The following is a 56389-nucleotide window of genomic DNA, read 5'->3' as shown; positions in this document are numbered from 1 at the left end:
GGCGTAAACTTTCCAAATTTGGTCGAAAAACTGCACGTTCTCATTTTTTTTATTATGATGCTGGTATCCATTGCGATTCTACTAAATCTTGGACATTGGTTGACAAATTCTTCATAATTTTGTACGAATCCATCTATACTGCTTATAATCCCAGGTTGGAGATGAATTTATTAGGTTCATCTTTTCGGTCACCCTAAATGCGTTGAATTTTAAGAACTCGCGTTAGTGCCTCCATAGTTTAATGGTGTCGCATACCACCATTTAGTGAATGATGACGAGGAACCTATCTGAGCAGCTAGCAATGTAAAGAAGTAATGAATTGATGGATAGGCCAGGGAAATTGGAAATTTTTACTTCTAACTTCGAGAATTCGTAGTGATTTTACTCTCGTGCTTTATTTGATTATGTCTCATAACTCCACTACTGCATATTTATCCATTCTCAAAAATCGGTCTCCGAAATGTGAGTGGGACTCCGTGAACTCGTGACTCCTACATGCGATCCCGGACTATTTTGGAATCTTCGGGTATAGAAGATCGAACAGTTATGCATTGGCCTACGATACTACACGTTTACGCAAAGCGACCACAGATAATTGGAATTTTCCGAGAGAATTTTGGCTCTTAATTCATTGAAAGATGCGTAGATAGTTCCATTCTATAATACAATGCTTAAAATTAAAAATTTTTAAATCTACTTGAAGGTTCTTCACAAGATTTTTTACTGCATGTTTATCAAAATCACGAGGCTGGATCATATTTTATTTGCAGCATTATCATATTTTATTTACAAACAGTTGGAGATTTATGGCGCTATATTAATGGATACATTTTAGGTGATAATAATGCGTCTGGTGTGCTGTGATATATAGCAAAGTGGTATTCTGAGAAAAAACAGTTCCATCAGCTTTCTTCAAATTTTATTGTAGTCATCGGCTTCTGTAAGATTTAAAGAAATCTGGTCATTATCATCAAGACCTAACATAACAATAATAGAACATAAAAAGAATACCTTACTACACCTAGCCTCTTTAGAACTTTTCCCATTTGGGTGGAAGTCTCCACTCGGACGTAAGTCATTTCGGTTCAGTTTCTCAACAGAGATAAGTCATGGATTATGATGAATTGTTTTTGAATTTATTCTACATTTTCTAAACTTTAATAATGCCGTCTGAATTTTAGTCTTCGTGTATTTGAACTTGGATTTCCTCTTCCTCACCTTCCTTGGCTTGGGGCTAAATGTTCGCACTATCGTTGTGACGCCTTCTAATTCTTGTCAAATAGAGTTTCGAAGTTAAACAATAAGTCCCTACCAACCATTGACATAAATTTTCATACAGTACGATGAATGTTTAACATAAAAATAAAATTCTTCATTCACGCTTATCAATTTTTAAAAAATCACACATAATTTGGATAGCCAACATTATACATATTATTAAAAAGGCTTCATAAGAGAATAAGAAATATTTTCTATTAGTAAAGAGGAAGAAACTATTTTTTATTCAACATTAACAATATTTATTATTAAAAATGTAGTGGACCTACATGTTCGGCACCTGGGCGATATTTTTGGCAAAACTAGCCTTACGTCTAGCATATTGTTATTCCAAAGACAAAACAAGGTATCTATAATACATATATCATTAATAACAACATAATCAAAATAAAGCAGCACTGAAAATTTATCAACTGCATGAAAAGTGAAATATTTTCGTTCGCCGTTCTGTCCAGAAGAAATTCTTTAGCAATACTTTTAGATGTTTTTCCTTAAATTAAATGAATGTTTATCAAGCGCTTTTAGACGATTACGTTTTATCGTAATCTAAGTAGTTTCTTGTTGAATGTTCCTTTCTATAATTAGATACATCATTGTGGTTTCAGAATCGAATTTCGAAATTAAAAAATTGTTTTCGATTTTTTGAACGAATTCACATTTTTAGCAAAAAGTGCTGTATATTCAAATAATTTTCTCAACATGTAAGTGCTTTACAAATTCTTTTTAAAAAATCTTTGTGGCCAAACATTATTTATATTTACAAGCAACAATTATTAATTTCTTCCTAAATATATGGCTAAATATACATAGGTAGGTACTTACTACTTTTACGCATTATCTTCACTCTCTTTTCCATACCTTATGCACGAATATGAATAGTGGTCACTGAAATAAATTTGGTAAGTGTGCAAATATCAGAGGTATAACTTGGATGAATTCATCTATTGTTAATATAAGATTTTGATGCTAAATAGTAAATGACTTAATCGAGTATACTGAAAGTTTTTTCGTATTGATACAGGAAACTATAAAATATTTAAACAATTAGGCTTCTATTATTAAGATTATCACAGATGTAAGTAATAAAATGCAGAAATTTTCCTTCACCATCCAGTCGAGAATGAGGGTTTCAGGTAATTTTGTTCTGATATCTATTTATGTTTTATATAAAAACTGCAAGATAGCTTGAAAGAATAAAAAATTACTAATACAAAAGTTTTAAAAAAATTTAGTTTTTGTCAAACGTTTCGGAACAGCCTCTACTTAAATATCATTAAAAGTATATTCCATACGCAATAGGCCATCCACAAGGTATATCCATTAAAGAATGTACTATGTATATTACATATAACATCGAAACTATATGCATATGCTACGCATATTCATTTGATGTTCAGAGAAGTGTATCCATTAAAGAATATAATATGTATGTCTGCAATGTGATACATAAATGTATGTACATACAGGATATACTATCGAAAACTTTTCACCCGATTTATTTTGAACTGCGATCAGAATATTAGAAATTGTCGCGACATTTGAATTTCGTTTTCGAGGAGGACATAGTTTAACGTTAAATGTAGATTCACCAAAACAACCACTTTCGCGAGGGTAAATTCAACTTTAGAATCTCAAATGGCGCTATAGATTGAGTACAACCTCCTTTGAAAGGGTTTTAAATTTTGATTGTTAACGTATAATTTTAAAAAAATTTTAGATCACCTAAATTTGAAATCTAAAAAAAAATTAAATTGAAAAAAATTACATGCTGATAATCAGAATTAAAAATCCTTTGAAATGAGGCGTCACTCGACCTAGAGTGCCATTTGAGATTCTAAGTTGAATTTACCCTCGCGAAGGGGGTTGTTTTGGTGAATCATTTGACGTTAAACTATGTCCCCTCCGAAAACGAAATTCACGTCTCACAACAATTTTTAGTATTCTGATTGTGGTTCAAAATAAACCAGATACAAAGTTTTCAATGGTGCACCCTGTATATCTATCTTCAGTTAGTAAGCGAAAAATAGGACTAGTGGCTCAACGCTATCTCCGAGAGTATAGTTACTAGTTTAAATAGAAATTATTCAAGATCGATTATATCGAATTATACCTAGCCTAAGTGTTTTCCAAACGGTCCGATCCAGTGAACCATTCGCATGTGGTCTGGATAATACATAATTTAATGTCCAATAACATTAAACCTTATTCATGTTAAAAACAAACTATTATGCTTTCTTACATCGTATAGGCGAGTTTACACGAGTTTAGCGAGTCAATGAATTTTGTTCGTTTCTCATGCCTTGCTTGAGTTTAATTTTAAAACTTCTGTGACCCAGATAATTGAGATAGAGCTCCTCTGTTTCGGTGAAGTTCGATGGAGGGCTCATATGGATGCAACGTGCAGGAGGCACTTCATCCTCGCTAATTTAATGAAAAATCTTTCGACTTTCTTTCGTAAGTCGACTCGAATTTTCAACCGTGGGATCTTGATGCCTGCTCATGGCTCCCAGAAATTTGTTACGTATATTACTTACGTAACCGAATCTGGGGCAATACATTGCTCATTAGGTTCGAGGTAATTTTGGTACATTGATTGTACTATCATTGAAAACAAAAAAATCTCATTTCTTGAAATGTGTTGGAGAAGCGATACTTACTCCTTTTTAAAACTAATTTTCCTTCATTCAAGCAGTTTTTCGAAATCAAGCTAGAAAGTATAACCAAAAATTGTTGACATGCTTCGAACATAGCTCTTTTATATTAATTGTTACAAACAAGCATTTTTACTACCAATTAAAAATAAACAGTCAGTCGATGTATTTTCTATATACAGGGTGTCCCAGATAAGGATGAACAGCATGGGGATCTCGGAAACGGTAATAGATACAAAATGGTTTAAATTGGGAAAAAGTTAGGCAATTTAAAGCAAATTAATAATCTGTTTTTATATCGACGAAATTCCGAATGGTTACGAAGATATCCGGAAAAAAACGAATTTGGCGGTTTTCGTTTTTTGCAAATAACTCTTATACGGTTATAGTTAGAGGAATAAAAGTTTTACATTATTAAAGCACTTTTTTGAGAACTGTTTAGCAGTGTTGCCAGTTTTCTTGTTACATCCTTACTTTCGGAGAAAAATGAGTAAACTTTTGATTTTCATATGGGCGTGATATCAATTATTTATATTTTCAAAATCGTCATAAAATTCCCTTTTCAGCCATGCATTACATTTAATATTTTTCTCAGAAACTCTATGAGTTATAGCCATTAAAGCATTTTTTGATAAGTAGGCCATGATTTTGACTTATAGTAATGGTGCACATTAAATAAATGAATGCTGTGGAAACGTCAACATTTGATTCGATCCAAGTTTAGCCGCATTGTTGTTATTAAATACATAATTTGAAACAATTATTTTTTTAATTTTAGGGTGATACCAGTAATATATTTATACTTTTAAATAATGTTGACGTTTCCACAGCATTCATTTATTTAATGTGCACCATTACTATAAGTCAAAATCATGGCCTACTTATCAAAAAATGCTTTAATGGCTATAACTCATAGAGTTTCTGAGAAAAATATTAAATGTAATGCATGGCTGAAAAGGGAATTTTATGACGATTTTGAAAATATAAATAATTGATATCACGCCCATATGAAAATCAAAAGTTTACTCATTTTTCTCCGAAAGTAAGGATGTAACAAGAAAACTGGCAACACTGCTAAACAGTTCTCAAAAAAGTGCTTTAATAATGTAAAACTTTTATTCCTCTAACTATAACCGTATAAGAGTTATTTGCAAAAAACGAAAACCGCCAAATTCGTTTTTTTCCGGATATCTTCGTAACCATTCGGAATTTCGTCGATATAAAAACAGATTATTAATTTGCTTTAAATTGCCCAACTTTTTCCCAATTTAAACCATTTTGTATCTATTACCGTTTCCAAGATCCCCATGCTGTTCATCCTTATCTGGGACACCCTGTATATGCGCCTAAGTATTTCAATATTGACGGATTTATTTTTAGAAGTCATTTAATGAGTTTTAATGAAACCTTGATTATCGGATACGCAGGTTTTGTGTATGTTGTAAAGTGTCGGAACGGGTGTTAGATTAGAAGGCAACTGATTTGGAAAATTCCGCAATAGAAAATGAAAGCACTTTCCCCAATTCCCGGCTTTTTCTGAGAATTATCGCGCCTTTCACTCAAATTATGTTCCGGGTTTCTTACGATCCAAGGACCCCCATCAACTTAAATTTCACGTGTAAAGCCCTAGCTATTTTCATAGTTAAATACAGATTGCCCTATCTATTTCCGAAGATGCCAGATGTTAATTAACCATTGTAAAATAGCGACTAAAATCTAATTGTTATAGCTGGTTAATGTCAATTATTCATGGTTAATCTCACACTTAAAAAATAAACCTTATAAAAGCTGAATTATTTTTATTTTGGGGCGATGAAGTAAGTTGTGCCGATTCGAACGCCGGAATCCTTTTATAATTTAAATTTCAAACATTTAATTAACATGATGGAATCTGTATCATATTTCTTAATTTTCTGAATGAAGAGGTTTTATTAGTGCGGCCAAACGATGAACTTTACGTTTAGTCGGTGGTCCAATGGAGTGGCATAACGCATCACTCAATAAGTCTTCGGTCTAAAACTAACTAACTAAAGAAACCATATGGATCTGTCAACAGCGTTGCCATAACATAAATGTGTCAAAACGGAGACTTATTGAGTGATGTGTTACACGTAATTGGATTCTTACAGTTGGTAATGTCTCAAAACAGAGTTTTAGTTGACAAATCATTGATGATTGACGTAAATGGGACTGGATTTGATGGATGAATTCATTGGAAAACTCGGTTACTTAGTCCATCATTGGGGAAAATTTGACTTGGAAACAAATTGGTTGAATTATTGGTTGAATCTTTGTTTTTTTGGTTGAACAAATTTCCTATAAGGCACCCTTTAAATGAAAGTTGTTATTAAAAAATGGACTATTTCGTCTCGAGTTTCTTGAAAAATATAAACTTCGAATTAGATTTTGAGAAAACGTAACGTTGGCGTTGCCGGTAAGGCAAATAAGAAAAGTTCAGAAACAGAACATGCGGGGAAGTTGTTTAACAAGAAAAAGAGTTTCTAAACACGATTGAACAACTTTGCGCAACCAAAGTTATGAAAATCAAAACATTGTTAGATATACACATGAACTGCAATAATAGAGACAGCATATTCACAATAAAAAAAAAAGTTGGATAGAAAATGTAACTATTTTAGGAATCCAAAGATAATTGCGACATTTCCACAATATATCAGTACAAGGAGCTTGCAAGAATATAGGAAAAAAATAGGTATTAAGTCAGCTCAATATAATTTGATGATAACTATTAAGATAATTTCGTACGAAATCTATTTTATTTTCATGTGCACAGATGCCTGTGATGCTATTTGAAAATAGATAGAGAGCAAAGATATGTAATATAATACAGGGTTCTTCAAAATTTCAGGCCAAAAATTAGGAGACTTGTACAGTTTAATGTTCTGGTTAAAAAACGTAAAATAAAATTTTTGCTGATGATCTTTTGTTGAGAGTGCGTAAGGGTTCAGAGTTTCACTTTTTGGTAGATCATTTCCAGAAAGTTGTATTATGCCCATATCTTCAGAATATTTTTTCACATATTTTTCAAATGAACATATTATTTAGGAATTTGTTAATTTTTTGAAATTATAAAATATAGAAAAATAACTAAACATTCATAATTATACGACAAATCTCAAAACGCTTGTTAAGGACACATTTTAACGAAAATCGTAAGGAGAAGGTTTCTCAAGAGTGCGAAAAAATATTTGAACTACATGAATCGTTAAAGAAGAGAAGACTATGGAGAGCAAAAAATTGACTCCTGCATGAAGGCGAGTTTCGCTCTCATGAGCCTGAAGAAATTTATTCTCACTTGAGAAACTTTCTCTCATCTTGGCTCCCCTTTCGAATTGGTAAGGAGTATTTGAATCCACTTTTCCATCCACAGGATGGACGTTGAAAGACGTATCTTTTGCTGGAAAATGGTTTGTATATGTACATTTTAGAATTACTGATATTTATTTAGAGTCTCTGAAAAACAGATGCATGCCCAACTTATGTTTTTTTTAACACCCCAAATATTATAATACATTTTTCTTCTAACATATATTGTGTTTGGTCCAAATTTGACGCGTGTACGTGGTTGGGTCGATTCACCCCTTTCGATACGATAACCGTGAACTACGTAGATCGTGGACTGGATTGATTGATTATGGACCACCCTGAGTTCGCAGTCTCAGAGACACTGTTTTCGCATATAAGAGAAACTAAACCTTCTTAACTTAACAAAGGTTTATTGGTAACATTAACAACTACACAATATCGAGAGATACGTTATTGAAAGAATGTTGACGAGAAGAATCTAGTGCGCACGAGTCCGTGATGAACTAGCGAGAAAAGAGAGCCTCTTCAGTTTCGCACCCTCCTTAAGTACTGATACGGAGGTGTAACACCCATAGACGTACTCCCGATAAGGCCCCATTAGCGGCTTCTAGGCTACCTTGTCGCGTTAAAGCGTAGCACTTAGAGGCATGGTCGCTGGGCTTTTATTGGAGCTCAGCCATTGTATTCGTTTGGCGGTACCTTTAATTTAGATTCGCAATTTTAGTCCGACAAAGAATAGTGCTGGAAATCCCAATCATAAAATAACTTCCCTCAGCCGAAGATGGGTGTTAAGCGCTGGGAATTCCAACAGTATTGCCCAATGGCTGGGGTTGTCCATGGGCGTAACATCAGTTTCGTAAACTCACTTTGAACATTTAAGCTAATAAATAACATAACTATAATCCATGATATAACAATACGTCGCAAGTCCTAACATATTGCCAGCATCGTTTATGATACACGGTTGTTTGTATCACTATAATGTTGTTACAGAATGTCAATACTTTCCGCTATTTCCTTCAAAATTTAAAGTTGCAGTAAATGAAATATTTGAGCAATCGCTAGAGTTAGATTCTGTAAGAAGAAAATAGGGTAATCAATTAAAAAAGAAAAAAAACAGAACAGTGTCATTTTGATAGATTTACGATGTTTAAATTGTTCAATTCAAATTTGTTCGGACTGTTCAATTTGAGTTGACTTTAGCAATCTAGAGAAAAATTTTGATTTTACAAATTTAAAGACCTTTTTGAAAACAATCGTAGCTCAAAGATTTTCGTTGGACCGATAAACTATTAGATCAAATTTATTTACTCCATTCATTCATTTATTTTTTATTTATCCGTACATTCATTCATTCCTTTTTTATTCGTCCGTACATTCATTCATTCCTTTTTTATTCGTCCATACATTCATTCATTCCCTTTTTTATTCGTCCGTACATTCATTCATTCCTTTTTTATTCATCCGTACATTCATTCATTTATTCATTCAAAATCGAAAGGTATACCAATCTTTTCTAGTGGGATAGCTGCGCTTGTACTAAACCCCATAAGGTTTTGCAGAAAATGTATAATATATGTATTCATGAGGAACCTGGCTGCCACCGAGTCTAACACGGATCCCTACTGCACAACACGATTCAAGATGCGGTGTCGGTGTTAGTTGGGTCGATCCGCGACGAGAAACGCGAACTCGTTCGATTTGGCGCGAGATACGAATAACGTTAAACATTTACCAAAAAGTCGGTTTTCGGAAAAACTTAAATTTTTGCAATGGCGGATGGTAGGCCACAATAAACGTCGGAAAGTCGGGACAGTTTGGGATATACCATGGCAATTTCTGTCTTCTCTAATGGTGTTGCTAATTTGATCCTATTCTTGTGTACTTTTATGCCCTTGTATGAATTCGCAAGTAAGTGATTATGTCCTGTAAAATACGATATAATCTTTGTAAAAGTAAAATGAGAGATAAAAGTTTTATAGAGTTTCACTTCTAGCTGCGATTGAAAGGTATAAATTACTCTGCTACACTTCAGTCTTTAATAGCAAAATATTTATAGATCTGCCCTCATTAAACGTTAGTTCTGCTATTGATGTATGTTTAATCGTACTTGCAAAGAAAAATCACATTTCTCAATTTTGACACTTCTTTTTATAGATAAACGGCTAAGCCATTTAAATCCATAATACTTATTATTAACACAATTCATTAAAAAATACCAATTAAATATAGCGCAATATTCAAAACATTAAATGCAATTAATGTCCTCACCACATTAATTTTATCAGAAGATAAACTCATTATTGACACTCTTCTCAGTTTACCGGACTATTCAATATATTAATATTTCCACATTTTTTTTTTGCATTCCAGAAATTAAAGGACCATTAGCTATGCAAAGAAAATAACGTAATGAAATTAAAATTCTTGAATTGAACAAATAATCTAATACTATTTTTATCAACGGAGTATCCATTCGGCATACTTAACGAATATACGGCTACCGAAATTTGATAACGTCATATAGGTGATTAAACGGTGTTGTTTTTTGATGTTACAAAATACTATACCTAGTAGAAAGGTGCTTTTATCAGCAAGGCTAAATCCTTACTTAATTAAAAATAGATATTTCGTTTAACAGCCAAAATGAGGTGAGGGCGAGTGGAATGGAGATCATTTTTCGAAATTCTACCATTACCACTTACAGTTATTTCATATACATAAATGAGGTTTTATGAAAACATAAACAACTGTAATTATGCTAATACCTCGAATTACGAATTATTTATAGAACTATTTAGCCAGGCTGAAGTACCAAGACGAGCTGATTTTTACTTTAGAAACGTGTAATGCAAAATAGTCTTTCACATAGAGAAAAGACGCTTCAATGTTCCATTCTAATCTTCCCATTGTTAACTTCGGAATCGAACCTCTCCCAGTCTAATGCAGAGGGACTTCAAAAAAATCCCAGTAAATTTCGAAATTCCTGAAGGTAAAGTACACTTCAAAAGGATACCGTCCTTTTCATGATCTTTTAGAATTGTAACAACGGTGTAAGTTTTGCTGTGGAATAGGTTTGCTGGGTCGACGTTACCCTTATCTTCCCTACTGAGAAGATATTTAGCATTCTTGAAAATTGCCCTAGAAATGTATACTTCCGAGGTAAAACTACTCAATCCGTTATGCTAACTTCAAACACTTGTGCTTTAGAAGAGTAATTAGAGATTTGCCAGGAAATTTACTTGGAAAATTTGTTTGTTACATCTTATATTACAATAAGAAAAGTGGGAAATTCTACGATTCCTCAAATATGGGGGTATATTTATTATTTGGCCAAGCAACCTCGAGTTTCCTTCTTTGGAAAGGATTTTTAGTCAAATTTGATTTAATTTGAAATAGGGCAACAAACTTTTGTAAAAATTGATATTTGCACGGAGGAACGATCCTTTGGCAGAAAATTTTTGTAAAAATCTCAACCTCGTGCTTTTTACTTAGAAAGAGGGAACAAATGAGGAAAGAAGAACTGCGAATTATGGAAAGTCCATGAAGCGTTACCAAAACAATTTTCTAAAACTCCTGAAGTTCTTCATAAAGTTTTTGTCCGCTTGTTAAATAGATTATATTTGTAACATATCTTCTCAACATCTGCAAAAGGAAGACCGTTGGAAGAAAAATGAACATTTTAAGGCTAAGTAGACAAATATGATTCGCGAACTGGAAACAATTGATATTTCCCAGGAAAAACAGCTTCTCGACCTGAAAGGGGTTTTTAGGTCAAATTTTATGACACAAGGAAAACGAGCCACTCACAATTCCCCGAGTCATTTCAATTTTCACAAAATGATAATATTAAAAAATTCCTAAACATGAATCGAAATCCATCAAAAATATATTTCCGATGTCACTAAGACAATCGAAAATAAATTATATTCTAAGTGTAATTTTTTTTGACGAATTGCGGGCTCAACATTAAATAGAAAATCTCCTAAATTTAGGGGGGTAGTATGTTATTGACCATATAGAATTTGCCGAAATTGAGGTCAGATTTTATGGTAAAAAATGTAACAAAAAGTTTATAGAAAAGTGGATGTGCAAATATTTTGTTACAAAAACAGAGTTTTAATGATAACCAGGTGACAACATTTTTTTTTCTAAATGCTTTCAAAACTGGCTGAGTATGATATCTGAATATCTTAAAACGGGAGTTTTGTCGCGAAAGTTAATTGAACAACGAAGGACTTTAAAGTGTCCCCGAAAATTCGATTCTTCTGTTTGATTCCGAAGAATAACATAAATCGGTGGTCTTTCAAACACTTCAACCCTCGTGATTCTAACTTTTTCGAAGTGAATCTAAAAGTCCCATTTCCTTCATTGAGATCTGTAGTATTTTCCACGGAGGATAGATTTCAAAGGAAGCGAATGAGATATAAACATAGGTAATGACTATAAGTAATGCAATAGTAAATAATTATATACGAAGAACACTTATTCTAAAAAGTTCGTCTCGAAAACGTAATGGTGTGTATATACGTCGCAACCACAAATCCCCAACGAATTATTTTCTGAAATAATATTTAGGATGCAAATAAAAATCCTATCTGCAGAATTTCTATGAAAAAATACTATTATGGTTCCAAGAAACCTTCAAAACTCCAAGTTTATTACTATAATACTATGTTAGTTTTGAGATTTTACTGGATACAAGTTAGATTCCCATTGTAAATCGTTGACAAGGAACAAACTTGCAGACGCGCGTTATACAGGGTGACACCTTTAAAATTTCGCACCACGGAAGTTTTTCTGTTCGTAAAATTAAAAGAGGGCATTTTGTTCTGCATATAGGACGGTAGAACCCCAATCTTAGGGGGTTCGACCCCTTTATAAGACCTATCTTATTTTAAGGGCATCTATATTTATTATACTGAAATCAGTATGTTATGCCTCAAAAGCTTCTTCCTCGAGAGTTTCTACCCTATATTTACTTATATTCGTGTAACTAAAGAGGAAGTTCTAATTGTACGGTTTATGTGGTTTCAGAGAAAAATATGTATATCATATAATACGGTAGTTATAATTAAGAAGAAGTACCACTCTTAAAAAGGATGCCATTCATCAACTAGCGTAGGTATGTTATTATTTAAATTTTCTTCGTAAATTGTAGATGACCTCTGCATTTCGGGCAGTTCACATATATGGCACAATTACAGTTAGATGCCTATCCTTACTGCTACTATAATATTAATTTAATTTAATTACCCAAATTTCTAATAAAACTGATAATTAACGACGATTTTATTGCTAATTTTCTAATCTATTCTACAATTTGATGATGGTCACAATAGACGAAGTGGAACCGTAAACCTGAAATTCGTCTCAACTGTACCTGATATCTCTCTGGTATTACCAGTGAAAACGACTATAATAAACCGAGGAAGGTTAACCAATGTAGGGACAAACATCAAAATTTCAATATTATGTGGTATTACTTCCATTAATTATCACCTACTGAATGGCCTCAAGCAAGTGTAAATACTTATCATTGCAAAGTATTATTAAGTACATAAGGCAGTAAAAGCAGGAATTTCGACTCATTGTACGACTACATGTTTATGTCGATATAATTTATAATTTTCCAGTAGTCTACATACATATGTTAGTAATACGATTTCTAACATCACAATGGGAATTTTTACAGCATTATAATAATCAAAGGCATAAATTTGTTCCAAAGGAATGTGACAGATGTGCAGGTGTGGAACAATGTGGTAGTCCGGGAAATATCTCAGTAGTTTATCATACTATTATAACGTTGGTAGGTACTCCTAATTAGGTAATAAAACTTTTAATAATATTCATGGCTTAGGCGTTTTACTGCCACTGTTAGTTGCCCGTCGAGGTATATTTACATTTGCATACCAACCGATCACTTACTTAAAATAAGTCTTCATTTATAAAAATTCCTAACTACATTTAGAAAGGGTTAGAAACAAGTTTCAGGACAATAAAATTCACAATTGAAACGACTTGGAAATGACCAATAACGCCAAGTTCGGAGAGAGATTAAGTATGCGTCCTTAAAAGGCAAAAGTGGTCAGAATTTTTCCAGGAATCCATCAATGAAAAAAAATTTTTGGTGTTCTCGTTAGTAAAAAAAAAGTTTATGAGATCCCTTGATTTTGGGGCACCCTGTATAATGGAAAAATTTTATGGTGATAGCAGCTAACACATTTCTTCTATCCTCAACCCACACAAAATTTGGCCACCCTATAGATTATGGATAATTTCCCGGCCGCAACTAAACAGAGTCGGTCAAAAATTTCGTTACGGATATTGACGAAAACATCGGCTCTTCGAGTGAGGTAAAATTTAGGATATCCGCAACGCAGATGAAGCTTGGGGCAGTAACGCAATACTTGAAAATGGATATTGGGCAAAATATGTACAGGTTGGTCCACGTAAGATGGTCCACTAACTTATCTCAAAAATCATTAGGTTTAGAAACAAAAGTTTAATGTAAAAGTTATATAGTCCTTTATGAACATTTATTTTTTAATATTTGCAAAGTTTCAGGTTGGTCCAGCAAACCGTGGCGTGACAAAGATACATTGGAATACCCTATATTTTGTTGCGGATATGAATTCTGCTTGTAATCATAAGTATTTTTTTTTATTACAAAATATGGGAAATTTTTAGCAGTTTGTGAGTTAATTTAATTTAAAGTAAAGATCGAAGGACAAATAATCTTCTGAAAATTCTCAATAAATTCACAAAGTATTAATTGAATCGTTTGACAACTTACCCAGTTAAAATCAAAGGGTTGTTCTGCTAGAGAACATTTTTTACAGTGAATTTTATACAATGTGTGAAAAAAATATATCCAACCTTGTCACATTTCAAATGCCTCAAACTCGACATTTTTTAATGGAACACTGTTTTTTTTAATGATTTTTTCTTTTAATTGGTTTTCAAATGATATGTACATATATCTGTTATATAAATTATGTAAACAAAAGAATCTTACATACTTAGCTGATTAATATTATCAATCACTATTTTTTTAATTTACATTACTTATTACGTATTTATCTGTTAACTTATTAGTAATGTATCAATCTACAATGAAATGTAGTTAAAGAATAGAATTTTATAATTGTAAGTTAATTTAATGATTTTTTGATAGCAAAATGTATAAAAATCATGTATGGTACATATACATACATATACATATGTAATTTTTAAATCAGTTTTAAAAAAATGGTGTAAAAAGAATCAAAGATTCATGGAATTCTGAAAAAAATATCCGAAAACCCTAGCGTGCGTAGATTTGATTGAATTTATAAATTAATAAATTTCTGAGGAAACTGAACAGAATTAGATAAAAAATTAAGAGAGATAAAATTTAGATTGCAGATTGAAGAACTTAAGAAAAATATTAAAATTCATTAATGGTGTACAAGCAAGTTTTTCTGAAAGATTTTATGGATCAAGATCAAAAAATGCACTTCCCTGTAGAAAAGTTGGAGACGATCTACTTTCATAACAGGCAACACCTCTTACCTAATACGCACACAAAATTTAAAAGCTTTATCTGCAGTAGATCAAGTACAACAAAATAAATATCTCATTTTTCCTTAACATGTAACATCCTGTAACTTTTTTTTACTTTGAACTAGAGAATACATACTTCAAAGTATCGTACAATTTTGAAGCATCCTGTATATAACAAAGTTATGGTGATCCTGACAAACTTATGCTGATGCAAGTGACAAAAATCTGCGTTAGTATTTCATAGGTACCCTTCCCATCGTCGTTTAACCGCCTTGCATTGTGAAAACAGAAAAGCCATTTAATTGTACCTTCAGGGCACACCTATCTTCAGTTTAATTGAAGCATATAACTGTTGTTTAGGCAATTCTTCCGTGTATTCGCATCAGATTACGATTGCGCTATCCCACTAACAGTTAATTTAAAATTCTGAACGTTTAGTCACATTCTTCTTTATATCAGGAAAAATAGACTTTTAGATAATAATCATCACTCTCATCTAGTTTTCAATTCTAAAATGCATCCAACTACATTGCAAACTCTAGTTTAAATCAATAGTAATGCTTTTGTATCATTTAGTACCAAAATTTTGATATTAGGCAGAATGATGTTATTATCGAGATTGAAGTAATATATTTGGATATTGAGAGAATTGAGTAATGACACAAAGTTTAGGTAAAATAACAGAAAGGCAAACAAAAATAATTATCATTTAAGGCCTAATTGCGCCATTACCGTTTAAGTGTAGTTCAGCTAAATCCAGCACTCTCATGAAGAATACATTCATGCCAAAATTAATTCGATATATGAAATCAAGGAATTTTTGTGAGTACCGGAAATTTTCGAGAATCGGGATTATCTAACTCGAGTTTAAAGATTACAGTGTGTCTGAGTCTTAAACTTTAAACCGTGTTTATTTATTTTTTTAGGTTCTACTACACAAAATAATGGATCTCTTCAGTATCACTACGTATGCCCCGACAAGTTCGAAAACGTAGGTCGCAAATGCTACCACTTCAGTAACACCACCGCGACATGGTTTCAAGCTTACTTTAGTTGTAAGGATTTCGCAGAAAGCAATTTGACTGTTGTCACTCAGCGTTATGACCAAAGACAACTGGAACATTATTTATTCAAAACGAGGAACCAAACTCGGGGTAAGTTATTACAACTTGATAGTTCTTGGATCGCACTTTTGTAACGTGCGCCTTAATCCACTAATACACTGTAAAGAAACAAGAGAATTTCCATAAGAACACTGAATTCAAAGTTTATGAGTCAATTTCTCCGTTTCCACGAAACTATCTTTTTCGGTGTTAAGTAAGTATGTAGACAAACTTTAAGTTGAAAGTGAATTTTGAACTTTTAAGTGATTCTTCGAAGAATTTTAAAATAAAATCTTCGTATTAACATGACCGTACAAGAAATAATCTAAAAGATTCATATCGGGTGATCGAGGAGTCCATGCATGCAGTCCCACTCTTTCCTTCGTTCAGAAATTGACGCACAATTTAACTATTATAAAATGTGATGTTGCATCATCGTACACGTAACACATCTTTTAACTAGTCCTCGACTCAACATCTTCTAAACGTTCAAGAAGATTTTACTAAAAAAATGTCCTCTTCGCCATCAAGTCTTTCTGAAAGAATGCAAGGTCCAATAAAATGGTTACCGATGATTCCAACTCAAATGTTGAGAAAAATTTGTACTTTCCGATGATTTTTTCATGAAACATCGCCGATTTTTTACAGCATAATTACGGTTATTGTAAAAATTAGTGATGATGTTATAAGAAAACAAAGCTTTATCTGCTAAAAACACATTAGTTCGGACACGCAATGTTGCTGCTATTTGAGTATTGCACACGTTGCATATAAGGAGCAAGTTGTTGAGCTTTTAAAATTTGCCACCTAGTTCTACAATTCTCTTTACAATGTGTAATATTTAGTTCACAAGCAATTTTCGAGTACTAATTTGAGGGTCTTTTTCGATGTTATTTATGACAGCTTCTCCAATATTAACTATTCGAACTGTTGCAGGCCTTCCAGGAGAATACATATGTTGTTCTTGTGAAACTGCCAGTATCACACATTTTTGCGACAATATCAATAAAAGTTTGGACCTTTGGAAACACTCAGTGGGGAAATCGCGCTTGAGACGTTCGTCTTGCAGCTTAAAATTATTCTGAACATTTTGTAGAAAATATGCATGTGTGCCAGTTCTGCATTGGTAAATTGAACCATTTCCCACAACCTACAATTTATTACTAAAAAACTTATTTAAAAAAAATTTAATACTCAAAAAATTAAAGATGAATCATTGTCAGGCCTTTAAAATGTATTATCAATAAATTTTTCGATTTTGGTGGTTTGAAAACACGTTTGTTGCTTTTCAAAGCTGTTTCACATTCATCGTATTCTTGTGCATTTGCACTTTAGGCGGGAATTATAGAGTGTATTTAGATATTTCGATACCAGAAACTCAAACTTCAAACTGGTTTTTTTCAGAATGGTAACTTTTACAGGAAATACAGAATCATTTTTTTTATTCGGAAACGGCATACACTAAAATAAATAAATTAAAATTTCAATACCCTGTATATCAAAAACTTTTCTCCCATTGCGGATTCCTATTAATATAAATTTCCTACCTTTTTATTTCATTTTCAAGATTCACTCCTCAAAGTTTGTCTACATACCTAATTAACATCCTGTATTAGCTATATAGGATGCAAATTTTGTTTTGGGATTACAATCATATATGTATTATTTCTGGTTCCACTTCCATTATTTTGAAGGTTTTAGGTTCAACTGTAACATAAATAAAATGAATATTTAATAACATAGTAAAGCTTATGGGAAAACCGTCTGGCAACCATTCAGTGTGTGTTCCGGTCACGACTCAACCATAAACCCGTCGAATAAAAAAATGTAACTCTTACGTGCTTGGCTTATGGATAAGTTAGAAGCAAAATTGGATGTATTTTCTAGAGGTTTGAAACGTTTTTCATTTTGATGATTCGGGGTAAAGATATAAGTTGTATCTGTATTCACTGTAGGTATAAAAAATATCGCAGAGTGCCAACATAAAGTCTAAAATCGGTCTAAAATACGGAGCTTACATTGGATACACTTTTTACAGTTGAAAAGAGGCTACAACCTAAAAAAAATGTGAAACGAAAGAAAACAAATTTATAATATACCATATTAATAAAAGGAAGAAATCGTTTTCGAAGGAACTGTAGAGAAAGGAGATAATTAGCTTATGAGGCAGAAACGAAATGATCGACTTCGAGGCAAATATTAATTGTATAAAAATAACAATAAAAAAGTTATGATCCACAGCCCAAGAGCTAAAGAACTTTATATCATTTCATCATCTATCTCTTTAATGAAGGGCTGTACCAGAAAGCTGCAAAAATAATAGTAGGGACTTCTATTTCACTAGGTGAAATCTTCACAATACACCTGATCTGGTATTTTGGGACAATATTGGCTAGTATAAAATTAACCACTAACCCTTAGGGTAGCCAACTGCGCTTGCAACTTACCCTACAAAAATCTTAGGTTCCCAGAACCTCTGTGAAGCATTACTTCAAGGAAAGCTGGTTCATTTCATACTTTTTATTTGTTTTTAGCTTGTGTTTGTAGCATGCGCTCTTGTTTCTTCTTCTGTTATCTTCATAATAATGTCTCTCCATATGTATGTCTACGCCTTTTGACTCGAGTTTTAAGCATGTGCAGATGGTGGGTATGGCGCTGTTATAAAGTACCATCAATTTGGGAATTCTTGCTTGTGTATTTTTTGAAGAAACCCTCCAAACATACTATGTACAGTGATTGTCTGTATCATGGAGGGTTTTGTTTCAGCATGTCCTCAGACAATATTGAAGGAAAACGTTTTGTTTTTTGGTATATTTTAACATTTTTGAAAACGAAGCATTTGCGGACATTTGTTTATTAGACATTTTCCACTTGAAATGCGTCCAGGATTACGCCTTTAAATTTTCTATTCGTAGTTAGGAATCACCCTGTGTATACTATACATAGTACAAATATACTTACGGAGTCGCTCTCGCAATGTTACGCTCCACATTTACTCCTTCAATGTTACCATCTTACTGCCAACGCCGTTAAACTTAGTCTTACAATTAGATCAGTAATTTAAATCCTCGATACTCGATACGAAATTAAGGTCAGTCTGGCCATATCGTTCTTCGCTAATGTTAACAAGAAGCGAATTCAATGAATGAGATTCCACATTCTGGAATACGCAATTAGCTCTGATAACAAACAAAGTTAGTCTGAAGGATTTTTTGATGGGATTGCGTCATGTCAACCTTGCCAAGTCTGTTGTCAGGGTAATAAAATAAGTGCAAGAAAAACTATGTATAATTTCAGAGACATTTGCACGAATGCAAATTAGGGAACATGTAGTGCACGAGAGCCCTTTGCTGCACGAGTGCAAAGTTATCAAAAATTATGGATTCATTTTCGTTGCACGAATTGAATGTAAGAAGAGAATTTCATGAATCCCATCCTCAAATAATTCTCTTGGAAGATTGAAATATTTTAGTTTCTTGCAACACTATTGGGGCATCCAAGGAAATTATGGTGATCTCTCGGGTTTAAAGAAATGCTAAATTAGAAGAAAGATTTTAGTATAACACTTTTGCAGTTGGAATCCACAGATACCGTTCTAATTTCTGAGTTATTCAAATGATATCAGTTAGAATTACGATTTTTGTAGTTTTAAATGACACGATACAGCTAGGTTTCCATCAAAATAAGCCCTATTTGATGTTTATTAGCAGTAGGCGGATGATACTCCTGATACTATTAATAATATAACAGTGCCACTTTCAATAACTGAACGGGACTTCTATTTTAAAGTGCTATTAGATTAACCCAAATTAATATTAAAGAATGTGAACTTGTGTAGCTAGAGCTTGCCAGTAAATAATGCTGAAGTACGCACTTGCATTTTTATACCTATCAGCACATAAAAACCGTACTTTTAAAATATTACCATTTTGTAGATAAAATTTTCTTCAATCGCATCTTCAAAATAAGTCGTTTCGCAGAATATTTACTAAAAATAATAAAATTTTTATTCAGTACGAGCGCTGCTTATTTCGGTCATTACTATTTCGGTGTGTAGGTCGTAATTCCTATTTTGCCTCTAGCTAAAGAATTCGGAAACAAACAATTTATTGGAGTAGGAACGATTTGGGTCCAACACAATTTGCCAAAGCATGATTTAAAACAATTTTCTTATTACTTAGCACGCGAAGGAGCAGGATATAATACGCAATCAGCATAAGAGAACCTACACTTTATCAATATAATATTATAGCGTTGAAAGCTAAAGCAAAGGCCAGAGGCGTACTCAACACAATAATTCATTCTTGAAAATGTGAGCCAATTATCTTAAGATAATTGTAAGATTACACTATTACGTAGAGGAAGAAAAGAAGGGCTAGATTCCCGAATCTTGGGAGTAGGGAGTATTCCTTTCCTTGGGAGTGACATTAAAATCATTTAATCAGTACAGTTCAGCTGTGTGCAATCTAATTCTTCGGAATTCGCAAAAAATATTTCCCAGATTTGAGAACCTTGCTCACTTTATTGGTTCCTTGAAGAATTGCGAAAATTATCCTAAAAACTACAGGAAGTTGTAAGAACTGGTTAAAAAATTGCTAATAAATTTTAAATAATTAATTTCTTCACTTCCTCCATTGAGCAGTTGATTAAGAAAACTGCAGCCAGGGACAATTAAGTCAACACGGTTGTGCCTTTTGAGCGCTGCCGACAGTTGACCTGATTAGGGTTTCTCCGCACTTTTTAGTTGATAAACGAAGTAATATTAAGGTTTGTTATACAATTCGGAATTTTTTTCTTTTTCAGTGCAAAATTTGTCCTCATTCTGGGTAGGGGGTTTCAAAGACTGGAAGCAAAAGAAGTGGATATACACTGACGGATCTTTGATGCAATTCCCAGCATCGAAAGAGATCCATTTGAGCGACCGAGACAACTGGACTTGTTTACTTATAGATTCTCTTAAGAAGAGGTATTACATAGACTATAATTTTAGATTTTACGATGATGAAAGCCTTCTCGTTAGATGGAGTGCCGACAATTGCATGGAAAGAAGACCGTTCATCTGCGAAGCTCAATCGGTCGTCTCTGTCCTACTGAGCTTTTCCGATAAAAAAGTAAAACGCAGAATTACCATCGATGAGTGCGTAAGCAATCACTATAAACTGACCAAGAAACAGAGAAAAAAATGCATGAAATTACTTCATGGGAATGACAAATCAGGCAGGAGCAATGAGCCGGCAGCAGTAAGTGAGTAGTAGTATTAAATTCTTCCAAAGATATAATTCATTCACAATTAATTCATGAACAAATAGTAATTACGAGGGTGTGTCAAATATAAACGGGATTCGTTTCGTATAAAATTCTACCTTCATTTAATTAAGCTTAGAAGCATACATTATTCTTTTACATAGTCTTTCGCCCTAGAACAACAACTTCCCCTCGGATTGGGAACTTTTTTATTTGATCATCGTAGAAACTCTTTGAACATTCTTGTAGCCATTAGAGCACAAATACTTCATCGTTGTCGAAATGTTGGCTTTCAAGTGCTTCTTTGAGAGGTCCAAAACGTGGAAGTTGCAAGGGGACAAGCCGGGGCTATATATAGGGCATCCAATTTTTGCCTTGTGATCCTCCGATAACAGCCGATATATTGTCCACCAGATCTTTCACGATCTGGCGAACACTCCCATAACTGATGTTCAATTCCTCAACGATTTCCCAGAGAGTTATGCATCGATTTCCTTCCATGGGATTTCGAACTTCCTCACTGTAGAGTTTGGTCATATCTGTTTTTGAGCAGTGAGCGTGGCTTTTGCTGTCAACCTTTTCACGCCCTTCCGAAAATTCTTTGTACCATGCAAACACACGTGTTATGGACAGTGTGCTGTCCTCGAACTGTTCCTGCAATCCCCTCAAAATTTCAGTAGGATTCGTCCCTTCCTTGACCAAACACTTCATTATAATCCGTTGCTCCATGGAGACATGCACTTTTGTCTTACTCATGGTTTCTTTTCATACCATAAGTGGCTAAAGCGACTTGCGGTCGATTCTCCCCTCTTCCTAACGCTGCAGATAACTGCCAAAACTGCGCATCCTCGTGGTTATGGATCCCCCGTAATTAAAAAAAAAAATTAGTCCCGTCTCTATTTGATACTCCCTCGTATATCACTGCCTTGGACGAAACAATAAATAACCACCCATCAGCATAAAAAACATTAATTTTCTAGATGATTTGCTCGTTTAACTAGACAATAAATCTAATGGCCACTGAGTAAAGCTATAAAGTTCGCAAGGTATGTCGTTGTTTGAATGCATAAAGATAAAAATTTGTCATCCGAGAATAGGGCGTACATTCTAATTTAAGATCGTAATTAGAGATACATACGTAGGAATGCTGGCACCTCTTTAATCGGCACAGATGAGCCCCATTCAAAGATTGAACAATGAGCAAATGTGGTTGTGCTGATGGTTTATCTAGTGACACATTGGCCTTTTCGACGAGCATTAATTCGCGGTATTTGACATGTCAATAGAGGTTGCACAATGCAATAAAAATTATTTACGCATAACAGACACAACAATATTTCCTTCTATTAATTCAGTGAACATTCTCAGTAAACAGCGAACTTTTAAAACCCATAAGTTCCTCAATTCAATGTAGCTATTACATTAAGTAGTTCAAGGGAAGTTCGTTTTATTGCAGGCAAGGAACATAAACAGACTAAAATATTTACTATGTAACAATTATTCATTTGTTGAGTTTGTGAAAAATAGGTATCATTTTGAATGTCACTTAATCAACAAATTTCTCCGGGTCGCTTGTTTCACATATCATGTTTATTGTTCGAAATAAGACAATATCAGACTTGTTTTTGATTTCAAACCAGTGAATGAATGAATATTTGACTGCTCCATTGACAATTTAAGAATTGCATGACTTCTTCCTGAATCGAAACAATAACTCAGTTTACCTCTGTGAGATTACATCATCGAGGGCTTCATTTACATTAAATAAATAGAACAAATTTGAATAAACGCCACTGAGGAGTGGCGTTTGTGGTCAACGTCACTGGCAAAAAATAGAAAAAATCTATTCAAAAGATAATTTTAGACCTTGATAATTTGTTTATTTATTATTCCTCTCCGAAGTTATTCGACCATAGCAAGAAACTCGAAAATTTGCCAAAGTTTATGACCTTAATAAATTTTTATTTTGCGCTTTGTTAAATAATGTAAGCTATGAGGCTGAGCAAATACACAGAGAGACCATAATGTATTATCGGCATGACTATTTTAAATTTGCCACGAGAACCGAGATTATTTAGTTCAGAAATAATTACAAAATGAAATAAGAATATCTTCTAGAGTTCGGCACTTGCTAGGTTAACCTGGTCGAGAATGCCAACAAGAGTCTTCGAGGTATCTTCTAACTTTGATGCGTTGATATCAATAATTTAATGACTTCTAAAAAATGATCTAGAATTTTAAAAAATTTTGACAACTTTGGATAATCAAAATTAACCCAATGACTTGCTCTGGATCATGATTTTGGGTTGAATGCTGGAATATTGCAATTTTCAACAATCGATTTTTACCTGTAAATAGATCTTAATTGAATTTACGTTTGTTTTTTAATAAGAAGTCTGTCGGGTCTACCAAATCAATCGATTTCGCACAGAGCTTTTTTAAGCGTTTTCTAACTACAAACGATCAATTTATATTGCGAAAATCCGTATGAAAAAAAGATACAATAGAGAGATGGGCCTTGAAAACCCAAGTGCTACGATGGGTTTTCATTGCTGGGCCATCACCAATGCATTCAGAACAACGCCAAGAGCAGCGTTGCGCTTTGCATGAATTGTCGAAACTTCCAATATGGATTAAGAGGAAGTTTATGAATTCGCATAGAAGAGTGGGCAAACAGCGGAAGCAAACACTAGGCTAAACCGGTCATTTTATACAGGGTGTTTCAGGAAGAAAGACGTTTAAGTTGAAGGACCATCTAAAATGTAGTTAAATGCAACCAAATGCCTATGTCTCTAAGAAAAGTCAGACCAGGGCCCTTATTTTGGCTGCATTTAACTACATTTTAGATAGTCTATCTTCCTTTAATTTTTGGCCCTGTCTATCTGAAACACCCTATAGAATTGATGATCCCTGGAGGGGACATTCGAATCGTACTGTTGAACGCGGAGGAGCAAAGACTAAATGTTTTTTTATAGCTGAAGCAGTCGTTTGGAATGAATATTCAAAATAGAGAGGAATTTACGATGGAACTTCAGTCAAATAAAGAATGGACATTCTCCGCCAGTTAAGCAGGTCTAAGAACTATCATGCACGTTCAATGCTCATTACATCAGGCTTACTCATCCGATCAAGACTTTCTTCTTCATCGTAACTACTAATCAAACCTAATTTTTTTCTGACTTTCTTTAAATCTACCATAGTTGCATACCAAATCTAGAAGTTCTTATACCCATCAAATTTTTTTATGTTTCTATGGTCCCCCTTATTTATGACTCAGCTAACGCACTTTTCAATCACATTATTTAAGTTTCATTTTTTCTAGTACAGCGAGCAAGACCGGGATATCAAGTGCAGCCCACTGTTGTGAAAGCAGTCAGTCACATTTGCCATCAAAACTGGATGGCACTGGGCAATCAATGTTACCTTTTCAGCAAAGAGAAAGCCACATGGTCAGATGCACATTTCAACTGCAGGCAGATAAACGCCAAGCTTGCTATCGTGAGAACCAAAACTCAGGATCAGAAATTGAGGATATTTTTAAATGGATTTACAGGTCGGTTTTAAATTATTCACCCAGTCTGGATTTTAACTTTATCATTTTGCAGAGAAATCAGAACGTTGGATTGGAGGACGATACAATACTAAAATCAAAGAATGGATTTGGGCACTGAGTGGCAAACCTTTAAGCTACAAAGGTTTCGCTCAAGAACCATCTTCGAACTCAACTGACAGCTTGGAATGGCAGGCTATTGTAATGGATCCACAATATGCTTACCAGTAAGTTCTATTGGATGCTCCTATCAGCTATTTGGCTATCTTTGAGATCCGTAAGAACCAAGACTTCATTAACCGATCTTTTTCATTCAGATGGAGTCACAGAAACGAGCTCGATCGTCACCTTTACATTTGCCAAGTTAAAGGTACTCCAGTGAAGCGATTGAGCTACCCCAGAGGATCTTCAGCCACCATACAGATTAACCACGATAGAGGGCATCCACGGAAGCAGTATGAGGGCAGGCCTAGAAACCAAAATAATAGACGTGCTAATCGAAATCATAGGTCTTGAATGTTTTGTCTGAAAGGTGTCAAATCGAGACCTTCGTGTATAGGTGTTAGTAGTTCGTGTTAGGTCTTGTGCAGCTTACTTCGCTATACGTAAATAGCATCTGGTGATGAGTTAAGAGCATGTAAATGCGATAACTACTGCAATAATAATTATTTTTATTAACTTCTGCAAGGACAAAGTGTATCGATGTATCAGTATTGGAAACGCATTTTTATTCTGGCTGAACGTATACCCCATGGAAAACATGTCAGCTTATAATAGTTTAACATTTATATACATTTGAATTCTATAGATAAAACCCATAATTTATACTCTAATAGACATAAATATTTTTAAACAGCTTTTATTGACTAGATCCAAGAAATTAAATTTACAGACCTCTTATGAAAAGTATAATCAATCCTTCCACTTTCTTTGTGAGTTACATGAGTGGGTTGTCCCAAGTTACTACACTTCAAACTTTGTGTTTATTATCATCTTTATTATTAATAATTAAATAATAAAAGTAACAAAATAATTACAACAAATACTTAAAAATATCACCATTAACTCGGGTATAAACTTGGCAGCGTGAAATAAGCAAATCGTAACTGCCTGATTGCATATTTTGTTTATTTTGAATGTATTCGACTACATTCATTATTCTTTGCATTTATTGCTCATGCTATCTATTTCTACTGCATAAACCAATTGTTTCATATGCCCCCATACAAAATAATCCAAAGGATTTAAGTCAGGTGATCTCGCAGGCCATAGCACTTGACCACGCCCACCAATCCATCTCCCATTAACAATTTCATTTAGAAAAATGACAACAAAACTGCACATTTCATAAAGTAAACAACAAAGAAACTTTGAAAAGCTCAGAAATAATTTCCTTTGTCACTTATGATATTCTCATCATTTGTTTCATGGCTTGCTATTATTTATTAAAATAATAAAAAATGATAATATGCAGAAACTTTAGTGTAATAACTCGGAAACGAAGGCGTGCCAGCAAAAATTTCATTTTGCATTTTTTAACCAAAATATAAAACTGTACACGTTCCGTCATTTTTTGCCTTGAGTTGTGAATCGCCCTGTATATGCTCAGATGTTTCATAACATACTAATACATCTCCTGCGTTTAGAATCTTCAGTAGTTCGCACCAGATATTCGATAAAATGCTGCTGTGTAAAGAGACAATCGTCCCCTTAATAAACCTGCCAGAGTGCTCATATTACCTCTCTTGAAGCTCAACAGATACTTCGTCAATATGGTACCCTGTCTGATTATGCCGCATTGCTTGTGGTATGATGCCTTGTGGACGACAAACTCGGCACAGTCGGAATGTTAAATTGTCGTCACACTCTGAATCGGTGTTCGCCGCTTCAAAAATGTTTTCAGATATGCCTCAGAAATTCTCACCGAGGTGATAAGAGCATAGCCAAGAGTGAGAATACATTGGACTCGCTCGGCTGGTCTCACGATATTTCCACTCGCCTCGTGAAAGCTCCATCAAAAGTCGTTTTTTTCAGCACAAGTCAAAGGACGCCAGGAAACAGCAAAGCGAGAGTGTACTGGAAATACTCAGGTAGAGTACTCGCAGTCTCACCTTGTTTAGGCTTGCCAAGAAGTCTCGGCGAGAGTGTACCGGTATAACATTTCTACTGTGCCGAGGCGAGTAGATCTATCAAAGGATGGCACACATTGAATCGACTCGGCTCTATCAGCACAGGTACATATTTTTCCATTCGTATTTGCTAGTTTCAGTGTCTGGTAGCGAATTTCATATCATGCATGGGAAACATCCCCACTGTGCCAACCAACTCGAGTCGATTTAATGCGAATGGTTCATGAGGCACTCAACAAGCAATGGTAAAATTTCTTTCAATTCTGAACGGAATTCATAGCTTTTGGCAGAATCCACATAATTCTCCAGGACATCTTGAGGTTCCAATTCTCAGGAACCTTCGAAGGTTCTTAAAATAATCAGGTTATCGAATCGTTAGACCGTTAAGGGATACCGTGTATGACGTTACGCCAGCGAAATTTTAAAATTTACCTTTATTTTTTTCCGTTCTTTTAAAAAGCACTCGAGCGTAATTCAAACGTGTGGTTCTCCAAAAATAGATATAATTTATGGTTATATAATATATAGTAAAAATAAAAAATAAAATTTTAATAATGTAAATAAATATGATAAGTTTTTTTTCATTTTTCCGATATTTTACACCCCCAATCACAGTTTTTCCATATTTTTCAATGTTGCACGTCTTCCACCAATTTTTCAGTGCATTTTATAATTTAATAATTACCGTTAATTTCAAAAATTGTAGAAGAATATTTGGATAGAAGCCCGCCCTGAAAGTCAGCTCTAAAAGCATGGTTACCAAGTTACGATCAAAAGACTCGTTATACGTGTTCAAACATTACTGAATTTAATTGTCAATAACTAGGATGGTATAGGAGCTTTAATTTAAGAAATCTTGGCGGATATGATCAGAAAATCGTAGATATTGAGAATTTCGATGTAGGAAATTTCAGAATTGAAATAACATCAACATACGTTTTTTGAGTTATACTTAGCCCTCTAATTGTTATTTTCAACATTTGTTATATCACAAGCTCCATACATCCCACCCTGATCAGTCTCTTTCTGCTTTGCCCATTGTTGCACCTCACCCGATGAACAAGTAATATAGAAGAAGGCTCCAAATAAATACAAACCCGCTGCTATAAAGAAGACTATTTGCCACTCTTCAACTGTCTGAAACAAGAAATAATTTTCGTAAATCTTTAGGGACCCTTTGTATTTACCCACCGGTTCATTTGAAACAATATATCCCGTTAAAATGGGGCTAATTATACCAGGCATGGTTCCAAATGTGTTACTAATTCCTAATATAATGCTGGCATATTGTGGGGCTATATCCAGGGGATTCACACTAAAGAGAATAATTTTCTTTTATTAACAGGGATTCGACAATAGGTCAATAGGGACGTAAATAACGGATTCGACAATATCATACCAATAGGCTGCAAATGCAAATCCTCCAATGCCAACAGCAAAAGTTAAACATAGCACTGATAGAATTTCATCAGAAACAAAGGCAACGGCCATAAGAAAACAGAACTGGGAGAAAAAGCCTAGGAAATTCCAAATTTTCCGGCATTTGGTAATTGAGAGGTAACCCCTGGAAAGAAAAAAATCTGCCATTTGACCAGAGATTGGAACCATGAACCCCATTGCCAAGTAGGGGAGACCAGACAGAAATCCTGAGGTTCCCAACGAGAAATTATAAACATCTAAAATAATTTTATTTGCTAAACAAGATGAATTCTATGAAGTTTGTAGAGATTGTACACCTTTTAAGTATGTAGGAAGCTGTGTTAGGAAGGTGTAAAATCCCCAATTTTCGCAAAAGTTCGACATGCAAATTGCCCATACAGCTTTCGAGCTCGCAATAGATTTCCACGGTATTGTCACTTCATTGTCTTTCTTACTGATTATTCCTTCCAATGACGATTCGATATACCGACGTTCAGTTTCAGAGATTCTTGTATCTTGAGCTGGAGAATTGGCTACTATGATCAACCATAAAGCGTACCATGCAACTGCCAATGACCCTTCAAATTTAAAACACTTGAAGACGCATATACTCTACTTACTTCATATTTTAAAGTATAGATTTGTACCAAAAAAATAAAATATGTATCTCCATCCAAATGCTTCTGCAAGCGCTGCACTGAGTGGCATAGTAATAACAGTTCCAAAGTAACTTCCTGCTGAAGACATCATAGAGAGGCCAGTACGTTCTAAGGGAGGAGCCCATTTTGACCACAAGCCCAACATGCTTGGATAAGTAACGCCCTACAATAATTCAAAATTCAATAGCTATTAAGAGCAGATTTCATTTTTTTGCCTCAAATACTCCCTCAATAATCCTAGCGGCAAGTAATAAATACACACTGGCGTCAGCCAACCAAGGGGTGATCACAGTGAGGGCACCAGTTACAAAAATTCCAGTTCCAAAAATTATTTTTCCTCCATATTTCTTAGCCAAATAGCCTCCTAGTAGCTGAGTGGTAATGTATCCATAAAAGAAGGAACCGAGGATGTAACCTCGCGTCTCATTGGACCAGTCGAACTCTGGTTCCTTTCAACAAAATCCTCTAAATTAGAGGTTACAAATAGTTTTCTTTACTTGCTGTGTTAACGATTGTGCCATTCTCCAAAGTCTCAGACCGGTTAGAGGTCATGGCCACAATGGCAATGCTCAAATTTCCCCTGAGGGTGTAAGCATTGAAAAATCCAAAGAAGGTCATTAGTGCTACTATGTAACGCCGGTGTTTCCAGAAGAGCCATTTTGAGGGTAGAACGACTTTTCTATATTATTATAATAGGTATATAAATATTTGAATCAAGTAATTCAGCACGTTTAAGGTATTAAATGTAGAAAATGTGTCATATTTAACTAAATATAAACATTATGAGTGTTCAAAAACAGAAAAAATTAGTGCGGATGAACATTACATAGGGAAAGTTCGTAGCAAGTCCCAAAAGAGCAATTGGATAAAAATGGAAAAGTACTTGAACGCTCTATGCCGTCTGCGGACTTTTTCACTAAATTTTCCTATATTATAATAATAATAATTATTATATCACTTACCCATCTTTCAACTGATCATTTTGGTTAACAGTCATCTTATAACGTGGTAGGAATCAATCTTCTGCTAGACATCTACCAAATATTGATAACTGGCGTGTCTTTGCGATAACACACAAACAATTCTTCCCACTTTATTTACTCTTACTAAATCACAAAATTTCAATGTGGCTGTTAATTGGTATAATAAAATGCCATAAAATTTAATTTGATATAAAATACTTACTAAAAGTTTTAATCTACTCCCCTTTTATCTCATCGCCACACGCGTGTGATACTAGGATATAGTCCGCATAAAATTATGTTTTTGAAGAATCAAAAGGAAATTTCAGATACTCATATTTCTATAGGTTTAAAGAGATTTTGCCTCTTTTTGGATATGGTGATGGAAATGTTAAATCATACTTCCAGATCTGGACATTTTTGACTTTACAAACTCCTAGTAACATGTTTTTCCTTAAAAAGATAATTCACTGAACTGGGTTGCCCTCGCGAATGTCTTAGACTAGACTGTTCGGGAGTCAAAAACCTAAAGATTGAATTAACCTGAATAGGGAAACAATAAAGGATTTAGCAGTTTACGAAAAAACCCATATTTATTATAATAAAATTACAAAATTTTATTAGCTGTTTAATGGTGTTGTAAACAGGCATGTGACTAGATAACTCAGCAGCAGAAAGGTAGAAGTTAAATATTCAAAGATGCAACAGGAAAGTTTAAATTCACCAGTGGATTTCCAAAAAGAGCACCATCAAGACACGCCTAAGCGCGGCAGAAAAATGTTGAGCAACTGCCACTCATGTCCCAAAATAAGGAAAATCAACTACACAAGTTGAAAAGATTAAAAAAATAGGAAGAATCGTGGCAAAAACTATCGAAGGCAAGAAAAAGTTACTTGCACTACTGCTGAAGCAACAATGAGCTAAAAAAAGTTCTGAGCTGCACTTGTATAGCCAAAAAGTGAGGTGAATAACTGCTAGCTGCATATTCTCCACTAAATGAATGCCATTGGTATTACAACTCCTCCCTATTTTTTAGTAAAAAAGTGCGAATCCCGAATTTTCTAATAAACTTGAATTTAAAGTGAGATAATAAAAATTGTAGTAACGGCGCTTCTAGAAGACCACCAGAAAAAAAATTGGTGTCAACAGTGACTGTCCACAGATCGACTGCTTATCATCGCGGTTGGAGGAGGTATGAAGAGGTTTCATATTGAGGGAATCAGTGTGCAAGTCTACTCGGATGGACCCGGGTGGTGATGATACCAGTCAAGTCCGACGATAGTACCTAGTCGAAGGAGTTCAAATTGTCTGTAGGACAGCAGAACATTGATCTATTAAAGCGGAACTGTCTGTCAACCCAACGCTTACAAACTAGTACTGTACAGCAAAAGAAAGAGGAACACAGAATTGAGACAATCTATGCTGTACAGAAAACCGCTACTACTGAGGCAAAAGATTAAGTACGTAGATATGACTATTGACAGCAAGCTAATATAAGAAAGACATGTAGACAAACAGTACAATAAGACAATAGAACTGACATAGCAACTGCGTCAAGCAGTAACTGAAAAGCCAGACACTGCGATAATCAGACCGAGTGTCTTTTACTGATCTGGAACTTGTTGACCAGCAATTAATAAGACTCGTTATGTGCTAAAGTTGACGAGACTGAAAAGAGGTCTACCTCGCCATCAATCATGCATTCAGGATCATACCTGGAACGGCACTCAGCATCTTGCAGTGTCTTGTCAGAGCTTCCAATCTGGATCAAATAGGAAGTATGACTTCTCACGGAAAGATTGTGGGCTTCAAACAGCCGAACCAAATGCTAGACGCCAATCGTTCGAAGATTGCTAGGCTTGTGCAACGAGACATCTCTATCACATTATCGGAGGAGGACCCGAATCGGCAATATATCAGGGACAGCAGTGGTCCTCACAGACCATTGCAAACTAAACAGACACATGAGTTCCTGCAGAGACCTTTCTTCTCAGAGATAAACTTCCAATTCTTAAATGAAGTAAGATATTCATCTTCATAAAGAGGATGAACCGTTTTGCGGAGAGGATCCACATGGAAAGCATGGAAAGGAACAGTTTGGAAAGCGACGAGGACTTCGTCGCAGGATTTCAACTCTCGGTTTTACCAATACTACTATTATTTCTTCTAGTTATAATTAATATAACTGGCGACCAGTCGTGACTAATCTTTCGTGAATCGTGATAGGGGATAACAAATAACTAAAATTGGTAACAATAATAAATTAAACTTTTATTAGCCGAGCAACTACGTTACAACTCATAATCCAAAAATGAAAGGATACGTAGTTTCTCTCGTTCGGATAACTAATAAAAAAATTAAATGGTGTCAGATCTACATAGTCCGGGATTTTGAACAACGGGGTTCTTCCATAATACAATGTTAACGATAACAGGATTAATGTGCACACTGCTCGAGGACCGTAGGCTACAACGATTTGCCACCAGATTGGGTTCTCCTTTTCGGCGCAGTCCTCGAGCTTTTCGTCGACGACGTTGATTTTCCTTTGAAGTTTTGAGTACTTTGCAAAGCTATCCATCATGTTGTATTGTCGTTGTTCTGCCTTAAGGTTTTGCTTTTCTTTCTGTAATTCGCGCCGTGTGGATGAAGGCATGTTGCTCCATTTTTTTGCCTAAGGTATATGCATAATAGATAGAAGTTTAGTAGGTATACAAGGTGATGAAAATTTCGATGTCCACCATTGGTACTTCGGAAACAACGTTAGATTGGCAATATTGATCAATTAGAGAAAAGTTGCAATGTTATATGTATTATAGGCATTATGTTGTCTACAATTGCCTATATCTATAAAATACTTTGTTATTAATGGCACAAGTATATACCTTTTCATATATTTTTTGCATTGTTCTGAATTTAATCAAATTCGATAATTTCGTGTTTTTGTGCTACTATATCTTAAGCATTAAAGTTAGAGCAAAAAGTTAAATAAGAAAAAGGTATAGAAAGAAGTGCTGCATATACTTTTAAATCAAAAGAAAATATACAGGGTGTTCACTTGGCAAGAAATGGAAGCAATTCAGAAGATGATATAAGAAAATTTCACAAGAAACTGCTATAAAACAGGATGAAATACGAAAGAAATGAACAATAAGGAGTTTTGCTTTTGTTATTGCTGTGACTACAATTAGTTCAATTGTTAAGATGAATATTGCTATGATCTTAATATGAATGGTAAATATTTAATAATAATAATTTATCTTTTATCTCAAAATTGTTGATATTTATTATTTTGCTATTTAGGCATAGGTCTATTGTTTCAGGTCTTGTGTTAAAGTTCAAAAATTAATTGGTTATTATAATCAGTTTTTTCTCTATTATCAGCATATATAATGAGTTTTTTCAAATGTTATTAAGCAGTTAGAGAATACTTCATCCAAATCCAGTAATAAATGTTAATATTGGAATAATCAGAACATATAAAACAACCAACAAACATGGAATCAGAAAAGGTATTTAGTTTGGCAGGGTCACTAGCAAAGAAAATATGTTTGCAGTTAAGTGATTTCACTTTAGATGGATGTAATGGCATTACTAAGAAGATATTTACAAATACAAAACATTATTTAATTTTTTTATTGTTTTTGTAATTTTATGTATTATAAAAGGATCTGTATTAGCTACACTAAATAGACATATCTTAATATAGCAAAATGTTAGTAGAAGAGTTTCAAGATATTATGCCACATTTACTTCAATTCAAAAATTTGGAGATTCAATCCTGGGATCTCAGAATTATTAATTAATTTTGGTCTAGAAATTTAATTCTAATCCTGGAAATCAAAGACCCTAAAGCAACTTCTTGAAAATAGTTAAAAATATTATAGCATGATCAATTTTTAAGTTATAAATAATTCATTTTCATAATCATAGTACATAGCAATAATCAATATACTACAGACCAAAGAAGCTCGGATTTTCAACCTAGGACAGTAAGAAAAAAAACTTTTAAACCACCAAGCCTTTGATAAGTTTTATTACCTTCCTCAGAAATCTAATGTTTAACTAATGAAAGGCAAATTTCCAAAGAACAATAGAAATTGCTTATGTCAAAGTTAAAATTAATAATTCCTTAGTGTCTAGTTTAACTTTATCAGCCTAACTACTTTCCACCAATAACCAATAGGGTTTATTGTATCTGAATTAAACTATACTATCCCATGCATTCATTTGGTAATCAGTATAAGTAGGGCCCACATCACAAGCTTGGTCTAGAGTCCAACATACTTACCTTAAACATTGCCCTGTCACCACAATATGTAAATCAGCCAGAAAGTCACTCTTACTTACCACATTATTTAGGAAGGAAGACTGAGCATTTAGAAAACTGAGGGTCGTGGTTATTATCAATAATATAAACATGGTTCAATGGAATTCTGGATATAACTTAACAGAAGACTAGCCACATTATTATGAAATAATTATTGTCAGTCAAAGAATTGAAACTAAAATATTTCTAATTCCTTTCTCGTAAGTAATCTCAGGCACATCTGTAATATTTTACATTTCACAGGAATCATATCACAAAAACCTAACCAATCGATCTAATGGTACTCAACTCCCACTTGTTCCACGTCCCTCATCAGAGTCAATAAAGAACCCCATTATTTTGCCACCATCACCGTAGTTTCTAAACCCGATCTATAGTTGTCTTTCTCTATTTTGATATAGTAAAAAAAGGAGGACAACACATGTCAATTTTCCATTCCCATTTCCTCGAAGTAGCCGGAGTGCGGAGCATAACATAACCTCTTTCACACCACATCTTTTAAAGAAAACTTTTTCTAAGTTTTTCTTCAATTTCCAAGGTAAGATTAGAATATTTGAAACATTCATAACAACTAACCTCGATTGCTTTTAAATACTGAGCACATTATATTTCTATTCATTGCTTTGTAACGGTGTAATGTGTCTAAATATATAGATTTCACCATATGGACCTTCTTTATTATCACTTTTTAACATTCATTTCAGAAATTGTTACTTAACATATTGAGCAAGATGAGCGAGAAACAGTTGTCTCCTGATGAAAAGTATAATTTAATAAGCAGAAATTTGCAAGAAGTTCTTGGAGAAGACAAGATTAAATCAACATTGAAGGAGCATGACTTAAAGATTTATTGGGGCACTGCTACCACTGGGAAACCTCATGTAGCATACTTTGTACCCATGTCAAAAATTGCAGACTTTTTAAGAACTGGAGCTGAGGTTCGTATTTGGATGCCAATCGTCCTACTTTGTTTTGCATACAGTCCTACCCTCATTTTACAAATGTGTGAGATAAAGACACTTAACTACACGCCTGTAGAAAAATCCCTTCAAACTATTGGGACATATCTATATATTTTATTGATTTTTATTAAAAAACAAATATATATTTAATTCATACCAATATCAACATTTTGTCAATTTGAGTAAGTTTGTTACCCATTCTTTCAGGTGACAATATTATTTGCAGATTTACATGCTTATTTAGATAATATGAAAGCTCCATGGGAGCTTTTAGCTCTTCGCACACAATACTATGAATACACCATTAAAGCTATGTTGCGCAGTATAGGAGTACCTCTAGAAAAGTTGAAATTTGTTAAAGGAACTGACTATCAACTCTCTAAAGAGTACACATTAGATGTCTACAGGTAAAACATATATTTTTATTTTTTAATAAAGTAAATACAATTATGTTCAATTAATTCAGATTATCATCAGTTGTAACTGAACATGATGCCAAAAAAGCAGGAGCTGAAGTTGTAAAGCAGGTAGAACATCCCTTGTTAAGTGGTCTTTTATACCCAGGTAAATACTGGTTTTTGTAAGTTGAAATAGATTTTCAAATAAATGCCATTTAGGTCTCCAAGCTTTGGATGAGGAATATTTGAAAGTTGATGCTCAATTTGGTGGTGTTGATCAAAGGAAAATATTCACTTTTGCTGAAAAATATTTACCTCAACTTGGTTATGCCAAGAGAGCACATTTAATGAATCCAATGGGTATATTATATAATTTTTTTAATTGAATCTAGAATTTACAATTCACTGAGAGCAATTCTTCTAGTTCCTGGTTTAACTGGATCAAAAATGTCTTCCTCAGAAGAGGAGAGTAAAATTGATCTATTAGACACACCAGCAAATGTCAAGAAGAAACTGAAAAAGGCATTTTGCGAACCTGGCAATATAGAGAACAATGGAGTTCTCTCTTTCGTCAAGCATGTAGTGTTTCCATTATTTGATGGGTCTCAGAATTTTGTGATCAAGAGGAAACCAGAGAATGGTGGAGATATAAAGTTTGATAATTTTGATGCACTTGAAAGGGCTTTTGCAAGAGAGGTAAGGTAAAATTTAATTAAAAATACTAATATGTCATTTGCTAATAATAAAATAGAATAATTTATATTTATATTTATCATAGAATTTACCAGAAATTTTGGTTGTGGATTAAAATTTTTTACACCTAAATTTTACTTGTTATATAAAACTATGGATTTTATAACAGGTTAAGTAAATAGTTGTTATGTCATCATTTATTTAAAATTAACAAGTTGCTATTCCCTACTAGATCAGTGTTTGTCAATCACATACTCTATGCAAAATATAACCATGAAGTCAAATTCCATTGGTTAGCCATATTATTTAGTGAAAATTATCCTTGTTCATGCTTCAAAATTTATATTTTGACGTTTTTATTAATCTAAATTTTCATATGGCTAAAGTAACATTTAAATTAAATATCTGATAACCTAGTAATAATATATATATTTTTGTCTACATTCAGTTTTCTTATTTGTTGATAGATTCTTTTTTTAGTCACTCATTAAACAATATACATACTACTATTCTATTAGTGATTTCGATGTTAATAGTTCAACTTTAGGAGGTGCATCCTGCAGACTTGAAAGCAAGCGTTGAAATTCAAATCAATAGATTGCTCGCGCCAATCATTAAGGAATTTGAAGCACCAGAATTGAAGAAATTAGCTGAAAAAGCTTATCCTCCACCTCAAAAGCAAAGTAAGTATCCAATTTCACTCATGTTTTTATTTATCTCTTAATAATTATTATTTTTATAGAAGGAGAAAATCAATCAGCAGCTAACAATGCATTAGATGAAGTACTGCCTAGTCGACTAGATATTAGGGTAGGACAAATTGTAGAAGTTGGAAGACATCCGGATGCAGATGCCCTTTATGTGGAAAAAATTGATTTAGGCAAGTAGTATTTAATTGTAGTTTTTCCCAGAATACTATTAAAAAGATAAAAAGATGCGATTTTCGTGAATTGTTTTCATATTTTTGTAAAAGGAACGGTGATAGGAATTGATTTTTATTATATAAAGTTCTAAAGATAACGGAATTCATTTAATTTATACACAATATAATAATTTACAAAATTTAGTCTGAAACAATTTTTATATTTTTTCCAAATTTCTTGGAAACTATTGAAACCCCGCCAACGTTATAGGCAATGTTCTTTTTATGAGCTCCACAAGAGGTGACATCCAATTTAACTGATCTCTTAACTCTCTGCTTCAGAGAGTGAGAGCAATAGTGGGCACACTTTAACTAAAATTTTGATGATTTTTAAAATTTCATAGGGGATGGAGAGCCCCGAACTATAGTGAGTGGTCTAGTAAACTACGTTCCTATAGAAGAAATGCAAAACAGAAAGGTCATTGTTTTGTGTAATTTGAAAGCAGCTAAAATGCGGGGCATTGAAAGTCAAGGCATGGTTCTTTGTGCCTCGGTGTAAGAGACTTTCATGAGTCATAATAATTTTTTGTTGCAACTTTTGTTTTTCATTTGTAGAGACGATCCTAAACAAGTTGAACCGCTGGATCCTCCAGAAGACGCCTTGCCTGGTGAAAGAGTTTACGTTGAGAACTTCGAAAGCGGAGTTCCAGATGCCGTTCTAAACCCAAAGAAAAAAGTATGGGAAAAGCTGCAAATTGACCTGAAAACTAGTAAAGAATGTCTGGCCCAATGGCAAGGAAATAATTTGCTAACCAAATCTGGAGGGAAGATTCGTAGCAAGACGATGACTGGAGCTCCCATTAAATAAATCTAAAAATTATTTTTTATTACTTTAAAACAATATAAATTAAAGATTATGATTTAAATATTGCTTTTTATTAAATAAATTTTTTTATATTTATTACAAATTGCTGTTTGAATTACATTATTGGGTTGCTGTTAAAAAATACCCGAGTTTCTGATTATTATGCAGTAAATTTTACTGAAAACGTTCAATTTCTGAAGACGCATAGAGAATGCAAGATGATATAATAAAGTATTTTCTAACAGCTGTAGTTCACACCTCCAAGGCTCACAATGCTCGCGCAATTGTTAGAATTAAAATTTTATGACCCATGCTGTAGATGTTTCCTCCTCCTACTGGCCATTAAATAAATATCGAAACCGTGCTCTGCCAGCAGGAAGCCTATGAAACTATCCCATGCATTAATAAGTTGAAAACTTTAACAATTTATTACTTTAGCTAATTACTCATTAGAATAAAGTCTTTGGGTTAGTTCAGGTGCAGTATTCCATGAAGCAGTAATGTAGGAGATTTCGTTGTATTGGTGTTGGTCTTTTCATTTTTCCCTCTAGGAATTCTGACCGTGTTCAGAATATAATTGTCTTCAGTAACAGTAGAATAGTTCTTACAGTGGTGCCCATAATTATCAATAAATTGATACTAAATTTAGTAAAATAATAATAGTTATTTAACGAAAAAGTCTATTAATGATAGCGATTATTATATGCATCAGATACAAAATTTTATCGTCCACTGCATCGCAAAAAACCAAAAAATACAATATTTCTACTTTAAATTTCAAAAAGTCACATCAGTATTCCATGACCTATTTCATGATTAGAATTTTTTTAGGACACATGGTAAATAAACAGCGTCAACAATGTTCAATCGTAAATTTCTCGAGACCTGTTGTGTTTAGGTATAGGACATGGTACGTGAAACACGTTTAAAATTTTGTGTAGAATTCAAAAATTAAATAAAAAATAGCTGTTTCCATTTGAAAAAACAAAGTTGGTGGTCTTACCTGATTTTTGGACTACCCTGTATACATGAATTTACCATCAAAAAAACCATAAGAAAAAATAAAAATCGACGTGTCCGAGAATTTTGACCGCATTTGTTCAGCATCTTAGTTATATGGATTGTTCCATTCAAAACTTCCACACTGTATAATAGCTCGGAGATGAACATGAATGTATTTCAACTGTTCTTTTTACGTGTACTTAACTTCAAAACTACATGTGTAACCAACTGCTAAATAAATATATATAATTTTATCGACAATTACCTTACTAATTATATAAAATCATATTAATGATTAAGTTATTCAATTGTATGTGCTCCTATATGTTTAACCAATTAATTATTGAATACTCGTTCTAATGAGGAGCGTAATGATGTCTATATTATCTTGGAATTATAAGTGTATACATTACATTGGGCCCCTGGCACTTGTAACAAAAACAAAAATCTAGAAAAAATCCCTGAAACGCGTTTTCACTTTTTTGCGATCCCAGTACGAATATTTTGTACAGTAGAAACGTGCATTTTTTAAATCAACACACACTTACAATAATTATTGATTTTCACCTCTTTGTTCACTTCTGAATAGTAATAATGTAAATACCTTATGATTATGCTAATTTATTTTAAGTAAAAAATTCTCAAGGAAATAAGTTGTGGATTTTGGTCACTATATTTACTCCATCTTTAAGAAACATTAATAATGGGACGAAGCCTCCTTAAAACCAACTTAGGGAATCTTGGGGAAACTCGCACTAGAGTTACTAAAGTTAGCATACATATTACTTAAATCATTTTTTTATATCACTAATTAAAAAAACCGTAAAAAACTTTTACTCCTATATGTGAAACATCTTGAATCAATTTGATTACAGAACCACAAGTTGTTTAAAGCGACAACTTATTGGGAAATGTTACTTTATATAACTTGTGTTGTGAGATTTATCTTCGCTTATCAGACTGAAGATGATCTTTTTTTACAGTGGCCAGGTGAATAATAATCGATAATTTTGTTGTAGAAATTCCAATAATTTTATTATAGAAATTCAAGTTTAAGTTCTTGTAAAAGGACACGTGTATTTTATATGCTTATCTGATAACCCTCTTTAAGCTGATTCCAATGACATAGGGTTTTACATATTTATCTCTTTTTGTTCTCTGAAAATTTCATTCAAAAGCATTTCTAAACGCCCTTGAATGTTTTGAAGGTCGCGTCCGTTTTATAAAAATAATAACAGCACTTCCAAGAACCGGTTATATCCGGAATTCCCGAACTGATGGCACATTCCAAACATTCCACTGTCAAGTGTTTTAGCGACAGTTAAAGGGGATGTCCTGGTTGTCTACGTGGGGTTTTCAGATCGGCTGTCTAGGAGTGGCTAGGGCGATCAAAACACACGACACAGGATCGTTCACTTATTTTATAACGAAAATAAATATATTGAAATAATAAAGATAACTGACTAAATCAATCAGAATAGTAAGCGTTCAGCAGCGACGTGTATAGCACGAAGGTCGGATCAAGAGTCTGAGGAAGAAGAGAGCTTCCACAGGGCTGTTGCTCCTTTTAAAGGCAACCAACCCTTTCTACACTTCCGGGTACTGTCACCTATCCAGTGTCGCTCGAGTGAGTGTCACTCGTCGGTGCATGTTCCCGGAATCCATAGCTGTAGAGTAAGTAATCCATTACAGTGCTGCTGTCTCCGCCACAGGGATGTCCTACTTAATAAAGAGATAGCCCTGAAGGAAAAAAGGTTAAGAGAGTCAGCGCAAATAAAACAGAGTACGAAAATATAGAGACGAAAGCCAGAAAAGGACATCAATATATGAATGATACTTGGAGCCGAATCAATCACATCATGTATCTATCCTTGTCTCGGAGGTTCAGTCGTACAAGTCGAAGGAAGACAGATTTTTTTCCAGACGTTTGATTCGTCTGGTTAATCATAACCTCAAAAATATTTGTTTTGACTTTTGTAAGATTGTTGTTATTACTTTATTTATAACTGGAATTTAATTAAAATAATTGTAAATTATGTTTGGGAATAATAGCTATGTATGTAAAGTACTAACGTGTCCTCACGTCTCTTCAAGCAAGCCCTCCCAGGAATAGTGTACATTAGAACTATGCAATACTCCAATTTATGTTTCCCCATAGGAGTGTAGATTGTGTAAGTCCCCTTTCAAAGTTAGTTCTAATATGACTCTCATAGCATGGTTAAGACTTCCTCTAGACTGTAAGGCAAGTTGATTTTATACATCTGGAACTGCTTAACTTCCTTGAGGTATACCTGGATTTCAGGTTAAATGGGTATTTCATGCTAGTCACCTAGTTAGTAAAAAGACCAGAAGCATATATCTATTTAGGAGCCTTCTGGTAAAACATGTTTATTTTTGAGTGCCTATGGTATTTGTTTCATATATTAAATATCATAATTATAAGGTTACGGTTGTACGAAAAATATTACAAGCAAATTTACTTATTTCAGATAAATTGGAAATCTCACAAAGCTCATTCTTCAAATTTTGTCGTTAATCAATAAAACTTTGTTATTGTCCTTGATACTTAATATACTATTATGATTTTGCATTCTCAAGGATGTGTTTTAGTGCATACCTACATAAATACAGGGTGTTCCGTGAAGAATGCGCCAAAAAGGAATCTTATAATCTAGACATTAAAATAATAAGATTTAACCCAACTTGCCTCATGAAAATGTTATTCGTTTAGGATATACAGGGCGTTAAAGTTAATTTTTGTATTTGAATTTCTTTAAGTAAATCGAATAGTTTTGAAGATATCTTGTTCAAATTTTGAATCTATGTTTTTTTTAAGACCGGTAAAATGAATATTTCATGAAATTTGGGTTTCGAAAAAGAGGGCGCTAGTTGCAGCCTATAGGGCGCACATTTATGTCCATATTTTTTTACAAATGCAATAATTGTGATTTTAAGAGGTATTTTTGATAGATCTATCATTTCTAAAGATAAAAGGTATACCTCATTTATTTCGCTAATCCAAGCCATTTTCGAAATATGGCGAATTTAAATTTCCATAACGTGTCTAAGTAAGTGCTCGATATTAAGTAAAAACAAATTATTAATAACAATTATTAATTTATTGAAACAGTATATTTTATTTTAGCAAGTGTGAAAAATGTCCACCATTTACTTGAATGCATTTTCGTACTCCTTTTATTAAGTGTTGTCTTATTCTAAATAAATAACCGTCACTATTTTTAATCGCTGTGGCGGCATCCTGGATGCGTTGAAATAATTGGTCACGCGTATTTATCTCTGTATCATAAACTAAGGATTTCATGTATCCCCATAACGAGAAATCCATTGGGTTGAGGTCGGGACTACGAGCTGGCCAAGGTACATCACTTCCTCGTCCAAACCATCCATTAGGAAATTGTCTATTCAAAAAATTACGAACTACAATGGGGTAATGTGGAGGAGCGCCATCATGCATAAAGATGATATTTTGTCTTAACTTCAGCGGTACGTCTTCAAGTAAATTTCCTAATTCAGTTCTTAAAAACTCTAAATATTGAGTTTTATTTATTATTCAATTGTTAGTTCACGTTGCAGAAAACCCCCAAAAAATCACTTTCAATAAGAATTTTCTATTAATATGTGGTGTGGAATTTTGGACGATTTCATAATTGGACCTGTTCAATTACCTGCAAGGCTTAATGCAGAACAATATTTAGAGTTTTTAAGAACTGAATTAGGAAATTTACTTGAAGACGTACCGCTGAAGTTAAGACAAAATATCATCTTTATGCATGATGGCGCTCGTCCACATTACCCCATTGTAGTTCGTAATTTTTTGAATAGACAATTTCCTAATGGATGGTTTGGACGAGGAAGTGATGTACCTTAGCCAGCTCGTAGTCCCGACCTCAACCCAATGGATTTCTCGTTATGGGGATACATGAAATCCTTAGTTTATGATACAGAGATAAATACGCGTGACCAATTATTTCAACGCATCCAGGATGCCGCCACAGCGATTAAAAATAGTGACGGTTATTTATTTAGAATAAGACAACACTTAATAAAAGGAGTACGAAAATGCATTCAAGTAAATGGTGGACATTTTGCACACTTGCTAAAATAAAATATACTGTTTCAATAAATTAATAATTGTTATTAATAAATTGTTTTTACTTAATATCGAGCACTTACTTAGACACGTTATGGAAATTTAAATTCGCCATATTTCGAAAATGGCTTGGATTAGCGAAATAAATGAGGTATACCTTTTATCTTTAGAAATTGTAGATCTATCAAAAATACCTCTTAAAATCACAATTATTGCATTTGTAAAAAAATATGGACATAAATGTGCGCCCTATAGGCTGCAACTAGCGCCCTCTTTTTCGAAACCCAAATTTCATGAAATATTCATTTTACCGGTCTTAAAAAAAACATAGATTCAAAATTTGAACAAGATATCTTCAAAACTATTCGATTTACTTAAAGAAATTCAAATACAAAAATTAACTTTAACGCCCTGTATATCCTAAACGAATAACATTTTCATGAGGCAAGTTGGGTTAAATCTTATTATTTTAATGTCTAGATTATAAGGTTCCTTTTTGGCGCATTCTTCACGGAACACCCTGTATATCCATTGCCACATGTGACAGTGCTAAGGCTATTCGTTGCATACTGCAAGGGTAAAATAGTAATTATTATTATTGTCGACAAAATAATTTCATACTACAAGATAATGTTATAAGTTTGATTTTTAATCAATCTTGGAAGTTTCAAAGTTAGATACATTAACATATCTATAGAATCATAGGTATGCACCTCACTATTCATGAAGCAATATTAAACCAACGTAAATACTACTAACACCTGATGAAGACTGGGAACCACAAATAGACATCACATCACATTGGATATAAAACCTTTTCACCTAGTTGCTTTACCAATAGTTGATGAAAGATGTGTATGTGTATGTGGAATTACGGTCCCAAATAATCATAATAAAATAATTTATGGATTTACAGCCTTAAGAAATTATAAAAATGTAAGTAAAGCAGCAAATTTAAGGATTATACCAATATAGAATAATAATCCGAACTAACTTTAATGTCAAATCTATCAGACATAAGGATAAAGAATTAGAGGCTTTTTAAAATTTGATACAAATACAAAAAAAGATACTTCATGAATATTTTAATATAATGCTTTAAGATGTTTAACTTATACACCATTAGCATTCTTAGGGTCACAAGTTGAATACAACTTACGAAAATTTTGTGCTTCAAAAAATTATGTAATCATGAAATATTTGTGAAAGGTAGCTTTAAAACAGGTAAATAGTAAAACTTCACAAACTGATCGTAAATAGAGAGATTGCATTTGGTTGAACACATCAGAGGTTGATAATTGAGAGTAGTACGAAATCGAAAATACAAGAAAAGTCGACATCTCGAGGTGTTTTTATTAATGATACAATTTTCTAAGGGTAGATCTACTTGAAAAATCTAACGAACGGTTTTAGATATATCTAAATATTAATCATCTAACAGTTTAATTAAAAAGGTTAGATTTATATAAATTTGTTGGACAGTCTTTAGATTTAGCAGAGCCAATAGTTGTAAAAATGTAGGTTGCGATGAAGTTATGTGCACCCGATGATAAATTATAAGGCAACAACAATTGGAAAGCAGTAAGATAAACTGAATCTATTCATATCTTTATTGAATAAATTTGAGATTTACACCCTTAGATACCTACTACGTTCCGTAGATTACTTATGACCTCGTCATACACATACTCTTTCCCTTGAATAGCAAAAACAAAGTCCATATGATTCCAGAGAATACTGGCGACCGGTTTCAGTTTGGCACTGGGAATTTCATTTCCTAGTCTTATAAAGTCCTAAAGTAAAACTTTACTATCGACAATAGTCGACATTATGCCACTTGAGCTTTACCAATGTTCCGGAGAAGTAATCATTAGCTCCATACCAAATGTAGATAGGAATGTCGTCAATAGAAGACAAGTTGTAAAAAGGGGGTTCAGAATGGTTGTATCTCAAGAAGTTGTGTGAGCGGTAGTCATAAAGGCTAAATGTACCTAAATAAAACATTAACTACCTGTACTGTATGCATATGAAGAAAACAAAAATTATTGCTTAAACCATTAAAATTTAATTTTTTAAAACACAAATTCTGACATACGTACTTACTTTATGGCGCCATTATTGTAGCAAATACCTTCACCTCCTCTCGTTTTAAAATGGCAATCTCAACAGTCGTATGAAAGAATTTATTATTTTATATACAATATTTTTATAGTCACTTAACGTCAAACATTTCGTTATGTAATTCAAAACTTATTATTCTGTATGCAAAATAATATGGTTCATTCAAATGGTACTACCAAAAATTGGGGTTGTTTTTTAAAAAAGAAGAGGTGACGTCATGTCATAAATTATGTCGGTTTGTGAGAATTTGAGCATTAAAAAATTAACTTTGACTTGTAGGAATTTTTAATTCTCTGCCTACATGTTTTATTTCATGTGTCCTAATTATTATGTCTTCCCTGTAAAATTTAAAAAAAAATGACTTACTAGATTTTGCTACCTGAAGGTAATGGAAAACTTCCTTGAACGATCCTCCAGCCGGAGTGTTTGTTGCTATAACTGTCAGTTTTGTCTACAAAAGAAGAATAAATTAAGAGATTGTTTCTCTCTTCTTTCGGACTAGCTCACGGCATTCAGTTGGTTAGGATCCGGTCCAGTAATACCATGTAGCTCTATGCACAAATATTTTGTAGGGGCATTTATGTTGCAAAATAAAATTGCCAAAGGTAAGACAAGTGGGTTGTAGGTCAAAATACCTTTGTTAAGATGCATGTCAGTAAGGAGGTCCTAAAAATTGCAGCAATATTTCTCTGGTCAGTATTCAGTAACCTCATAAATTAGTTCTTACTTCTAAATTTTCTTTAACAATCTTAAAGTAGGAAAAAAATGGTAATCGGCAATAATCCATATAGACTACAGGAGCAAATAAATGAGATACAGAAATTCTAGCTCTATAATTTGGGCGAGTGACTGCTAAAACCACAAATGCTGTTCCACCTTGAGAATGCCCTATGAAAGACATGTTAACATTTCCGGTGACGTTAGTGATGAGGTCCATGTTGGCTGGAATGTCGTAATATCCTATTTCATGCCAACTAAAACATTCAAAAAATTTTCACTAAATTGTATAGGGTGTCCCAAGAACATTGGTACAAATTGTTATGGCGTGACACAGCGTTAACAAATAATGCTATTAAGCTGAACACGTCTTTTATAAAACCTGTCCCTTTTCAATCTACAGGGTGTTAAAACAAAAAAAACTTGCAAGATGTAAGATTTATCGATAAGTTACAAACAATTTATTTTTGTTTTAACACCCTGTAGGTCGAAAAGGAACAAGTTTTATGTAAGACATGTTCAACTTAATAGAGTTATTTTTCAACGCCGTTTCATCTCACATCAATTTATACCAATGTTTCAGGGACGTACTGTATAGGAAAAGTTTAACTTACCTGAAGTTCCAATACTCCACAGAATCAGTGCTGAAATTGAGGTGTCCCGGACTATAGGTATTTCCTCTACAGGCCATCAAGAAGACATCGAAACCCTGCTCTGCCAAAAGGAACCCTATGGACCTATCCCCTGCACCAAAAAAATTTGTTATTTTAACATTCAACTACCTGCACACATCAACATAGCCTAAGGGACAAATTTACAAAAAAGTTTTTTGAATTAAACTAATAGGACTATGAAAGGACAATGTCAGAGACTATTTGGTTATTTTTTTGTGCAACATCTATGCAATGAACTCAAGAAGTCGACGGTAACGGTCTACAACAGTTGCATCATCTACTTACAGACAGTTGGCAAGCAAATATTACTTTCAGTTTTTGGGTTGTTTAAAACCCAAAAACATGGGAAGACGTCATCTTAATCGTGATACCGAATTGAGAGAAGTGGGCATGACACATAGATAAGAGGCATTAAACTCCAATAAAAGTGCCGTTGGCAACGTTAGCAAGAAAGCGGCGACGCAAAAAGAACATCATGCATCCACCAAGAAGACGGATACTATTCAAAATAGATTTCTCCGCTTTCAGTCCCTTTCTAACTGAAACGCGACAGTCAATCAATTAAAAAATGAACTGCAAAACCTGCATTATTTAACAGTCTGCGATAAAACTATGAGAGACAGATTGCCTGAGGTGGGTTACATACTCTTGTCCAGTTAGTGCGTGTGACGTGGCACGGGAATGGCGCATGCGGATTAGGATGACAGAACAACTTGTAAATGGGCAAGAATAAGACTGAGCTCACGTTCACTTCATTAATGAATGAAAATTTGGTTTCAAACCACACTGTAGAAGAATTTAGGCGTGGAAAAGATCCGGAAACGAAAACCGTTGGGCAGCTATACAGAAAGAGACCGATACCAAAATGGTAAAATTATGGTTTGGGCTAGTATCTAAATGGGTCGCAAAACTGATCTCGTTTTTTCTGAACAGTTACTTAAATACAAACGCATATAGAGACACAAATCTACATTCTCTTGTTTTGGCACTTGTGCGTCCTTACTGACGCATGATAGTGTTAGTCTATACGTTGTGCGATTTGTTGGAACAATCCTAGAGCAGGACATGGTCAGATTTAATTCCAAGAAGACAGGCTTGAGATAGGCTTAAGAGACGCGTTTTTAGCAGTGGCATAAGGTTTCAAACAAGAAAGGAACGCGTGAAGAATGGCAAAATATGGATAAAAATTCGATCGACAATCTAATCAGAAACATGCCCAGTAGGGGTCAAGCTGTAATTAACAACCATGGTGGCTACACCAGTCTCTAAAATTTTCGTTTCTCTTTACTTATAGATTTAAAAAAAATGTTTTTTTTCTTAATTAAATCAAATAGCATTTTCTACATCCTATACATGGTTCATTCATTTCTCTGTGTTTAAATTCAAGCAGTTGATTTAAATATCTGATTACTTAAATTAGTTTTCATTCACTCTCCTACAAAGTGCCACATGCATCAATTTTTACCTTGTTCCTTAGACCATTTTGATGTGCGTATTTAGATTAACGTTACCCATAATGATAAAGTCTGCGGGATGGCTCCAGATTCCATGGAGCAAGAGTACCGCAGGTTTCGTCGAGTTGCTGGTACTGCTTTCATTTCTTCCACGGGGAATTCTTACTGTGTTCAGAATGTAGTTGTCATTCGTAACAACAGTATAATTCTCGTAGTAGTAGCCATATTTGGCGATAAACTGATACTAAATTGAAACAATGAAGTAAAAAGGTGATAATAAAATTAAAACTACAAGTTATTATACAAAATTGTACCCAATGATAAATATGTCGATAGAAGATTTAGTTCATCCGAGAACTAGTTTAACTATGGAATTTTTAACAGAAGTAGAAACAGTGAACATGAAAATGTAATGGTTATCGAACAATTCAATGTTCTTTAATTTTTGCTAAAAATCCCAAAGTAAATTACAAATAGAATTTCTTACCAAATTTAAGCCTGTATCTGGGTCTAGCCAAATAGTTGCTTTAACATCACCAAAGCGGCAAATCAACAAGATAGTTAAAGCGACAACAAGTGGAGAATGCATACTAGTTTAGCTATCTCCAGGTCAAGATTTCATAGAGAAACACTAGTGCTAGCATATTTATACAAATCATTTTTATACTTGTTAGTATATGACAAAAATCTGCCTAAGATAACAATATTATTAAAGGGTTTAAATAAATTGTAAATATTTAATGTACTTACCTAACTTCATATCTATGGATATGATTTACATTAACTATTATCACTAATGTAAATAATTTAATTTTTTATTAAATAAATTTCATATTTTAGTTATATTCGCTTCTTCGCAGGAAAAAATTAAAGAAATATATGATTTATAAGTGGTAAAAATTATTAAATTTTCCTTTATATTTCGAAGGGATTAAGACGATTCCCCTACGAAGCAAAATCTTAATAATTGACGCTTTCTTTAATACGTTTTCGCACACATGTTGCAGCATTCCTAAGTATTCCCTTTTTGTAATGGAATATTTTAAAACTATATTTTATATCATTTATATTATTTTTCCGCAATCAAGTGTAAAGGACACTTTACTGCTTCCAAAACGGCTAGTATCGTGATGATTATTTAATATCTGATGTCTTGATATATTTGCGTCCAATTCATTCAATTCCTTACTATTTTAAAGTAATTTGGGAAAGCCTGCTTAGGCTAGCCGTTTTTTTGATGGGAAAATTCCTATTAGAAAAGCAGCCAGGTAACTAAAGCTTTTTGTAAATGTTATTGAGCATACTAACAAACACCATTGTTGTAAGTGTGACAAAATAATAATTAACAGAAAAGTCATATTAACAATTCGGTACAAAGGATCGCAATTCAGAAATATCCCGCGCTCGGTCTTGCGCCGAGCATTCCGATCTTTTCTTATCCAGCGACAATATGGCACTTTGCGCCCTTAATGCACAAATAGCTATTTTCTCCATTGCGATTAAACCGATAGTTCTGTTGGCATAAAGTGATGATTTTCTCGACACCGCTTTTTGAATCCTGCTCTTCGATGTTGACGTACGTGCTCAAACTTGATATTTAAGGTCTATTAAATGCTCTGTCGGCCGTTATGCATAGAGAAATTTTATTGGACCTATTCTGAAAAGAGACGTATATTTCCGGGGGACTGGAGCATTTCGTGTGTATTGTTAATGGAAAGTGATATAATGTATATTCTATCACGCCTGATGGCATTTGACGTATTTTAAGTGTCAATAGGCCTTATCATGTCTTTACAAACCAACGTAAAATTGTTAATTCTTTTAGAGTCGTAGAAAAAGTATTGCGTACAAGACACATCATTCATCAATCTCATGGTCACACATGTACACATGTTTTTAAAAACTCATCGCTTCGCTCCTTCTTTTACAACGTGTACTGGTACTAGTTTTGAGCTACGAGGATAGTCCTAGAAGTACCCCACCTGACTCGTAGATGGCGATATTTTTGTTAAAAATGTGCCTGTATTACACAAACCTAACCTTAAAAAGCTTATATAAAGTGTGAAGGTGATACGTTGATTTGTGTTTGTTTTGAAAGCATTTTTAGTAAAAGTTTTTAGAGATTTCGTGAACATGGAAAAAATTGATCATTAATAAGTGATTCATTACTTTTATTGGAAAGGACTTAGTCCATTCAATATCAAAGCGGAGTTAGATTCTACTCTGGAAGAACCTGGTTCTTCGTTAACAACAGTAAAATATTGGGTGGCAGAGCTTAAATGCGATTTTACGAGCTGCCAACACGAATTTTGCAGTGGTCTACTCAATGAGGTGGCCACTTCAGAAATTGTGGTGAAAATCCACAAAACTGTACTGGAAGACCGTCGGCTAAAATTGCGCGAGTTAGCAGACATGATACGTATTTCAAAAAGTACTGTACATCGCATTTTTACCGAACAATTGCATATGAGAAAACTATGTACAAGATGGGTGTTGCAATTACTCACAATTAAAAATAGTGTTGGTGAGGATGCAAAAGAAAGTCTTGTTTTATCAAGACAACGCACGAGTCCACACTTGCATCATTGCGATGGTAATAATCAATCAACTTCGTTTCGAACTTTTCCTCACCCTCCCTGTTCGCCAGATTTAGTCCCCTTAGATTATTTTCTATTTTCAATCTTGAAAAAATGGCTTGGTGGAAAGAGATTTGCTATTAATGAAGAGTTAGAGTCCGAAATTAATACCTATTTTGAAACATTCGAAGCTTCTTACTGTAAATAAGGTATAGGAGCCATATAACATCGCTGGGACTATCCTCCTAGTTGCTTTGTACTCTATCGCATTTTTCGTACATCTTTTCTCGTTCCTCTGTTCTTTTCTCAATTGATCCCCCAACAAAGTGCATGCTGCGTCTTGCTATAGTTTTCTGGTGATTTCCGCAGGTCGTTGTGGTGGTGGACTAAACATGTACACATATACACACCACAAAGCTTACAATAATATCAGTTAAAAATATAAAAAGTACTACAAAGTATCACACAGTCTACAGTAGTTTAAATTAACACCCAATACGCATTACACGTAGTTGATTAGCATACGTGTTTGAGGTTTCAATTAGGATCAATGCTTGCCAAAAAAAAATAAATAAACAAACAGAAACACAGAAAAAAATTATGCAAAACAATCATTTTCTCTTTATATTGACAGCATGAGGGTGTTTTATGGCCCTTTCATAATTTATATCATGTGTTTTCTGTTAGTTTTACTTTTATTATTTTATTTTTACTATTCTTTCCTTGATGTTACTGATTTACGCTCCTAATGTGCATATACAATACACTTAGAAAGACGTGAATCAGCGTCGGGGCGTCTAGATGTATTGCAAAAGTTATGAAGGAATTTTGCTCCTCATTATGTAATAAGCCATATCCCAAGAACCAATGCCTGTAATATCATAGAGGTTCAAGAGGGATGCAGTCTTTAAACTTCGCAAGTATGTTATAGGTATTTGAATTCTATGATTTTTTTTCCATAAAATTCAAATATCGTGCGTACTCTGTTTACATCTTATCTTCAAGAGCAAATATTACTTATGTGTTGTAGAATATTAAATATAGACATATTCACTTTTCAAGTTCAAAATTCCTTTATCACTTTTTAAGCTTTGCAAACATGCCGTGGGTATTATTTGAAAAACCTCTATTTATATAGTATAACATATTATGATGGAGATATTTCAGGGGGCGATAATACTCTGCCAAATAATAAAAAATACTAAGAGACCCATGGTCAAAAACGCACCATTTTCGATATATAGGGTAGTAAAGTTTCGCATTTTTTCTCATATTGTTCAAGACATTTTCAACAGTTTTTATAGTTTTGTTTTTGTTTAGATTTATTTTTATTTTAAAAAATTTGATGAAATGTCACGAATTGTTTCAGATAGTTGATAATAAAGCCGGATGATTATTTTTTCCGCACTTTCTTTACGTTTTTTATTTGCATCGATAGATATTTATGCAAATTCTACAAAAATGGTGAAATATACGAAACTACTGCAAGAAACTAAAAATATAAAGAATTGAAGAAAGAATTTAAATTTGGTATCAGAATTGATGCAGAATGTTCCAAAAAAGACACAAAGCATGAAAAAGTATATGACTCAAAAAAATATAACACTATATGTGGCTACCGACACATTTGACATTTTGTTATGGACGGTTTTAAAGAAAATAAGTATATGAAATTTTAAAAGTTTAACTCAAGGCGTACATAAGAAAAATGCAAAACATAAGACAAAATGTGAAACTTTGCTACCATTTATCGAAAATGGTACATTGACAATAGATTTATTAGAATTTTTAAACATTATTTTGTACAGTACTATCGCCCTCTAAACTATCTCCATTATGATATGTTATACCCTATATAGGATTTTATAATTTACTTTATTTTTAATTTTGGGGTAATATTGAAATATTTAATATTAAAATTTTTAACCGTTATCGCAGTAGTCATTAGGACTAGAAGTTAATGCTAACTTAGTGACTGTTTGAGAAGATATGGGATTGTTGGGCGCGTGCAATATTTCATGTAGCATATCTTATTTCAAATTTCAACTGTTTTCGAAATACCATTTAACAACATTTCAAATACGGTATTTTTTCCACTTGTGACAGTCGTAACTTCTGAACGGTGTGATTTCTGTAGTTGTCGTTATAGAATTAAAAAAAAACTGAGAAACGTAAAATTTGAAATTCTGTTATATCCTTAAAACTAAGATGAGTATATGTTACATATAAAAGCCTGTTTGCTATAGCCCAAACAGTTCGACAGTTACAACTGTTGAAAGTATTATACAAGAAGTGTAATATTTCAAACGGCGTAGTCCAAAAACTTTGCTAACGTTTTGAAATTTGAAATAAAATTTAAAGATAAATCTAAAAATGTGAACTATTATCCCAAAAACGCTTTGTTACCGATATACAGGGTATTAGAGAACAAATAATTTCTCGTTTTCTATTCATTTTTTTTCTTTGTTTTTTATTTTTAGTTGCTAATATTTTTGAGGTATTTCCTTCAAATTTTCCTTCACTTCTTCTCCGATATGATCATATTGTGGTACCAATTTTCCGTATATCCATTAAAACGTTTTTATGGATAACTAATAAAAATAAATCACCTAACGTCCTGATTTAAGCTGGAACTGCGTCTTTCACATATTTGAGTATGCTCTGGTTTTCATATTAATTGAGTGCAGAGCCAATTTTACTTTATACGAAAATATTGCGAAAAAGTCATGTTCAGAGTTCCCCTTTAAGAAACAATTTTTGGGGTATGTTTATAAAACTTTTTTATTACTTTAACCTTTAGAATTACCCCCCAAAATTTTTCGACATTATTTCCGAACACCCTGTATACTAACAATTGTAGGTTCCTTATATATGGATTTATTATAGCCTCAATCCAAATGGTTTATATGGTAGTACTCTTTAAAGAAAAAGACATTTGACAAATCAATGAACGAATTCCAGTTTTGTTGGGAGATTTCAAATTGATATTCGTTAAAGGACTTTTTAATCATCACTAATGTGCGAGTTGTAAATTAATTATTAGTTTTGACGGTGCCAAAAACAATAGAAAACTAATTTATTCTAACATCACTTTGTAGGAATATCAGAAATAATGAATATCTTACGTAAGAAGCATGTCATGATGTGGCATCCCTTAGTTATTAGAAATAAACACTTTTAGAGCCATAAAAAGTACCTACAACATATTAAATCCAAACATCATCTATCAACCTTCGATAATATGGAAACTCATTATCAGATTAGACTTATATCCTACATTACGAGATTACTTCCTATAAGACAAGACCATCTACAATTCCTCAAGAGCGTTGCTCAGTCTTGATGTATTATTGATCCTATTTCCTTCAATTTTTCACAGGCAGTCAAAATGGTAAATACTCTTCAAAACTGTGATCTAACCTGAATTAACCTGAAATAAACTTATTTCGGACATAATTCGGATTTGAAAGAGTGATCACCTCCCCCCTGTCCTCCTATCGTCGTAAAAACATTCTGGTATAAGATCATCTGGGCCAGATTTGAATGCTCTTCTGTTTATCTTCTCAGTAGTAGTCTTCCAATCTTTCTAACTAGAGGAAATTTTAGAAATATAACAGAGCTATAATATACATTTTAAAATTGATTTTAGCCATTTAAAGGAAGAACTACGGGGTGTCCCAAAAATATGCCAGCAAATTTAAAGGTGTGGTGGGAGACATCAATCCAAACTTCTTTTCTTAAATAAACATATACCCGCAAATGAGTCGTTTCAGCAGAAAAAAGGCAATATGATTTTTGGTTATTATAAACACTTTTTGTTTGCGTTAGATGTTGTTTTATTGATAAATTAACGATATCTTACAGCGATTCTTCAAAATGTTGACCATCTGCCTCAATACAAAGATTGCACCGTCGGTTCACCGACTTGCGGACTCTACGAAATATTCCGGGAATAATTTCTAGGTCTGTAAAATTCGCCATTATTCTCACTTTTCAAGGTGTCAAAAATTAGGAAACCTCACAAACCAAAAAGTTAGGGCAACATTTACATACATAGGACACCTCCTGCATGTGACGCCCCCTGATTGAAATCCGCAATTATTAACAATAAAAAGTTTTCATATTACAGCATACCGAATTTCATAATTATAGTGCAAACCGTTTCGGAAATATTGCGAAAAACCATCTTCAGAGTTCCCCCTTTAAGGGATTCTAACTTCTTTAAGAAGCAATTTTTGGGGTATGCTTAGAAGAACTTTTTTTATCCTTTTTACCTCTAGAATCACTTCCCAAAATATTTAAACGTTATTTCCGGACACCCTGTATTACATAAGAAGTATGCTGCTATCACTTCCCTCGTCGGAAATAAACATTTAAATCTATAAATACTTAAAACATCATCCATCAAACTTCGCCAATATACCCACCTATTTCTAGGTTACACGATCAACCTACAACTTAAACTCTGACATTACTTTCTACAAAATATGGCCATCAACAACTCCTCGAGAGTTTTGCTCATTCTTAGTGTATTATTGATACTTTTTCCTCCGATGTTTTGCAAATACCCCAAGTGGCAATTAGTGTTTAAAATTTTCGCGTGGTCTCTCATAGTGTTTACCGCAATCATAGGACCCTTCTCCCTTTACGTGAAAGATAGTGTGTTCACTAATGTTCCGGTCTCCTCAAAAATAGTTTACGACCTCTCTTTCGCCTTCCTTTACGTGGCTAACATATACATTTGCCTCAACGCGATTTTCCAGCAAAATAATTTGTCAATGCTGCTGGAAAGTTGCCTTGATATCTTGACTGCTGGAAAGGAGTTTGTGATCTATTTTGGATGCTTCCTGTTTATTAACTGTTTGAATGCAATTTGTATTCTGCTTACTCAGATGAAGAGAACCGAAAATAAGTACTACTATTTGTCGTTGTTTATAGTGGAAGGATTCCTGGCGATTAGAGTCATCACTGCTCTGTTTATAATATTTCTCCTGGTAAACAACATTAGAAAAAGCTTTATAAAGTTCAATGAAAGGATTTTATTGTGCGTGAGCAAAGAATTGAGAAGGGAACACAACAGTCTTTGCGATACAGCCGAGCAAGTCAATGAGCTGTTTGGAGCTATCTTGATGTGGACCATATTTTACTTTATTACGAACTTTTTACGGCATGGAGTGTTCATTTCTTCTATCAATGAAGTCAATGTGCCTTCAGTAGTTCGGTGTTTGTGGATTTGCTCTTACGCTGTGAGTAGCTTTACCTAAATAGTAACTACATGGTATGATCATTGATATTTCTTTCAGTTCCAAGCAGGATACTTAGCATATATCGGAGAGCAAATCTCTAAGTCCAACAGAAAAACGGTCTCAATATGCTACGGGTTGCTTGCCAACATTCCTGAAGGAGATGCTGAGCAAACCTACCACCAAGAACTGTTTATGCTCGCTTTGCAAGCTCGATGCAGAAAGGTCAAACTAACTGCTACCGGATTATTTCGTTTAGATCATTCTATGATTTTATTTATGGTTACTACTTTTGGCACGTATTTTATAGTTGTTTTGCAGTTTTTAACCGTTACTGACAATGCACAATATGAAAAACGATTCTTTCCCGAGATTTTTCCACCTGTCTTTGATTTATTTTGGGAACTCAATAATTTAAAAAAAATAAACCATTCAAACACGATAATATAAAAATCACAATCAAGAATTATCTTCTTGTTTCTGAAATTCCAAAATCTGATTCCTGAAGATAACA

General features: G+C 33.6%; 5 protein-coding genes across 5 annotated transcripts; 2 read left to right on the top strand and 3 right to left on the bottom strand.

Annotated features, from left to right (window-relative positions):
• Positions 1–8849: 8849 nt before the first annotated feature.
• On the top strand, positions 8850–25554 carry LOC136409315 (C-type mannose receptor 2-like). Its single transcript, XM_066390743.1, has 7 exons — positions 8850–9167; positions 15731–15958; positions 20711–20873; positions 20928–21151; positions 24474–24704; positions 24757–24928; positions 25019–25554. The coding sequence occupies exons 1-7, from the start codon at positions 9086–9088 to the stop codon at positions 25215–25217; spliced, it is 1299 nt and encodes a 432-aa protein (XP_066246840.1). The 5' UTR covers positions 8850–9085; the 3' UTR covers positions 25218–25554.
• Positions 25555–27790: 2236 nt separating this feature from the next.
• LOC136409147 (sialin-like) lies at positions 27791–29988 on the bottom strand. Its single transcript, XM_066390475.1, has 8 exons — positions 29871–29988; positions 29410–29587; positions 29124–29357; positions 28897–29071; positions 28567–28827; positions 28230–28506; positions 28022–28145; positions 27791–27967 (listed from the first exon to the last, which is right to left on the bottom strand). Exons 1-8 carry the CDS (start codon positions 29903–29905, stop codon positions 27791–27793), a joined length of 1461 nt encoding a protein of 486 aa, XP_066246572.1. The 5' UTR covers positions 29906–29988.
• Positions 29989–32125: 2137 nt separating this feature from the next.
• On the bottom strand, positions 32126–34470 carry LOC136408847 (guided entry of tail-anchored proteins factor 1). Its single transcript, XM_066390032.1, has 2 exons — positions 34218–34470; positions 32126–32541 (listed from the first exon to the last, which is right to left on the bottom strand). Exons 1-2 carry the CDS (start codon positions 34287–34289, stop codon positions 32134–32136), a joined length of 480 nt encoding a protein of 159 aa, XP_066246129.1. The 5' UTR covers positions 34290–34470; the 3' UTR covers positions 32126–32133.
• Positions 34471–34715: 245 nt separating this feature from the next.
• TyrRS (Tyrosyl-tRNA synthetase) lies at positions 34716–37989 on the top strand. Its single transcript, XM_066390387.1, has 10 exons — positions 34716–34735; positions 34902–35135; positions 35367–35566; positions 35626–35723; positions 35777–35917; positions 35982–36253; positions 36798–36933; positions 36993–37130; positions 37517–37667; positions 37728–37989. The coding sequence occupies exons 2-10, from the start codon at positions 34929–34931 to the stop codon at positions 37978–37980; spliced, it is 1596 nt and encodes a 531-aa protein (XP_066246484.1). The 5' UTR covers positions 34716–34735; positions 34902–34928; the 3' UTR covers positions 37981–37989.
• A 6738-nt stretch (positions 37990–44727) lies between these two features.
• Positions 44728–48660, bottom strand: LOC136408937 (lipase 3-like). The gene is made up of 8 exons (XM_066390160.1): positions 48544–48660; positions 48114–48300; positions 46543–46672; positions 45939–46185; positions 45719–45877; positions 45578–45662; positions 44939–45081; positions 44728–44883 (listed from the first exon to the last, which is right to left on the bottom strand). The coding sequence occupies exons 1-8, from the start codon at positions 48643–48645 to the stop codon at positions 44728–44730; spliced, it is 1209 nt and encodes a 402-aa protein (XP_066246257.1). The 5' UTR covers positions 48646–48660.
• Between the last annotated feature and the right edge of the window lie 7729 nt (positions 48661–56389).

This window comes from Euwallacea similis, chromosome 5 (genome assembly GCF_039881205.1).
Source record: "Euwallacea similis isolate ESF13 chromosome 5, ESF131.1, whole genome shotgun sequence".
NCBI classification, from domain to species: domain Eukaryota; kingdom Metazoa; phylum Arthropoda; class Insecta; order Coleoptera; family Curculionidae; genus Euwallacea; species Euwallacea similis.
The sequence above is the reverse complement of the archived record's forward strand: the minus strand, read 5'-3'. Positions and strand labels throughout refer to the sequence as shown.

Excerpts from the sequence above, each read along its gene's own strand:
- LOC136409315 (XM_066390743.1), top strand. The coding sequence starts at position 9,086 with ATGGCAATTTCTGTCTTCTCTAATGGTGTTGCTAATTTGATCCTATTC. Across the intron at positions 9,168-15,730 it reads GCCCTTGTATGAATTCGCAA|GTTCTACTACACAAAATAAT; the intron begins GTAAGTGATTAT and ends TTATTTTTTTAG. Across the intron at positions 24,929-25,018 it reads GATCCACAATATGCTTACCA|ATGGAGTCACAGAAACGAGC; the intron begins GTAAGTTCTATT and ends TTTTTCATTCAG.
- LOC136409147 (XM_066390475.1), bottom strand. The coding sequence starts at position 29,905 with ATGACTGTTAACCAAAATGATCAGTTGAAAGATGG. Across the intron at positions 29,588-29,870 it reads AATGATCAGTTGAAAGATGG|AAAAGTCGTTCTACCCTCAA; the intron begins GTAAGTGATATA and ends ATAATAATATAG. Across the intron at positions 28,507-28,566 it reads GCTTCCTACATACTTAAAAG|ATGTTTATAATTTCTCGTTG; the intron begins GTGTACAATCTC and ends AAATTATTTTAG.
- LOC136408847 (XM_066390032.1), bottom strand. The coding sequence starts at position 34,289 with ATGTTTATATTATTGATAATAACCACGACCCTCAGTTTTCTAAATGCT. Across the intron at positions 32,542-34,217 it reads CTTCCTTCCTAAATAATGTG|GCAAAAAAATGGAGCAACAT; the intron begins GTAAGTAAGAGT and ends CATATACCTTAG.
- TyrRS (XM_066390387.1), top strand. The coding sequence starts at position 34,929 with ATGAGCGAGAAACAGTTGTCTCCTGATGAAAAGTATAATTTAATAAGC. Across the intron at positions 35,567-35,625 it reads TACACATTAGATGTCTACAG|ATTATCATCAGTTGTAACTG; the intron begins GTAAAACATATA and ends CAATTAATTCAG. Across the intron at positions 37,668-37,727 it reads ATGGTTCTTTGTGCCTCGGT|AGACGATCCTAAACAAGTTG; the intron begins GTAAGAGACTTT and ends TTTCATTTGTAG.
- LOC136408937 (XM_066390160.1), bottom strand. The coding sequence starts at position 48,645 with ATGCATTCTCCACTTGTTGTCGCTTTAACTATCTTGTTGATTTGCCGC. Across the intron at positions 48,301-48,543 it reads CAGATACAGGCTTAAATTTG|TATCAGTTTATCGCCAAATA; the intron begins GTAAGAAATTCT and ends GTTTCAATTTAG. Across the intron at positions 45,082-45,577 it reads CCTTCAGGTAGCAAAATCTA|GTACATTTAGCCTTTATGAC; the intron begins GTAAGTCATTTT and ends TGTTTTATTTAG.